The sequence below is a fragment of the Amphiura filiformis genome, chromosome 17 (assembly GCF_039555335.1).
Source record: "Amphiura filiformis chromosome 17, Afil_fr2py, whole genome shotgun sequence".
NCBI lineage: Eukaryota > Metazoa > Echinodermata > Ophiuroidea > Amphilepidida > Amphiuridae > Amphiura > Amphiura filiformis.
The window spans coordinates 55,472,326-55,542,126 of record NC_092644.1 but is presented as its reverse complement, the minus strand read 5'-3'; the positions used below and the strand labels follow the sequence as shown (position 1 = coordinate 55,542,126).

Below are 69,801 nucleotides of genomic sequence, written 5' to 3'. Positions count from 1 at the left end.
CGACCCAGCTTTGGTTGCCATTGAGGTGTAGGAATGCGTGAAATTGGATTCGTCTGTACCTGTTACCAGCTAGGATGAAGTTCTGTGTTTTGTCTCCTGCCCCGGCACTGGGATACGTCACAGTAAGTTCAGTTTCGCCTCCATCTATAAGACTACTCCCTGTTTTTGGCACGGTGTATATATTGTTAGTATTATCATCAAAATCACCCATGTAAAGTAAGTCGTGGTAAATAAACAGATTTCGAATACCACCAGTACGACCTGAAACATAAATACAGTATGAAGTAAAGTATCTGCGTACTAAAACCGTTTTAAGACAACAAAATTTTAAAATATTCAATGCCATTGATCGGATATCAACGTGTGTACAGTATTTTGTGTGTGACATTATTATTATCCCCTGTTTGCTCATGCAATACGACAAATATCACTGGTTTGAGATCGAATCACCCGAGGCCGCATCGATGTGTCTGATGTGCTCTCAGGCCCAACAAAAATTCGAACGAATTTTATTTCTCCAACTCATAACAATTTGAATAAGAAAGAGAGGTTTCAAAAGGGAAAAAACTTTACATTGACTTTTCCCTTTTAACACAGCGGAGTGAGCGTTCATCTGTCAGCCACATTTGTCACTTTTGAAACTACCTTTTGTCATTCAACTGTTCAAATGCTAACTTAAAACTTAAACTACAAAAGTACAAAATTACAATTGCAATGCTACTATAATGTTAACAAAAGCAATAACGGTACCAACAACAACATATGATGTGATCAAGCAAAATCAGTCGGAAGTCGGAAATAATATTGATTTTGAGATAGTAGCATTTCGTTTTCTTTTCTATTGTTTTGGATACTTTTTAACTGTTCATATCGTTTTCTGCGAAATGTAGCTTTGCAAATGCTGTTTATAACCCTATAACATGTATAAGAAAGTAAAAATTGAATATATCCGACTTCAGAATGATTTTGCTTGATCACACCACATATCAACAACATTTCTTGAAAAGTATAAATACCTGTAAACACTGTTGATGACGTCATTGTATTCAGATCGTATTTTTGATTGTATCAGGAGTGTTTCCACGATTATACATCCCATAAAACAATTCACCTCCTGCAGCTGAAATATAAGATTTCGGATTCGTTATATTAGTTTACAGAAGATATTAAAGCAAAAGATTTCTAATTATACGCGTACATCAGGTTAATGAATTTAATGTAGGTCCCATAATCGAGTGTTTTGATTCTTATTTCTGGAATAGGCGTAGTAAAATGCATTTGCGTATGAAATCGCAACCTCTAGTTTCATTGCCTTCATTTTTACGATATCCTTTACTATGACGTGTTTTCTTCTCCTTCTTGGTCAAACCGCATCAATGCCCATGACAAGAATGACAACGTTTTTAATGATACTCAGACAGATTGCTTAGTGATATGATTTGCACATACATAGCCTATGTGGCCTATACATCCGACTAGACTATATATCAGCTAGGTTATCGTAACCAAGGGACTTACGGCAATTATGATGTTTCCACATGCGTCGATCGCCTCTGGTATAAATTGGGGTGTTCACAAGGGGATCAGATATCTTATTTATTTCTTGTCATTGACTAAACACTGTCAAAATGTTTCTAAATGAATATATGAATACAAAACCCACCCAAGTCCATACGTTGGCCAAATTGAGTTAAGCATGAGAAATTGTTGCTATACATATGCCTGTCATATGTATGAAAGAACAACTCAAATTCATCATCTGTGTCTATTGAGCATGTGAGAAATAGCATGTATGAAAGAACCACCCAATTCCGTGATTTGAGTCTTGTAACACATTGATTGAAATCCAGTATGTATCAAAGTCCACTTGTAACACATTCTTTGCTGGAGAGTGACTTTTGAAAAAAATGGGTTTAATAAAGGAATGTGTGTGGTTTATATTACATGGCAGAATGCTTTTTATATCAATATTATACATACCTGCGTGCTTTATTTTGTATTATCTTACTAGTGGTAATCTCATTCCAATGTTGTTGTCTTTGTATATGATTCAAAAAACCACCAAAGTCCAAAATTTAAAATGAACCCTACAAAGTCCCTGAAATGCTAATCGTCATACTTTATACAGTTTAATCCACTCATTTGCACGTAAAACTTATTATATTGACCAGGTAAATCTAACTTAAGGAATTAAAACGATACACAGGTTTTTCTCTCAAAATAACTTCTCATGGACTTGGGTGGGTTTTGTATTCATGTATTCAAATGTATAGAAATAACTAATTAACATAATTGTAACATTGTATTAACCAATCTGCTCTGGTATTGAATAGCGATTTTCTTTGTTTTCGTTAATCTGTTCGGTCAAATCTAAAAGGAGACATATCTGAGTCTGACAGTAATGTGGAAAAGAACTACAAATCTATTTTTATGGGAATGTACAACATGGTTTTAAGTTTTAAACTAAGTATACCTGTTTCTTCGACATCAATGGAGACGGGTGAGGGCAGACTTGAGTCAAGTGTTGTGGGTGAACCACCACTAGCAGGGATCGATTTTATGGATCCTCCATTGGCCCCGGTTCCACCATATGCCAGATACAAATTCCTATTAGAAGAATATAATTGGCCATCATTCCTTATCAATAATTACTAAAGAAAATGTTTATACTTGAGAGCTGGATATTCGACTTAAAGTTTGTTCATGGGCCTGTTGTATATCACATTCGGCATTGAGGTCAACTTGCGTTGCCCTTAGCATGCTTAGGGGCTTGGCAGCATATTAGTCACAGATATTGCTTCTCAAGAAAACTCAAGAAAAAAAAGAAGTTTACTGGACCTCTCCTCTGTCCGCATTGAGCATTGTGAGATATGACGGGTCAAAGTTCACACAGAGGTCAAAATTCAAACTGCTCAAATGATGCTCAAATTATTCCTCTTGACATGGCGATCCAGACCAGAGAAAGTAGAATTTTACTTTTACGTATCCTTGACATACCCTTCTGGAGTTATAAAGCAAAAGGTCAAAGGTCACGATTTGACCTCCACATGGGTCAAAACCTGAAAAATGCTCCGATCTTGACCATCATTGAAAATTCATGCAGAAAAATAATAGTTTGCATTGTGTATGATGTTTCCTTATATAAAGCCGCGTGGGAATCGCGCCAAAAGAAGATATATCCCAAATATGTCACTTTTGAAATGCTCTCTTCTTTACATTTATATCGATATGGACGGAATAAAGTTGCATCGAGTTTAATGAGAGGTCAAAATATGCAGAATAAATTTATCCATCATGGTAATGTAGGTTTAGTGATACTATTTTTTTGCCAACTCAATTTTGCGGGGTTTTAATCCTGTCAGGACCACCGTACAGAATGAGGGTGGGCAATGAGGGTGGGCAAACTACAGTATGTTAAAAACTTTATACTTGTCCAACGCGTTAACGGTGAGCGATAATTGACTCAAATAATTTTGTTGATAAAAGTGCTAAATCCGTTCTCGCCGGGGGTTGGGGTGTCCCATATTTGGAACTTTTTTGTTGCTGCAGTTTTAGTTTCAAAATTGGACATTTTCGAAAAGTTATTTTCACTGCCAATGACACCACATTTTTGGCTGTGCTACTCTAAATGGCGCTCCATTTCTTCGAACCCACATTGAATAACCAGTATTTCTTTATCATGTTCAGGGAATATTTTCCGTATAAGTATTGAGAGCTCCATCCACTGAAAATATCAGCAATAATTAAAATCCATGCCCATTTTTGCTTGTGCAAATAATAACAGTCATGTCAAGAGAACCTATAGAGCCCTATTCTGTAAAAAATCTTTGATCTTATATAAAATTATGTTATTCAGTACATACATTGTTATTGGTCCATAAACGCAATCATGAAGGTTTGTCCCAATATTGTTGGTGCCTGTTACTTCAGCGGTAGATGTGCTTAAATCCATCGGGCGTGTCTTAACCGAACCAGAGCTACCCTGTACAGTCCAGTAGATTACGCGGTTACCAATATCAAGGCACACTTCTCGAGGATCTAAAAAAAGGTTTAATATTAACAAAATGGTAGAAACACACTTTTAATACTCAAGATAATTAGTGGCGGAATAGTCAATGTAACCCAGCAAACTAAAACATTTCAATGCTATAATAGATAGCTGGGTTTTCCGTCTACGAGTAATCATCGGGTTATGGCGGATCTAGGTTTTTAAAGGCTGGGTCCTTTTTTGATTTGATTTTCCTGTTCGTCCTTAATGTTACGGCAAATTCGTGTCTATTGGCAAGTTTTAGCCATGAGGATAGTTCGCTATTGTTACTAATTTGACACTATTATTACTAGCTACATAAACTTTATGTCAAATGTCAAATATCTCATGAATAGAAGCCACATTCTCAAAATGCACCGATACAACATTGGAAAATAATTTGTTTGAAATGTTTAACCTCGGAATCGGATGAAATCACGGGTCAAAGGTTATGCATGTAGGCTAGATATTAAAATTTGGGTGCATTAAATCTGATGGGGGCAGGATAATATAAATTGCATCAAAATTGTGAATTAAGTATATGTTTGAGATTTCTTATGTTAAGAGAAGAAATTTGACACCAGTTTCGATGAAATTTTTGACATTTGACCTATTCGACCTTATAACTCCTGAACTAAGGACTGTAGAAAAATATGACAATTGACTTTTTCATTACCTATAATGAGAGGAACAACTTGGGATACATAACAACATGATGGGACCGTTTTTAAGTTTTTGCCCCACTGTGACCTTGGACCCTTCGTGGGAACCACAGGGGCATAGAAAAAATGGAACCAATCAAATTTTTATCCTTCCAGGTTTAACGATGCCAAAAAAAACAATGGTTCCACTAATGTAGCAAAAAATCCCAAACCCATAGCGCCCTGTAATAAGTCATGGCAAATACCCAGTACAGCGTTTGAAACTTCAGACAGGTATGTTGTTGTTGTATTGAGTTTGTGGAAAGGATTCAGAACGAACTCGTACAAGTCTTACATTTCAAGAACGAAAAGAGTATAATGAAAGTGTCTTATTATACAATAATTGCATGAATTATTCGATATTGTCTGGTTCAGTAAGATTAGAATTTCATGTACACTCGGAATATTGTGAGATTTGTAATATTTTTATACGCTGAGGGTGCTTTCGATCAAAATGTGTAACCAATTTTTAAATTTCAGTTACTTACTGAATTATTATAATTTTGAAAAATCTTTGAAATTAATGCATTCGTTAGTCTGTAATAAAAAATCTTAAACGGTGTTAAATATAACAGGATGGGAAGCAATGAAATACTAAATAAATCACTCAAATTATTACATTTAACAGTATTTTGCAAATCCATTTGATTTCTATAGGTAGCCAGTTAAAATTAAAGGTTTAAATTGGTGTGTATTTATAATGAAAATGGATTAAAAATATCATCAATCGAAAACTAAAACATGTCAAATAAATATACAAAGTGACGCATTTGTTGCACATTTTTTTCGGTAACTTATATGACTTTGAACGGCCATATCAAAGGAACCCCCTACTACTGTACATGTACGTACCATTTGCTGTATTATCGATGAGTTCTTCATCGCTTCCATCTAAATTTGCTCGTTTAACCAAATCAGCATCTCTCTCAACCCAATAGATCTTTTGGTCTACTGGGTCATAGCTCAAACCAGTTATACGGTAACCTGATCCCGATTGAGTGTTTACAGGCCATTCCGTGAAAGTCAAAGAAGAGGGTACAGCACTGTCAACTTCCGCGGTGTATATTTTAGGAGAGGCAACCCCAGTTGATGTGTGTGAAGTTATCGCAAGGTTGGCTGAAATGAAAATCAGATTTGGGGTCAAATGTCATTAAGGAGTCAATTACAATCATGTACTTAAATAACTTCAAAATACTTCTCCTTCAAAATACTTCTCCTTCAAATACAGTCAGTGAGATGTGACTCGCACCTATGCAATGCAATGGCTGGTGGGCACAACAAATAACATAACTTCATAAAAACTCCCCTTACTTTAAAATGAACGAAACTTGTTTACAACTTCACGTATTCTGTTGTGAGTACTGCTAGCGCACTAGTCTATACGCATTCAACGCGAAACATACAAGCGTATTACGCGTTATCAACGCTCATGATGACGTGGGGTCGATACATGATCCAAAATCATGCGATTGTCCAATCAGATTATGTTCTATGAACTAGGCCACTCGCACAAAGTAGTTGAAACACCGGTCAAAGTTTATCTTTTTAAAGAATTTAATAGTGTTTAAATATATTTTATATTTTATTTTAAATTTTATGGCCTTTCCAAAATTCATAAACATTCTTCACTGAGACAGACTATTAGTTTAGTAGTGTAGATTATGTTACATGCGATGTAGCTATTACATGTTGCCTATGTAATTGGCCCTCATACAGTTAAACGACAAGGATACTATAACTTCATATGATGTGTCGGCACTATGACCCAAGGAAGCGGTAGACGTAGTGCGCAATTGTTTAAAGACGGGTTACAACTGGAAGGGTAGGACGGAACTCAGTGCAAGTGTGTGAATTACTGGAACTGTGTTTGAACACTACCTATTTTGTCTACGATGTCAAATTTTATAGACAGCGCCATGGTTGCGTGATGGGTTCACCAGTATCACCAATAATTGTGGTGAATTTGTTTACGGAATGGTTTGAACGCACAGCTTTAAAACGTCGACGATACCTGGGTGAAGATTAAGAAAGATCAGCTGTCCCCATTCTAAGAACACATTAATCAAGTGAATGAACACATCAAGTTTACCCAAGAGTCCATCAAAGAAGAAAAACTTGACCTCTTTGACTGTTTAGTCATATTCAAAGCGATGGCACAATTGAAACGTCAGTTTACCGCAACGACACGCACACTGACCAATACTCACTGTTCGATTCGCATCACCCTTTAGTACAGAAGCTTGGAGTTATCAGAACTTTATTTCATAGATCCGATACCATTTCTACAAATGAAATCGTGAAAGAGGAGGAGCACAAACACCTCAAATCAGCCTTGGGCGCGTGCGGATATCGGTTTCCAAAGAATACAAAGAATCTGACCGCACTCGCGAAACGATGACACGCCGGCAATGTAAGATCAACAATGATCACGCCAAGGATTTTCAGCCCGACATCAGATCTGCGTCTCTTTCAAACCTGTTGAAAAATTTACACCCAAAAAGACAAACCACCCAAAGACAAACAGAGCAATATTGTCTATAACATACAATGCATGGACACTGATTGCCAGGACTTGTATATAGTTGAAACAAAACAGACATTGACAAACCGTATGTACCAGCACACTGGTTGTTGAGATTCCGCAGTGTACAGACTGTAACAATAAACATTATACAATTGCAATTTCGCTTCTCAGAAAAAAATAAAAGAGATCATGGCAACCATGTTATATGCAGTGGAATCAATAACATCTTGGCAAACAGAAAATCTTTACTTGTTTTCTTTACTAGTTCGAGCTCAAACGCTATGCTCAATTGACTAAATCGTCCAGAAAACGAGTTGGGCCACTTTTTGGCATCTTCGTGCATATCAAGCTTGCATTGCGTAAAATCGACTTTCATGACAATTGCATTTTTGCTATTCAAAAAAAATTAAAGGGGTCATGCGTAAATATGCAGTACAATCAGGAACATATTGGCTAACAGAAAACATTACTTGGTTCAGGTTCAGGTTCAAACGACATGTCCGATTTTACTTAATCGCCCGAGTTGGATAACTTTTTGCCAATTTCGCACATCAAGTTTGTACCGCGTAAAATAAACTCGTCTGCTTATTGTCAAAGATCTCTTTCACTAAATTAACCAAATAAGTAATATGACATTTATTTCAAAATCATAAATTAAAATACCACTTCAAATGCCCCATTGTTTAAAATTACCCATCTTAAGGGATCTGGAATGAGCGTTTTAAGCGTTTTGACAGTATTTTTTGTGGGATATGAGAGCACATCAGACCTATCGAATTGCATTCTGAATACAAAGAGTGTCTTTCTGATATCAAATAATTTTCATTTTTTGAAATTCACGATGTAGTACAAAGTTTATGACAAATTACTAAAAGTTGATATTTTTCACATTTTTGATATATAACAGTCCTCGAAGTAAATTTTATAAATCTAATGATATATTCTGAAAGTGTATGTAGCTGGGGGGAAAAGCCGACGAACAATTGAAAATTTTGACCTTTCATATTGAAGATATGGATTTTTTCCCCCAAAAAGACCTTTTTTTTGTGTGTTTTGGGAAAAAATTCCATATCTTCAATACGAAAGGTCATAATTTTCAATTGATCGTGTATGTGTATTACATTGCGAATTTCAAAAAATCAAAATGATTTGATATCAGAATGACATTCTTCGTATTCAGAATGCAATTCGATATGTCTGATGTGCTCTAATGTCCCACAATAAATACTGTCCAAACGTTCATACCCCAGCCCTTAAGAGCACCGAAAGAAATTACCTTACGACAAAGTAAAATTCAATACAATCAATAAGTGACATATTTGCCTAATACTATTTTCTAAATTGTATATGAAGACCTGAGCGCAAGAAGACCGTAAGTCCACTTGACCCCTTAACATGTATACACTAAAGCTTCATATAGTTTCTTATAGTTTGATAATGTTTAATACATGTTCAGGGGCCAAAATAGATCTTTCACAACCTTTCATGAGGTTTTAACCCGACAAGACGTACATCCGCCCCCACCTAGAGTATTGCGTTCAAGCCAAACTACAGGAAGGATATATAGACATGATTGCGAAAGTACAGCGCAGAGCAACAAAGCTGATTCCAAGTCTAAGATCCAAAAAGTACACCCAAAGGCTGAAAGAGCTGAAGTTGTAAGTCTAGAATGGAGATGATTGAGAGGTGATCTGATTGAGACCTTCAAAATCTTAAACGGTCTGGAGGGCATTCAGGAGCAGGCTATGTTCACAAGAGACGAGAAGCATCTGCGGGGACACAGTGACAAGCTGTTTAAACAGCACTGGAGAAAGGGCTGAACTGTAGGAGCAAGTTATTCTCGATAAGAGTTGTCAACCACTGGAACAGTCTCCCAGGAAATGTTGTGATGGCAAAGTCTGTAAATGAATTAAAGAGTAAAATATAGACACCTATTGGCAGCATGAATTTGGATATAAGGTCATAAAGGCTAATTAACCTAACTATTGCCCATTGTAAGTGTAATAATCAATAATATGACAATTGTTGACGTGGAATGATTTATATGCCCGGGATTATTATCAAAGGTTTCCAGGAGTACTAGATTTATGACAAGAAGCATGACTAATTTTCTTTGTATTTTTGCACTGACCCAATGCCTTGTGAATTCTGTATAGCTATGAACGTTTAAGTTCATTTAAAAGTTCATTAAGGTTACTACACCATTGGATTTTTTTGCGGGTTTTCTGCATTTTGTGGAGAAATGAGAAAAAAAAATTGGTCAAAGTGGTATGCAAAATGAAGGGGCAAATCTTCTCGTTCTATTGGTGGCATCGGTATCAATGTAGCTTACATGCTTTTAAAGGTAGAAGCTCGGAAGAGGTACATAGACCTCGATTCACAAAATCGAGTTTCTTTAGAATTTCAGAATTGATACCGTTAATCCAATCACTCACACTTGTTAAGCATTTGTGACAGACGCTAAAAGTATAAAAATTATTTTTGGGAAATTAATTAATTATGCACAGCTTTGAAAACATTAATATGCATCAATTTCATGTTATCAATGAAATTAAACTTATTTCCCCCCTTTTAGTTGACAATGATATGCAAAATTTGTGTTCGCAAGGCAGCATATTTGTTTCAGGTTTGATAAGGTTGAAATTAAAGAACAGTAAATGCCTTGGTTTTCAGTATTAGGTTAATTTTGGCTCAGTTTTCTGAGGAAATACGGGAAGCTTACAAAACATGATTTATAATGCATTTGTAATGTGAATCGGTATGTTCACAATGATAACAGCTAAATGGGACACCCTACTAGTTCACGTGTATTAACAGTTTCGTCACTTACCTGTACCGCATGCTGAAATCATTCCACTTTAAGAAAATCCATTATAAATCCAGTATAAATCCATGAAACTCACTGTATTCGCTTGCCGAAAGACTTCCGCATACATTTTTTTGTATAGACGCCATGATTTGGTTTTTCTAGCGGTGGGCGATTCGATACCATTTTGGTATCGGTCAATTTCCGATACAATACTTTTATTTTTATGGAACGTAGGCCTATTGAAAACAAAAATAATTATTCGAAAATTGAAAACAAATATTAAATAAAAATCTTTCATTCTCTATTAGCGACTTCAGGTAGCGAATAAATTGTGTGGGGTAGGCCTATAGGGACCGTCGACCGTTCACAAACACTTGCTGGGGGGGGGGGCTGAAGCAAAACAAATTCATCACAAAAATTTTTCAGGGCCCCTTTAGCCTACAGACCTCCTATCATTCACATTTAAAAGTGTATAGAAACTAGTTTACGCTAGGAATCCTCATTTCATACAATTTTTAACAATGTTTCCACACACCCGAAGTTTTCGTGTTCTTGAGCATTGTAAAGTTGCAATGTTCGAATCCAATCAAAGTAGGCCTAATTGCAAATCTTTTACAAAATATTTTACAAACACCACGGTTATATGTTATGAAAGATTTGAAACTATAGCCAATGTATTGGTTTTGTTTAATGTTTACAATTAATTTCAACACAAAAATTGTGTTAATAATGTTTTAAACTTAAATTGTCAACAGAAAGAGTCAGCTGATCATCAGGTTTTATGTCTTCTTTTAACATGAGTGGAAACAAAGGAACCCGCAGAAGGTGCAAAGTTATTGACTTCGGCTAGCATCTTAAATTTAAACTCTGAGTCAAAAATAAGCTTTGTTTCATTAATTAAAAAGAAAGTTGTAAAGTTGTTGTATCTTGTTGGTAAAGTGAAGTTTGCTACTGGTTTTATTATTACCTGTGTTGCGATTCGAAATCCCACAAAAGTAAGTAAGTAAGTTCGTTATTAAATGTGGTAGAGCCTCAGTACCCCCCTCCAATCCCCAACATGAGGCCTACACATGGACTCAATTGAAAGGCGCGGATTCAGGTGGCTGACGCCCCCCAAATAAATAAATAAAAGAAGAGAAGGGAAGAAAGGAGAAATTCGAAGAGAAAATGGAGGAAAGGAGAGAAACTAAAGTTGCACGTAATTGAGTAGGCCCATGTGTAAATAACCGCACAGTCGGGACGATTGGAATGTAGGTCCTATAGAGGCCTGCGACTAGGCATTGCTAGAAGGCGGGTCCTCGTCCTAAAAGCATGTGAAAATTACTGCGGGTCCGCCGATATGCAGGGCCCCTCACATTTTGCCACCAAAGTCAAAAATTAAGACGGACTCCATAACGACTTCATCGATTTATGCATGCTTTAGTAATTGCCAATCTCAAGTTTTGCAAATTGATTTCGGGCCCTTTTCTGTTTAAAGCAATTGATTCAAATAGTAGTGTAAAAACAACAAAAACAAGGTTTCATGGACCATCATTTTACAAATTTGCGGCTTTTTCAAACTAAAATTTTACACACTAGTACCAAAATGGTCACCAAATCACTTCAATTTAGTCTTCATTTTACCCTCCCCTGCGTAATCGATATACAAGTGGCCATTTTCGCTTCTGCTTTCGCCGATTTATGTTTAAAACAATTTATAGGCCTACGATAATAGGGAATTCGAAACTTGTCCACGAAAGGCTCTCACAAATTTTCGGCCGCCAAACTAAAATTTTACACTAGTATATAGGCCTTGGCATAATAGTGCCAAAATTGTCCACCAAATCGCTTCAATTAGATCTTCATTTTGCACACGTTTTTTTTTCTGAGGGGGAACACCCTCCCTCAGACAACCCCACGTCGCGCAAGATAGCTCCATGACCATTTTTTTCATTTGTTTTATTTTTCTACAAATTCGACCCAAACCCCCTGACTGCTCTAGTTCGACAATTGGTACCAAAAGCTGGTATCGCCCATCCCTATGAAGATTGACTACGTACTCTCAGTTAAATAAAAATCCCTTAAAAGGGATGAATAAGCGTCATATCAACCAATCAACTTTTAAGACAAATAGGTGAAAAACGATGTTTTTCATAATTTTTTAATTTCACATGATCCGTGCATATATCGCCTAGCTATAAATGAAAAAATATTTTTTTAGACCAATCAAACCAATATATGGGTGTAGTACGCCCTTAAAGGTAGACTTAGGACTATTAAATTTGGTTACGATGATAAAAATATGGCATGACTTCCTCTTCCAATTTGTTTGCCGTCATCATAGTTTCAAAATTCATAAGCATAGATTTTGGCTTAAGCGAACATGGAAATATATTCTTTTTGCTTCTTGTTTCTTGTGTGTTAAACACTTTATTTAACAGCGGTCTTAAAATTAATGTCGGCCTATATTAAAGATAAAATATAGGAAAGAGAGTCGCAAATCGCCGATTTATGGATAATTAATCCGTATGATTTTGGCCCACTTTTTTATTATAATTGTCTAGAAATACTGGTATTTTCGTATTTCACAATTACGTAAATATGTTAGATGAAGGGGAGGGGTTCGGCCTCTAACGAAAGGAACAAGATAAAGAAGATGTGAAAAGGGTCTGCTCCTTGTACATGGGCCCGAGGCTTTTGCTACGCCCCTGGTGGTAGTGTGCCCTCAGTAGAAGAGGTTATTAAATAAGCTTCGCTCAAAGTTGGCAGCCTGGGAATTTGGTAGATTGAAAAATACCATCTGGCCTAACCATGACATCACCAGACCCCTAAAAGTTAAGGATCTATACCAGTCACTCATCCTCCTTTTTGCCAGAACCCTGGGCTTGCGTGAATCAGATTGCCACAGACTGGATGTTTTTGAAATGAGATGCCTTATAGCAATGCTTGGAGTTTCCATACTTGACAAAATCATGATGCAGTCATGTCTACAGTAGAATTCACCACGACCTTTGCAGGACTTAAACCCCATTAAAAGCTATTAAACCAAGATAACACTCATTGAAAACAGCTCAACTGATTAAATCATATCTTCTCTGGTTAAATACACACAACATATGGTTCTGCTTTACATGTACAATGGAGCAATGAGCTGGTATTATAGTTTCAGTTGGGTGAACGATTATAAAGCGAACGCTAGAGAACAATTCTGTTTACGAAATGAGACAAAACTCTGCTTATTGTTAACCAGCGTTCTTGACTATGAGAAGCATGGTGGTTTGCAAACTTAACACGGTTTGGAAATCATTTCTTCATATTTTTTGGTGTTATATGTCGTTTATCCTTCCTAAAACACCAAAGTACGAATATTTCAAACATCTAAATAAGCTAAAAATTTAGGACATGTTACAAAACTATATTTTCTAGAATTTTAGAAGAGTACTTTTAATATTGGCCGGTTATTTTTCACACAGCGACGTTAACTAGGCAATGTACTATTACCGATAACATACACTAAAACACCAAAGTACGAATATTTCCAAACATCTAAATTAGCTAAAAATTTAGGACATGTTACAAAACTATATTTTCTAGAATTTTAGAAGGGTACTTTTAATATTGGCCGGTTATTTTTTACACAGCGACGTTAATTAGGCAAATCCCCATACTTCTAACATACGCTATTTGTAGAGGTCACGCGTCAATGGTAAGAGCCCCCGTATTGTGTATAGGAAAACGGACAGTAACTGCAGTATGTCCGCAACAATTCCATTAGATAGAGTCTCAACATCACAAGCTCCATCAATGATGTCATATGCCGGAGATGTTTGAAATGGGCTGGGCATGTCCAAAGGGGCGTGGGGAGTGAGCCCACAGGAAGCAGAGACACGAGCGATGGACAGAACTAAATGGAGGAGGCTTATTCGACAGAGATCAAGGGGACACAGCGTCCTGTGCAGCTAAATAAAAGTAAGTCAAGAACAAAATAGCCACTTCTTTCGATGCATTTGATTTATGGGAAAAGATTATTATTGTTTATTTTTTTGGTCCAATTTTGACCAAATATTTTTACACGTGGGTAATTTTTTTAGAAATATGATTTATGCGTCATGGAAAGTACTGTATTATGCATTTATTGAATAGGATGTTTTGGTCAAAAGGCCACTCACAACATTTTGCAGTGACCTATGGTTTTTGACCCCGGTTTTTGACCTATGACATCTTGAAATTCACAAGTTGGCATAAAATGCATGTTTTGTTGTAATTGGTGGCATTTTAGAAAAAAATGTACTCCTTTTCAAGATTTCATCAATTTCTTGCATTACAGGTGTGTACACTTTTATACAGGGGTCCCAAAAGTGTTGTTACCATTTGTACCGCCATAGCCCCTTCTTCCAACTCAAATGGGGTGTTTACAGATGTAGAATAATAAAGGGGTCATTTCCTCACTAACACCATTGTACATGTACATTTAGCTGATGTATGTTAAGTAGGTGCAAAATTTCTCCTTTCAGTGGAGAACAATTGGCACGAAGAATTATTAATTAGATAATGCAGGAACCAGCAAATAATTACATTGCACTTTTCATTAAAAACATCCACTTTTGGAAGTCACTACTAAAGAAAACTTAAAACCGCACTGGTTCGGCGACATGGTTATGATAGTGTGGAATAATAAATGGACAAGACAGGAGCTGATAGAACAGGACAAGACAAGGGACATTATAATGTAGATTTTTGTAAACAACATAATTGATTGTAAACAAGTATTTATGCATGACCTCACAGAATGGTCGACTGCAGATCCGTCGGATAACGCTTTTCAATGGGAAATGAACTTTGCTGGCTGCTTGGATGATGTCAAGATGAGGTTAGCATTTATTCCGTATTGAAAAGCATGTTCCGACGGATCTGCAGTTTACTCAGTAGCCTGAACATTGTGGGTCATAGTTCACAATACACGCATTAGTACTTACCGTGATCACCAGAGCAAAGCATAAACGTGTTTACCACAAAGGCCATCCAAAGTATAGCGAGACACTTCATGCTAAAAAAAACATAATAGAGAGTAGTATTACAAGAAGATTTTAATATAGTATGTCATATGCACAACATCTATAGCCGTGTATGCGCAGGTCATTGTGTATCATGGAATATTACTAATTACTTACTAATCTACGCAATAAATAAATAAATAAGTCAGAAAATAAACAAATAAATAAATAGCCATAAATAAATAAATAGATAATGCAGAATGCAGTTAGTATTTTAGTAACAAAATTCAAACATTCTATTATTTATAATAATTCTGCTATACACGCTGTTATATTTCAAATTTTTTTGACCAAATAGGATTCAATGGTCATATACGAGTTATTAAGAGTAATTTTGTGAAAATCTTTAAAATGCTACTTCTCTTTTAAATTGCATGCTATGGCCACCAAACGTGGTCAGAAGAACCACTGGCCCAACTTTATATAAGTTGTATCAACTTGGGGTAAACGATACGAAGGGAAGATAAACGTCAACCTAGGGTCACGCGAGGTCAGAGGTCAAATGTTATAATAGGCCCATTTAGGTTTAAACTTGGTGCAAAACATCCTTGAAATAAGAGAAACGTGTAAATGTTACCTCAGGTCACCCAAGGTCAAAGGTCAAATGAGGTAAAATGTTAAAATTGGTGTGAAGCATCCTGGCTATGAGGGGAACATTAAAAAGTCAACATGAGATTTAAGTCCAAATGAGGTCACACGTCACCTCCTGATATTCGTGGCACTTTAGCCACAGTAGCTCTAGTCCAGAGGATGATTTAAGCACTTCCCAGCAAGTCTTGCGGTTAGCACCAGCTGTGTGAGTGAACATGACACCACTGCCCGCCCACTGCATACACACGTGCATGGTTAAATTTGAATTTGGACAGATATATTTACAGTAAAAACACCTTTAAAAGGTTGGTCGATTTCACATTTTATGTTATGTACAGAAGGTGTGAATGATCCTTCATGCATACATCACTTTAGATCTGAAATCGACCAACTAATAATGACACACTGGCAATTCTAAAACAACATCTTTTGCACAGAGTTCAATGGGATTTGAAAAGTAAAGTGGCTGTTGAAACTCTAGTGATAACACTTTTACAGTGCATGATGGGGCTTCCTTAAATCATCCTCTGGCTCTAGTCATAGTGTTCATTCTTGCTTATAATACTAATACGAATATTCTTTATCTAGTCAAAGAATGTAGCGCGTAAAATCAAAGAAAATACAGCTGCCCTGAGTCGATTTTTTTGTTATCAATGGTATCATATATTTATATCCCGGATTTTACTAATGGTTTTGGATGTTGCTTTTTAACTTTGTCTCTATAATAAAAATATTCAAACTGTTAAATATCCGATTTATTAAAGATTGGTCTATGATATACGATTCAATATAAAGCTGTATAAAACCCCGGGGGGGGGGGCACTTCAATTTGAAATGGATATAGGTGTAGGGCTGACGCTTTCGCACTAAGGGGCATTCGGTGAGAGCAACATGTAAAAAATATGGGGTCATTGGGTGAGAGCATGATTTTGGCATTCGGTGAGAGCAAAATGTAAAAAATATGGGGTCATTGGGTGAGAGCATGACCATTTTTTAATGGAATCTTTGGGTGAGCAAAACAGCGCCACAAAAACCTCGAAAATCGAATTTCTAGTTCTAAATGGCTTCAAATTTCTTTATTTTTTCAAAATAAGTAACAAAATCAGTGATAAATGAAATTGCTGTTCAAATTGAACTTGTAAGGGTCTTTGGGTGACAGATCAAATGGAAAAATAGGGGTCTTCGGGTGACAGAGCGCGGAGCGAGCATGTGTTCGTAAAAAAATATGGGGTCTTTGGGTGACAGCGATGCTGAAAAAGGGGTCTTAACAGCCCTACATACGCGTCACCTCCAAAGTTGGAGTTCCCCCGGGTATAAAACAATGTCATAAGGCAACGTCATGAACATTCAAGTTGCCTTTGCACTTTCTATTTTGTATGTTAAATATTGCGTGAATGCCCTTGCCTACAAACAGAGGTCACCTTTTCGTTTATCGTCACTGGAGCAATAACTTCGGGAATAATTCATAACAATGCTATCATTAACACCATACAAATTAAATTTACACTAGATCATATTGTATGTAGTTAGTTTCATCATTTCAATTTTATTCATAATACACAGAAAACAGATAGGTCTATATTGAATCGAGATTTGGTAGTTCACAGCATCTTGCGAATGGTAGGGAGCTTTGGCAAAAATTGCATCGTTTCATAGCGAGTGTGGAGAAGAATTCAAATATCACAGATATACTTTGGTAGTTCCTGTGGTTCTTGAGTTATGTTGTAAAGAGGGCTGAAACTATACTTTTGTAAAACGAACAATAAATCAAGTAAGTTTTCAAAGTATTATGATTTGTAAAATGATTTGTAGAATTGATTTACAAAAATGAAAATCGATTTTTTTGGGGGGCTGCTTCGACCAAAAATACCTCGTCGACCCTTTAGACGAGACGGGAGGGTAACTTGAGAAGGTAAACGACCAGGCTCAAACATCCGCTGGCATATTAAACAATAGCACAATACGACAAAATATTATTGCAGGTTATAAAGGAAAACATCAAAAATATTTATATTGGTAGAGTTTAAAATATTATTTTTTTAAGAAAAAAAATATTGCTTAAAGTTGGCAGGGCCCGCCCGAAACAATTGTACTAAAAAATAACATATGGTCTAAAAAGTGGCATTTTTAAATCAACCAGTCATGGCCATATTTTAAGTAAAAAATTGATGACTAGATAAAGAAATTTTATTATTTTTTGAAATTAAGGGGAAAGAACTCAGCATATACTTGTTAGAGCTTGTGATGAGGCCTCTGCTGCAAAATAGCTTAAAAATACAAAATAGCTTAAAAACAACAGTTAAAATAACGTATTTATTTTGTTTGTAATCATGGGTTTTGTGGATATTTTGCCTAATTTTTGCCTACTGCCTATTTCAATACAAAATAACTTTGCGTCAAAACTTTGTTCTTGCAAATGAAATCAGCACTAGCCCCATATCGAAGAATGAGACCTTAGCGGATAACTTCAAGATAGTCACCGGGGAAGTTACCGGGTAGACACCGGCAAATTTCACATGTAAATGAAATAGGTAGCTGGTGACTACCCGATACATTTTTGGAACCCCCCCCTGCCGTAAATAACGATCGGTCCCTAAAATGAAGTTTGAAAATTTGAAACAAATACAGCGGAATTTCCAATATCAAATTTACTTACCTTATCAATGAAATCAAGATCGTTCTATCCAACCAAAGATATTTCTAATTAGAAAAGGCAATGTTAAAGTCCGAACATCATTTTAAATTATAAATCCATTCTCGATTTGGGTTAAGAGTCGAGTACTTGTTATAGTTGTGTTCACAGCAACTGTCCATTCTAGCTTATAATATAGGCTATTCTATATTTGCAGCGCGTAAAATCAGAGAACATACAGCTGCCCTGAGTCGGTTTTTTTTCATCAATGGTATCATATATTTAAACACTAATTGTTTTGGATGTTGCTTTTTAACTGTGTCTTTATAAAAAAAGTATTCAAACTGAAGTTAAATAGCGGATTTCAGATTGGTCTATTCTATCGTTTAATGATTCAATATAACAATGTTGTATAAAACAATAATACAAGGCAACTTTATGAAGAGTCATCATTATTATTCAATGCTGCCCTTAACCCTATCTATCTTGGGTGTAAACCTTTTTTTCATCGTCACTGGGGCATTAATTCATAACAATGTTCATGATTATGGGATTTTGGGTGTTAAATTTTTCGCGAATGCCATCTAAAGTAGAGGTCACCTTTTCATTCATCGTCACTGGGGCATTAATTCATATTCATAACCTCATTAATATACGCAGCAAGTGCGATCCAATCACAGATAATAACTTTTAAATACGCGTACGCAAATGCAGGGAATTGAATAAAGCGTCTCGTGACGTAGCTAAAAGTACGCTCTACAATGACCGCGTTATGTGAATTTACGCGGACGCTGGCCGCCGTACTTGGACATCGCTTGATTGCGTGCTAGTGTGATTGGTCGCTAGTGGTATGTCCTTAATGGGCTATTCGATTTTTTACAGGGAAAACGACAAATAAAGTTAAAATTGTGTTCTGTTTTCACATTAAAAGAAAAAAAAGGTGACGTAAATTGAATTTAAAAAAGTGAAAAGTGACGGTTATGAATGAGGTGAATAACTTTGCATCAGTTATTTTTCGGGTATTGTGAAATATCTAAACATTGTGCTTTGGACCTCGGATATTCCTCGGTTCCAAAGCACAATGTTTAGATATTTCACAATTCTCAAAACAACTGATGCGCAGTCATTAACTTCTAAACAATGTTCATGATTATGCGGAGGCGTATAGACGACCTGATACGACCTTGGTCAAGCATGAATGGTCTCGATCGTGATTACCACAGAAGTAACATTTGGTATTTGGTATTTAACTTTTTTCCCCAGCCACTCAGATTGTTTTTGGTGAATAGGATGTCAAGTAAAGCATTCAACATAAATTTCATGATACCTTTAGGAAGATTGTAAATGAATGATTTCCAAAGGTAATCAGATTTCTCTGAGACTGCAATACGAAACATGTCGCCCTGGACCACAAGATTTTTAAATGGTTAATGTCAATGTCAAGTTTTGTATGGCACATTCCCATTAGAATTATTTACATGGTCAACTGTATTTTGACAGTAGTAGGTCCTGATTGTAAACTTTTTTGGACCATTTTTGTCCTTTTTTTCGAGACGGAAGTCAAGAGTTAACCTTAAAGATTTTGTTCTTGAGCAAATGAGCCGAAACATAATAGGTAATATTGATAAACTGACTTGATATATATTTATATCCAGCAGGTGTGGTATATAGCTTCGGTAGCATTGGCAGCGCGTCCAGCAAGACCAAATTAGTGTTGTTGTTTTTTATGAACGACTGAATCGAGACAAGGAACTTATTATACTCTCGGGAATTGCCTGTCACGCCTGGTCACACAAATTCACGCGTCCATAAGTGGTATATCATGTGTATGAGCTCAATTGACATAGGTCAGTCCTTCCCGGTATAGACCACTTAACATCATTGTTTATCAACAAAGGCGAGGATTGGTCTGTCGATATGCCCGAACGAACCGCTTCACTGTTCAATGGCTTTCTTGTACTATATGAAATGTGGTGGGAGATTTAAAATACACATGCCCTGAGCAGACTTCGATTCGCACGCACACTGCAGGGCAAAGAACAATGGAAAGTACCATAATGCGTGCGCATACTGCCGGGCAATGACGTCACATGTCAAGTGGTCATTTTGTTTCCTGCATAATGTTATTCCCGTGTTGTAATACGTAGATATAAAAAAAAAACATTTGTCAACATATTTACCATTTAAAGTTATAAGAAGATTATGCAATATATTCTATAATAAATTGATGGGATATTATGACGGTGATTCATCATGCAGTTACTACATGTATGCACACAACACAGGGGCACTCACAATAGGCAATTAACTCTACTGGTACCGCTGTATTGTAGATATAGGAGATGAACTATTTAGCGTCATATATGAAAAGGTATATAAAAGCTATGATTTTAGTACTTTCTCTATGTTTTAATTACTTGTTCTTTTCAAATTATCTGAATTTTCAACCCGGTACAAGCTTTAATAACGGGGGACGATACATTTGTATGAGAAAGAAATATACCATCTATATCCAAACTCCCGTGTTATTCCAATGCACAGTTTGCTTCACCGGGCCGCCCTGACTTGGTCGCATTTGCAAGAGGAGTGTCACGAAATCGTAATAGGTACAAATTTAGGACTTTCTGTCAATCACGTATGGTTTATTCTCTACATGTTTAAATCATTAGCATAGTCCTTATAATAACGGGGACCGCCTTGATGAGTAAAATGACCACAAACCAGTGAAAATACCCCAAAACTGAGTCAGTGGAGCTCCGCCCGTACATGTCAATAGCGTCATTATCGATTGGATTAGTAGCGAACAATTCGATCGCTCATCGGATTAATATTATCACGTGGTAATAAATTTGCGTTGGACAATCGATTACTATAATGGTTTAGTACTGCATATCTAATATCTCGGTTTAATCTTCACTAAGCGGGTTTATGGCTGGAAAGGTCACGGTGAATTTGCCGTGGATATAAGTGCACTATGTGAGGTATTATAGGTTTGATAGAATCAGAACCCCGCATCAGACCGTGATCAACGGATCTTGAAGATATAGACATAGTTCCAAAATATTTCACTCATGTTCTATATAACTGTTGTGCAGTACCACTATAAATCATTACAATATTGTTCATGTACCTCAGTGACTTGTTTTGCATCGTGGGTTGAATATGAAAATAAGTCTTAGAATGTACTAGAAACGTTATGGCCGTGGTCACGGAGGTGGTATATCATCTCTGCTCAGTCCCCTTGTTTCCACTTACATTGACAGATGTCTTGTTTCATAAGCTATTGAGACTTCAGCAAGTCGACAGAAGAACATAATTTCCTTTCTTGGAAGAGGTACGCACTTTGACGTAGATCTTCTCCGACATTACTGTAGTACATTGACTACATAATATATTTCTTGACGTGTTTGGGGTTCGAGTAAACTGACATATGAAAATTTTGAGAGAGAAAAAAAATCAGAACTCAGCGGGGATTGAACCCCGGTCGCTGGGGTTAGTTGCATTGTTAATTTTCCGATCCTCGCATATATTAATGTTTGTCTCGCATTGTCTTACGCCCTGCTAGGGTGAAGCATATAGGTCGCCTCCTTCTTGATTATTTAAAATATTTCTTGTTCCCAATATCCTTTCTTTGGAGGAAATGGACTGTAAGCACATTAGCTAGTCCACGATATTTGGTTATTTCAGACGCTCGTTTCATCGCCAATATGAACGACTTTTGCTTATACCTTGGCAAAATTGTTGGTATATAGATCAATGCAAGACTATTACTACGAGCCACTTACGCCTAGGCGTAAGTGCATATACACCAAACACAAGTCAATTGAAGCCGTACAATTTACCGTGAATTAAGGACCGTAAAATTTAGACTCTTCTTTTGTCTAGATTAGCATCCAACCTCTCATCTCAAGGTTTTATGTCAAAAATTAGCATAACTTGCCAAAACGAAAACTGAAATTCATGAGCTTCAAATTATTAGTAACTAACAAAAGGCTAGAATAAAAGATTGGTCACACCTCGGAGGCTACCACTTCAGAATAACAATGACTTACAAAACGGATACGGATACGGAAACAGAAACTGAAAAGATAAAACGATGGTTCGTTATCCATGCGGGCCCTGCCTAACGTTAGGCGCTTCATTTAAATAAATGGAATGCCTTTGCAAGCGCTTACATATAACTTTTTATTCATCACTTTATATTGACAGGCACCTGCCAGGTAAAGCAAGGAACAACACGTAACGTAGTTTATTACTTTAAATGTTTATATAACCTCCTTGGATGTACCAATATGGTATCTGTATATACTTATAATTATGATTGGGTGAGGTCTTACATAATATTAATTGAAATATAATAGCTAGTTCAAACATCTGATATTCTATCAACAGTCAGCGACTATCAAGTTAGTCTTGTTCAGGACGGTCTCTTATGCTATGGGCCAGCAGATCTTAAGACTACTCGCGATCAAGGGGAAATGAGTGGTGAACTGAATATACACGAGTCTTATTTGAGGGGCTCGAACGGCGACTGATGATCTCCCCGATTGGCACTGTCAATTTTACCACGGATATTGTCTCAATATCCCATGTTTTTAACGAACCGCACTCGATCGGTGTATGATCGCTGAATACGGGCTTGAATCAAGACTACTATCAACTTTATTTAGTTTATTTAAATGACAAGCAAAAACGAGAGTGAGTACAAGCGGCAACTAACCTGTCATTGATGAAGCTTGTGACCACTCAAACACGGCGCTTAAATAAGAGTAGGATGGCAGGAACATTAGCCATTTAACTAAGGGGTGGTACAATAATTATGTTTACCCCCGGGGTGGTGAATTATAGGGGGGCAAAGATTTTTGGCAGGCCAAAAGGGGGGCAAGCATTTTGGCAGGTCGAAAGGGGGGCAAGCAATTGTTGGCACAGATATTTTGGGCACTGTTTCTATATTACGCCCTAAAAGGCGTAGGCAAACGTTAGGAACATGTTCAAATATGCAAAATGTCCTGCTCGCTGCGCTCGCATTATGTGGTAAGACAATTTAAGGTTTTAAATTCGGGTTCCCCAAAATCTTGCATGTGTAAAGGGGGGGGCAAAGATTTTAAGGCACGCCAAAAAGGGAGGGGGGCAAGGGTTTTGACACGTCGAAAGGGGGAAAGATTTTTTGGCACGGCCAAAGGGGAGGGGCAAGCGATTTTTGGCAGACCATTTTGAGAATTCACCACCCCGGGAGTACACATAATTATTGCACCACCCCTAACAAACTGAGGTGTAATTCCTATTATTCAATAAATTGATCTTAAAGGAAAACCAATAAACTCGTTTATATTTCCTTGCAGTTCTTGAGTTATGGCCAATAATATAACAACGCAAACGGTTTTGGTGTTTTCCCCTCCATCGCGAGAAATTCATGCACATGGGGCGGAAATTACACCCCTTTTTATCAAGCCTTGTTTATCCTCTTTATCGTTTATATAATAGAATCCATACTATACCACACCATTCCTCTTGTGTGTCAGGTTTATTTGTCTCACTACTGACTATTTGAGCGCAAACAAAGCTAGGTCATGACCCCCCCTTACGACCCGCCGTAATTCACTTATTGGTACTCGCGTGCCGTGTAAAGCCTGATGTTGCTGATGCAGTAACATGTAATGGTGGAGCCATTTTGTCCAAAACAACACTTTATGAATTGCTTGTCAAATCAGTTGGGCACAATGAAGTGAACAATGTGTTTATGTAATATGCATTGCGTCACATTGGGTGCCCGTTTGGGCGCAATGTCGGGGAATTTATGCTCTACTTATCTGTACCTTCTCTTACCATACTGCCATCTCTCCGACGCATAACGAAATACGTATATATTTAATCTGGGGCAGTATCATAATCATGATAATGAAGGCTCTGTTGACTTGGTTGAATTGAACTATACACGACGAGCATGCAATGCAACGGCAAATTCTATTTTTTTGAATACCTACTAAAAGGTAAGGCAAGGTGTAATGGAATTGTATACACCCTGGGGTCACTCCCATTGTGGGCTGTACACCATCCGCGATAATCAACTTTTGAAAAGCACCCTAAACAAGGATTTAACCCTTGGCTAAAACAACACCCTAAACAGGGATTTCATTCCTAACATCAAATTTCATACCCTAAATTTCATTTCCGCGTATTTAGAAATTGCAATTTTGCATACCCTTTTTCCAATTTTTCATGTTTTTGACACCACAAAAACGACCCTTTTACGTGTTTTCATTATCGCGGATGGTGTACAGGCCACAATGGTAGTGACCCCCCCTGGGGTATACACGTATTTGTATTGAAATCCCTATAAAATCTTTGCTAACAACTTATGCTAAATAGTTGCGATATGAAGACACAGAATGAAAGTTACTGTACTGTAGCTCGTTATATTATTAAAACATTATAGTTGAAAAAATACCCGAAATTTCCGAAGTGCACAAGTAAGAATTGTTTCAGAAACTGCACATGAAAAGAAAGTCACAATGTATGATCTTAAAATATGATATTGTATTTGTCAAAGTTTGTTTTTTGCAAACCTATTTTTTGGTCATAAATTCGGCCCTGGTACTTTCTTGATCTCTCTTCAATGCACGTATTGTTATATGCCCCAAAATATTGCACGATATTCATTAAAATTGATGTGTTTTGTTATTAGACATTGATTTTTACTTGATACATGAAATATTCGAGAAATTCAATGGAAAATGCTAATAAAATCAATCACAAAAACAGCTAATTTTTAGAAATGATCTAACATGTTATTAGTGGGTGATCTAGAATGGTAACACATTAAATATAAGGCCTTAAAATAATTAAACAAGAGGCAGCAGTGTAGAGTTATACCGGAGCTCTGTTTATAGCCAGTGGTTGTACGAAAGTTTTACCATATAGTCCATAATTGTGTGAAACCTTCAAACGGTTTGCGGTTCTAATGTGTTGGAGAGGAAAAAAAATACGCCAAAGCCGGTAGTGAAAGCCAATAGTGCTTGATTGTCTTCATTTACTCAAAATAAGTGAAAGACTGAAATATCTCCATCAATGAACTGTGGTGTTTTGCTGGACTAACATAGTGAGTTATCTGACTGTCAAGTGGAGCAGATAACTTGCTCAAGAGATCTCTTTGACAGAGGAGCTTACAGTCAACACAGAAGATCATGTGGAAAACATTAGCATAGCAGCTAGGATAGTGAAAACATAGTCTTCAGGATTTGGACTGAGACTGTGGTAGGTCAAGGGTTTCCCTTGGGTATACAGGATCTTAGACAATGCCGGATCTTGGATCAAGAACTGAAACTACCAAAGGGATCTTATCAGAAATCAGGCAACAAAGATCTCCAGGCTTAGTTAAGTAACCATAACAAAACGAAATCTTGTAGTAATATTAAGTTTAATTCCTGTATGATCTTAGATTGTAATTTGATTGAAAGCCGTACTACAGTTGTTTGATATAAACAGTGTGTTTGTGTGTTTAGTGTTGAGTGGACTCGGTAGCACGCTGACATTAAAACTCATTTGAATGAGAGTGCGAGCAAAATTAAAACTTGAGGCAGCAACAATGGCAGATGACTATGGCCTAAACGGAAACATGTATAACCGACCTTAGGCAACCCAGCTAGCTATGCTATGAATCACTATTATGTTTACATGACAGCTAGTGATAATCAGGGGACATCTTTGTTGACTTTTAAAGATTCATAAATTGGTAAATAATATGGAAGTGTTAACTCTAACTGTGTTAACAGTATGATGATCGTGTTCCTATTATCATCCAAATGTGTCCGTTACCACATAAGCTGAAATTATAGCGCAAATGAAAATTACCCATCAAACATAAAACGTTTTCGATATTATTTGGAAAAGGTTAGAAAAGGTTGCTAGAAAAGGTTCAAATGCAGGGTTATATAAAGGGCATACAAAGTTTTCATTTATTTATAAATATGTTTTGAAAACTTATTTTAACATAATGCTAATTAATGTTAACGAAATATTTGTCAAAAATGTTTGCAAAAATTAGTTTACAATAACATTTTCACAACATTTAAATAATATTGTTGTATTGTTTTCCATTACCTTTTAGAAACCCCGACATTTAATGTTATTAAAATGTTTTTACCAAAACCGAAGCCCAAAATATAACCCGTTGAAAACTTTTAAAAAACGTTCTGTATTTGCTTGGTACCAATGTAAATTGTAGTGGGAAAGTATGTGTAAAGTATCTGAACAAATGATGTGACAAACAAAACAGTCACTTGTGGGACTTAAATGAGAATTCTTTCAAAAATGATGGGAATTGGACAAAATTACTGAGTCGGAGCATGCTTTACTAAATATCATTGCAGGTTGTCTACACGATTTGGATCAGTCATAGAAATGAGACAATTTTCAACTCTCATTGTTTTAGCCATTTCTCATCGCTTCTGAAAGAATTCTTATAAATTTGCATTAGTGTGTGCTTCCAGACACTTGGCATTTAAAAGCGATTGGAAATATTTAGTTTTGTAACTCAAATATTTTCTGTTAAAATCATGTTATTTTTCCATTTCCGCTGAAATTGGTCATTGGTATAAACTAAACAGCGTCAAATGTCACATTACCTTTGTAGTACAAGTATTTGGTTGCTGATGTAAAGGGTTCACAACAAATAACTCCCCCCATAAAATTACAGGACATTTCTTTGCATAGCTTGACATACATTTCGTTGATTTGAAAAATTTAAAACCTGTGAATAAAAGAATCCTTTTCCAATCCTTCCAAAGTTCTTTTCTTTAAAAATCTTTTTGTTTTGGCCAAAAAATAATCACATTTTCCAAAAATGATGCTTTCAGAAAAAGTTGCACTTTCCCATATCCAATACATTTAATGTTCGAAAACATTTTCAATATCAATGTTTTTAGTGATTCAATGGTGTTTTTGGTTTCTTTAATTTTTATGTATACGATTACCCAGTCACCCATGCAATCATGTTGCAGTATAAAACAATGATTCATTGACATGTACGGGGTATTTCTAGAAGGTTTTATTCAGCCGGTGTTTCAAAATGGTAAAATCAATTTAGAATTACAAAACATTTCTGTGCATAACTTGACATTCATTTTGTCGATTTGAAAAATTTAAAAACCTGTGATTAGAGGAATCCTTTTGCTACCCTACTAACGTTATCTCTTCTCAAAATCCTTTTTGTGTTGGTCAAAAATAATCACATTTATCAAAAATGATGCTTTAAAATAATGTTGCCCTTTTCAACATCCCATTCATGTAATGTAAAAACTTTCTGGTTATCAATGTTACGATTGATTTAATTGTTTTGTTTTCCTTCACCTTTTTGTCTCTGATCTCCTAGTCACCCATGCAACCATCAGGTAGTGCAAAATAATGATTCGTTGAAGCTAATTTTGACATAAATAAGGATATTGAAAAGTGCAACTTTTTCTGACAGCATCATTTTTGGAAAATGTTATTATTTTTGGCCAAAACTAAAAGATTTTTAGAAGAAAGAACATTGGGAGGATAGAAAAACAATTCCTTTATTCACAGGTTTTTAAATTTTTCAAATCAATGAAATGTATGTCAAGTTATGCAAAGAAATGTTTTGTAATTTTAGGGGGGAGTTATTTTTTGTGAACCCTTTATTTGTTCTTGTTAAATACATTTTGTACAAGGCATCCAATTCAATAATGTCTTACAAATGTTGAAGGTCAACGGCCGAAAGACGTCCCAGGCGAAGTAGTTCTGCTGTAGTTCGTCTTTCCTCAACACTCTGGCGAGATGACGTGAGAAAAATAAATCAAGACCTGTTAAAATTTCCTTTACATATCTTGTCCATTCTATTATTTGCATGTGTCGTCTTGTATTTCAATTTTCAAATGCCGTCTGCGATCAAATTCGACTGTCTCCTTCCTTTGGCGTATACTCTCTAACCTTCGGAGTGTTTAGCTGCATAATCTTTTCAATCTCCAAAGCGTTTCTAAAATATTATAATTGCTCTTTGGTTAATTTTGTCAATATTAATATACATTATAATCATAATTATACCGCCCTCATTATTTTTCAAAATTCTGGTTCTTACACGATTGTAATGTACTTTATTTTACAACAAACGCTGCAAAAATCAAAACTTTACATCAGGTAGTTTTGTCAAAATTCGAGATTTTGAATAAAGCGCAGTAACCGTCGTTTAATTTATAAATACGATTAAAATATTAGTCGAATACGAGCGCGATGTTCATAACACAGTACGTACATAGCGTGCGGGACGTTCATACACAAATCAAAGGACCGTGCCGCAGCACGAAGCTAGAATGACCGACTTAGTGTCATACATTGGCGATATCGCGCTGGTACAAAAACATTTCCATTTTCTTTGATTCACCTCAGTTGTTCGGCTCAAAATTAAAAGGAGACATATTTGACATTAAAAGCTATGAAATTATGGAAAAAACTAAATGTTACGCTGGTTTTAATGCAAAATGTCAGTTCACAAACAGCAATGCAATTGGTAGCGGTGGTAAAATTGACATGGTCAGATTTTTGCACATAGACGCGTGTACGTAAACTGAAAAATTGTTTTGTGCCTCCAATAAGGTCTGGTGCCCCCCCAATCATGGTCGGTTCCCACCTCCCCCCTCCCCCCGATAACACGATCACACTACGGCACGGCCATTAGTTTAGATGTAAGAGTACTTATAGTCATCGACGCCGGGACGTGATGTGACCAAGATCAAGAGTATATTTTGACAAATTGAAAAAGCCTCTTTGGGTGTTTGCCTTAAATCTCAAGCTTAAATCAATAAGGTCAAGTAATGAGAAACTGAAATATCTTTCCTTTGCAGTGATCACGGGCGCATGCGTTCGCTTGAAATCTTACAATACCTAAGGTATAAAATAATTAAATTGGAGCCAAAAGTAATGTTTAGTTTGTCTGTGTTCATAAAAGATAACCATAGGGGATTTTGTACCTGTGTAGCCTAGTATAATGACGTAGGTTCACCGCTTCTTGAAAACACAATCAGCTCCCTCCACACCTGCACTGGTAATGCACTCAGAAAGATAAACGTTTATCTCTAAGCGAAAAAAATTTACTTATAAGAGAAAAAAATAATTGCTTTAATTTTTAGTAACCCTAGAGTGTAGGATGTAACTGAAAAGCAATACAAAATGCAGCATTCCTTCATCGTAATTTCAATGAACGTACGAATTCAATGGTTTCATTCAGAATCGTTTTTTGTACGAATTTAACGTGTCTTTATCGATAGGCTATTAATAAAGCCTGTTATGAATAATGCATTACCAATCAAACATGAATAAATATAGGATTCTTGAAATTGACATAAGCTATATACCAAAACCATTAATGATTGATATAATCAATCAAACGTGTAGGAAAACAAACAACTAGCAATAAATAATTTATATTGAAAATTAAATCTTCACTTTATGAATGTTTTTTCATTATGCTACTACCAACAACCACATATGAAACCGATATATTGAAACAATGACCGTCAGGAAATTGAGCGTATTGTATATAGATCAGTTTTTTAAATGATAATAGCTATCAAATAAGCTTTAGAAATTATATCTTTAAAAATATAAACTTCTTTGTTTTTAAATTAAAGCCAAACGCATATGCCATTCACCATAGGAATCTAAACTCTTCAATTTGTATTCAACAAAACCAAATGCTTGAACTCTAAATTGATCAGACGTGGCTTATTTTACCTGACAACACTTACATATATTTTATATCTTAAAAAATAGATAACAAAACTTCGAAGAAATTAAATACAAATAGACATTGTGTTCATATGCTAGCGTGAAGAGAGCGCTTGGAAATAAATCTAATACTGGAACTTACATTTTGCAACTTTATACGCTCTGGAGCTACCAGACTTCATCAGGCAACTGACCCTTGGGACTGGTCACGTCATATCCGCCTAGGTAGCGTTTTGATGACCCAGTATCATACATGAGATAAGTTAAAGCGGAGTCCCCTCTTATTTAGTGATAATTGATACCTAGTCGTCACGTGACCAGTCCAGGGGGTCAGTTCATGGGTCAGCATGGGTCAGTTGCCTGATGAAGTCTGGTGGATCCAGAAGACATGCAGCAAAGTTGTAAAAAGTAAGACAATCATCTCAAAAATGTATTAACTGTTTTTGAGATTGACGTCATGCATCAATGCCTGTTAGCCAAGGTCGTGCCATGCAGTAACGGTAGTACAGGGGTCTATACGATGATTTTTGTGTGTATCAAGGACAAAATTCAAATTAAGAAAATATTATAGGTATGACTTGTTGTACTAATGGTAACTGGTACGGCTGTATTTCCCAGGTGTAATTCTATAAATCACCAAGAAAATTTAAAAAAAATAAAAAAAATATCGAAACTATATTTATTTTTAAGCAGCAACGTCCACACCTATAATTTGTGGTTTGAGGTGGTAACAGCGCGGCGTACGCTATACGCGATCATTCAAACTTGCCATGGTAGCTCGCGCGGAATGCCGGTCAAATTGGCCAATCAAATTACAATACCTATGTATGGGTTATATAATTGTCACTATCCATTATGCAGAACTGGCGTGAGAAATATACACAAAGTTACACTTGAGTACATCTTATAGCAGCATTTTGTTTAATGAAATTAGAATTATATTTCCTTATGGACATAGACATGGATATCGTTTGACATGATAGCCCCATGATGGTCCCTGAAAATCCGTTTTGTTTGCATACGTGAATCGTGAATGCTAATTCGTATTGGTTTTGAAGTAAGAGTACTTCTAGTCATCGACGCCGGGAAACGATGTGACCAAGAGGATATTGACAAATTGAAAAAGCCTCTTTCGGTGTTTGCCTTAAATCTGAAGCTTAAATCAATAAGGTCAAGTAATGAGAACCTGAAATATCTTTCCTTTGCAGTGTTCACGGGCGCATGTGTTCGCTCGAAATCTTACAATACCTAAGGTATAAAATAATTAAATTGGAGCAAAAAGTAATGTTTGCTTTGTCTGTGTTCATAAAAGATAACCATGGGGATTTTGTACCTGTGTAGCCTAGAATAATGACGTAGGTTCACCGCTTCTTGAAATACACCATCAGCTACCTCCACACCTGCACTGGTAATGCATTGAGACATGTAAACGTTTACCTCTAAGCGAAAAATATATAAGCGAAAAAATATTAACGCTATTAAAATATTAACTCTTCTATACAAAACCAAAGATCTCTCAATTTTAGCACCTGCACAACACTTACATTTATCATTAGATATGAATAGATAACACTTTGAAGAAAATTAAATACAAATACATTTTTTAGCTTGCATGCTGCAGCAGCATAAGAAAGGGATTTTATTCACTTTGCCTTCTCAGCAAATCCACTTTTATCAATGTACCCCAATTTATTTCGCAATTGAACACATCAAAAATTTGACGATTTCCTCAGATAAGTCCATCAAAAGGTAGTAATACTTTGCATTACATCTACACTGTACATCACGACATAATTAATTATGGTGTGCTGTACCTTCTTACTGATCTATTTGAGGATATCACCTGAACTGCTCATAAAACACAATTATTGAGTACAAGATTTCAGTACAAGTGCATATATGTTTCAGTTTCAGTGTCAGTTTTCATGTATGAAGGGAGTGTTCATGAATACTTTGGTGGCGGGGTGGAAAATATATCAAAAAAATTGTGGGTCCTAAAAAGGGGGATAAGATAATCCTTATTAGGGGGGATCAAAAGAAATTTGAGGGTAAAATTCCGGGGTAAAATGTACGAGAAATCATGTACATTCCAAAATTTTGAATGTTAAGTATTCAATTTTGTAATATCAACCTACAAATCAACAATCCAATGAGTAAATACTCCAAACGGTAATTTTAAGCTAATGAGTTCGTGACCATAGGGGTAGATCCCGGGGGATGGGGGGGGGAATCCCCCCAATATTTTGATAAGGGGGATGGTCCATACAATCATCCCCCCAATGTTGACGCCTGTATATAGGTTTCTAACCAAAATTAACCCATATTTGGTCATTTTAAAATAAAAAGTGCCAATTTTTTGGCGCTTCGCGCAAATTAATTCCAGTTTTGTACTATATATTCAATATGGCAATTTTTGTACCAAATGCTTACTTTGTCGGCAAAAGGTGCTGGAATCACTGGACTTCAAGAAATTTTCTCCAATCCCAATGTCAAAAAGAAATCTATGCCACTGTTAATGATGTATATTTTGGTTTCTTTTTTTTAGGACATGAGGGGGGTCAAAAATTTAGACCATAAAAGGGGATCATAAAAAGGGGAATCAAAAAAATATCCACCCTTTTTTTGTGTGTTCATAAAATTTCACTAGTGTATGCATTCTTGCATGATAGGTCCATGGAAATGCATAAAGAGCCAGCTATGCATTGACAGTGACAAATGGAAGTGCATAAAGATCCATAATGGAACAGAATATAGCATGCAGCACCTGCAATCTCAAGTAGAAGACGCGGATCTCCGTATACCCATGCATGTCCTAGATTGTGTCCGAGCTAGTCACAAAACATGCGTTGTTGTATCCAACGATACTGATGTAACAGTTGCCCTGCTGTTTTATATGGCCACCTTTCTTTTCACGAGGGGTTTCAGGAACTGTGGGTAAGAGCAGGAGAGGCAACACTACCCGTTTTGTCCCTCTCCACATTCTATATGCAAGATTGGGTCCTCAGATGTGCACAGTGCTTCCTGCGCTGCATAGCCTCACAGGATGTGGCATCACCAGTAAAATAGGCACGAAGAAAGCAGCCCTCAAGGCCAACCCTGTGGTTCACTTGCATGGATTTGGCGCAACAACTCCACTAGGTCCTTCTTCTATCCAGCAAGCAGAACAGTACTTGGTGCAAGTCATAGATGCTGGAAACAAGTCCAGTAATCTTCTGCAACTCAGAGCACATCAGTTTCACTTCTCAAAGTCAGCTTCACACCAGAGGCTGCCACCAACATCTAAAGATTTGGAACATCACTTCTACCGTCATGACCGTGCATTCTTCAATGCATATGCCACCATGCATGTTCTGGATAAGCAACTCAACGTCCAAACAGCGGAGCTAGATCCACTAGACTATGGTTATCTACATGAGAATGGAAACGTTCTTCCTTCGACATCATGGAGATCATTGGAGCCATGTTGGAGTATGGTGTGTCATTGTGGCAAATGTGCTCGTGTAACTTGTCCTTGCCGTTCAGCAATGGTAAAATGCAGTATATTCTTCAAGTGTCAGAAGACAGATAGCTGTAGAAATCTTCACAACTGACCTGATAGCCAATATACTAGTATATGAACTATTATTCCGGGCTATTGTTGAAGATAATCAAGTTCGTTACAAATCAAATGGTAAATTGGTACAGTTTTCTTTCAAGCACAACCTATGTTTAACTACCTTATGCCTAATAATGACAGTTTTGGAGGCTCCTGAAAAACTCTGTCGACCAAACGAAACTGTCAGGTTAAATAGTCATGAGTTAAGGTCTGATTTGAATAGTACTATACCATATAAAATGCATTTTAAGCAAACTTAATGAATAAGATATTCTTAATGCTCCCATTGGACAATAAACAATTTAGTGCTCTGGTCTCCACGATGCATCTGTTTATTCTTCTTTATCAGTCGTTTTATTTTGTAAAACTGGCTGCTCACGGCTACCGCGTGACTCTAATTATTGTTAGTAATTATTGTTGGTTCAGTAACCATTAACGACAAAGTGACCTCTGTGAGTGGTCAAGCATGATGATGGCATTCACTCACACGATCTCAATATCAGTTCAGGGCACTCTTTGTAATTCACGGACTACTTTTTTCAAAGACGGGTCAGTGATGATTCACATACGGGGAGTCTGTGACATCACATACTTCGAGCTTTGTTGACAGCTGGGAACTCGATGCAGCACATTGGAACGAAGTTGAGTGTATGAGAATAAGCTTTCCTATGTTTAGCAAATAACTACTTGTGCAAATATTATATCTATCTGTGCAAATTCTGACCATCCCAGAACACACTTAGATTGCAAATGCCAAAATCAAATGTTGTGAAGTAAAAAAAAAATCCAAGAGTACCCGAGCCTGCGCTCTATTCCTGAATTGGATAGTAAAATTAGCAGGCACTCAACTTGGACTAGCTACAACCCTGATAAGGCCTACTCACTCACTCACTCACTCACTCACTCACTCACTCACTCACTCACTCACTCACTCACTCACTCACTCACTCACTCACTCACTCACTCACTCACTCCCACTGCGCCGGCACGTTCACCAAATTTACTAATATCGTTTGCGACTGGGTTTTGAAACTAGGGAGTATGTGATTTATGAGACTTCTATGTAATATGATATTGTTTATGACATGACGCTTCAAGAGTATTTGATATCAGAGACGTCCGTGAATTATGAGTGCCCCCGAACTGGTATGTGGCACACAAAATGGAAAGGGGCTACGACACGTACGTATGAGAACTCTTCATAACGTTGCCCTATGCCATTGTTTTATACAGTTTTATTACAATAATTATCTAAACGATGGCACCGATGACTCTAAACTGGCTATTTAACTTCAGTTTGAATTTTTATTTATACAGACACAGTTAAAGAGCAGCATCCACAACCTTAGTACATAAATGAATGATACCATGATCATAAAATAATCGACTCAGGGCAGCTGTATTTTCTCTGATTTTACGAGCTGCATTCTTTTGTATTCTTTAGAGAATGATTATAAGCTAGAACGAAACAGTTGCTGTCAACATCCCTATAACAAGTACTGTTAAACACTCAACTCTTAACCCAAATCAAAGTCGAGAATGGATTTATAATTTAAAATGATTCTTGGACGCGTAAGTTGTCTTTTCAAATTGGAAATGTCTGTTGCATAAAGCGATCTTGATTTCATCGATAAGGTATGTAAAATTGTTTGATACATCTTCATCTTAACTGCACGTATAACTTCATTTTATATACAAACTTTATAGTTAAATTTCTGCATATTTCTTTGATCTTATGATCTGATTGTAATAAAATGATTTTTGTGCAAATCAGAAGTTTCTCCAGAATTTGGCTCAGGGCCAAAATGTTGATTGAAAACAGACTCTTCCTATCATATTTGAATGGAACAAAATATGTCTCAAAATTCACAATTACAAAATCCAGTGTGAACTATACCGGTACGGTACAGCGTGGCAAAGAACCGGAGTATAGCTATGGTATGAGCTATGGTATATCTTCCAGCAAGTGACCGGATATGTCAATAAGCGCGGAACATTCAAATTGTATTGAGTGAAGCATATCTTATAAGATTAATCTAACTACTTTAGTACTACTTGCGACAACAGTCATATCTATTTTTAGACGTTTGGGTAGAGACATTTGGTTTGGGCTTTACTGACACTTGTTTTTCTCCTGTTTTGTTGTTAGGGTAGGGCTTAAACCTGGCGTGGTATCTCACACGTTCTCTCAACCATAGGTTTGAGGCGTTAACTTCTTTTCTTCTAACATTGCACTAACGACAACTTGTTTATCTTTTACCACTCTCGACCAATTCTCTTTTGATGGAAGTTAGTTTAGTTGGGGAATCTTCCCGAGGTTTCTGCCCCTGTATAGCACAGGCTTCGGGGCTGTACTCTGATAACTCCTTGAGAACGGGGTTAGTTAGGCTGTGAATCCATACTAGGATTCATCTGTATACGTACTTGGCGTTAGAGATTGGGTAACCTGACTATATGTTTTGAACTTAAAGCCAGTGGCCTAGCGACGGGGGTGGGGGAGGAGGGGCACGTGCGCATTTAAAGCGCGCACTTCAGCACACAATCATTTGAAAGATCAATTTAAGACAGATATTCAACTTCATTATACCCAAAATTAATTAGTGGTAGGCCATATTTGTGCAACCTTTCCAGGAAAATACAACATTAATACAGCGACGTTACAACCCAGTGGTAAGGTAGGCCCATGCACGGGCGTGGCACTCGAAGGGTCGGGGGTTCAAAACCACAAGCGAGAAAAAAGGTTTTCTCTTCTTCTTCTTTCTTTCTTTCTTTCCTCCTTCTTTCCTTCCCCCTCGCCAAAAAGCAACTGAGGCGTTAGGGTTTCAAATATTTCTCTTACGGAAATATGGTTCCCGTGGCCCAATATACTATACAGAGTGTAACAATAAAATTTGTACAATTTGGAAAATATAATGAAACAAGTATGCCGCCTACTTTTGGGTTTGATATTTATTTGTCTATCAGGATAATTATCCTGATAGACAAATAAATATCAAACCCAAAAGTGGGCGGCATACTAGAAGCTCAGCTGAACTTTAAATTTTATTGTTTTGTGTTTATGGATGCAAAAAACTGTTCTCAGTTTTACCAATGATATCTCAGGGATATGCTTTATTTATAATTTTAAAGAAATATCATATTATTATTAAGTTCATGTCAATTATATGAAGAAACACAACTTATAATTCATTTGTGTCAGTTCTTTGATGTTTAATGCATGATATGCACAAACATGGCAAATGTGGCCAAACACGTTTTCTGGACGATTTAATTAATCGGACATAACTTTTGTACCAAGGCTATAGTAAAGAAACTAAACATCTTCTTTTAGCCAAGATATTACTGACTGTATTGCATATAACATTTGTGCCATTCCTGAGAAATCGAAATGCAATTGAAGACCTGAGCGCAAGAAGACCGTAAGTCCACTTGGCCCCTCAACATGTATACACTAAAGTTACGTATAGTTTCTTAGGGTTTTATAATGTGTAATACATGTTCCAGGGTGAAAACATTATGAAAGGTTGTGAAAGATTTGTTTTGGCCCCTGACATGTATAAAACATTACCAAACTATACGAAACTATACGCAACTTCAGTGTATGCATGTTGAGGGGCCAAGTGGACTTACGGTCTTCTTGCACTCAGGTCTTCAATTTTAGGGCCTATGTGGTATGAAAATAAAGCTTGTTCTCTCGTCTTCAAAATTCATTAAAACATTTCCGTTAATCACACACGTGCACTTTCTCTTCCATACATCGTCTTACCATGCCCGCCCCGTTGTTTTCAATGAGTACACATATGAAAATCGGGGTCTTCCCGTTAGTCCCAAACACCGTCAGTCCGAACCACCGCTAGTCCGAATTTTTAGGGTTAGGGTTAGGTTTAGGGTCAGTTTTTGGGTTAGGGTTAGCGTTAGGTAAGCTTAAAATTCGGACTAGCGGTGGTTCGGAACGGGGTTTTGGACTGACGGGGTTTCGGACTGACGGGTGTATCCTGAAAATCAGCTGTTGTGTTGCCCGTAAGCTCACGCAATCTCGTCCCACGCAATCTCGTCGCAAATGACTAGCGTACGTGCAATATCAAGACATGTGCCTGTACAGTATGACGGCGCGCAGTCGATTCTGCATGGGTTGCCGCATTGGACTTAATACACGTGTTCTCTCGAGGTCGATTTAAGCCGGTTCTGTGTTGATGATCGTAATAAATAGTCGGATAGAACTTGCTTGTGAGTGTAAAGTCAGGTATGACTGACATATTTTTGCTTTAATATTGATATCTGAGGTGTATAGAATAAGAATTAAAATAATGCCAATGGGCACCCTTGAGCATTCCGAGAAATCCAGAGTCAAAGTTTACACAGGGTCAAACCTCAAAAATTGTTCCTATTTGGTTAAAACCTATTCCAAAATATTCCTCAGGTCACAAATATCAAGGTCAGAAAATATATAGTTTGACCTACCTACGACTCATCAGTCAGGAGTTATTGGCAAAAAGGTCAAAGGTCGAAATTTGAGTTCCATGTGGGTCAAACACAGATCCGGGGGGGGATAAATCCCCCCAAATAGAACTATGGATTAAAAAACCATCCCTATCATCCCTATGCGTATCTACGATTCGTCAATTGGTGTTAGTCTTGTTACTATCGTTCAAACCATTCAACTGCATTCAAACGGTTGTTTGATGTGATCATTTATTAATTTTTCTAACAAAGCATTATACAATCTTCAATTCTAGACCTGGGCAATAGCAACAGCTATCACACTAATGTATACATATATTTTGTAGCTATTTTTAAGTTACATAGATTTTCTTTTCAATATCAAATTATTCAACTTTTTCTGCTTTTTTGTGGTAATTTTTATTCTATAAACTGTGCATTTGTGTGCACTATTTACATATATTCTAAATTTAAATTAGCCGAAGAGTATGAGTTATTCCTTGCATTTCATGTCTTTTACTGATGTTCTAATACGATTATGCAAGTGTTTACCCCTTGTAAAGAAGCAAACAAGATTTAAGATAAATAGCGCCATCATTGTTCAACTTTTCTTTAAAATGACTCAGTTTTACGTGGCCGGTGCCTGCATGCTGAAAGGCCCGGGAATATTTAGCAGACGTTCTTTAGTGGCATTTTTTGGCAGCTATAAATTTCAGGCGGAATATCAAACGTGTTTTTATTTTTATTTATTATTTCAGTTTGATCAGAAGCGATATACGAATAAATTGTAGCCTACACATGATGATTTCTATAGGGTTCAAATATTTGTGGTATTAGATTCTTAATTTTCCGAGTTCTTGCTGTCATTATATCGGAGCCGTTGAAAATTCAAATATCAAATATAATCAAATAGCCATTTGTACAAAATTGATTATAGGTTAAGGTCATTATGTATTATGAACGTCAGCTATATAGGCCTATATCTCACGGGTCTTTTGATCCACAGATTGGATCATTAACAATATAATGAACAGAATTTGTGTTATAGTTCCTAAAACCAATGACCGTGAAACTACATATGAACACGGACAAAATTTTGCAGTGTTTTGGAGGTCAACTTTTTTAAACTTTATAAACAGCAAGTTGGAAAAGCAAACTATCGGTATTTGGAAGATGGTTCAGCGTAAGAATTTTTTTGGCCAGCCGAAGTGGGGAGGCAAGCAATTTTTGGCAATCAGAGAGGGAGGGCAGGTGATTTTTGACACACATTCATGGGGCGCCTTTTAAATAGAACGCTCTAAAAAGGTTTCGGGAAACAGTACCGACGCAAATCTGCGACACAAATTTACCTGTTCGCTGCGCTCGCAATATCTAGACCATTTAAGGTTTGTAAATTGGGATCCCAAAAACTTGGCATGTGCAAGGAGGGGGATTTTTGGCAGGCCGTGAAGGGGGAAGCCATTTTTGCCAGGCCAGGGAGGAACTACAACGTTCACGCGGTACCTATGTATTGAACCATAGATGTCAAAGAATATGGATAAAGACCTTGATTGTAATTCTATAGAATACGCATATTATGCTGATCACCCCTAATTACTCGCACACGTAAGAGTGCAACCTGATTGTAGTGCAGTGCGATAATTAAAAACATTCACCTATTGATATAGTAGTTAATCCGATTATTACATCACTTCGCCAGCGAATTGAGTGATGCTAAGCTGACGTCGTTGCGTTGCCTACGCGCGCTTAGATGTTTGCAACTGCTATGAATGAGAAACATGTTGATAATTGCAATAATATATTTATTAGTTAATGTTTCCAAAAACGGGTTCACTACTGATGATGCAGCTCATACATGTCAAATACTTCGTGTTTCTTTTTAGTTATACTCATTATATTAATTGGGGGGGGGGGGTCCCTAAAACCTTTTGTCTCATTTTGGTATACCATACAATGTTACAACTTGTTGTACCAGTTTAATGATTTTCTCGAACAATTTTTTGATCATGAAAGTGTATTTTAATGCTGTAAAATATAATATAGGGCGCTATCGGGTGAATTTGGAGTTGGGATCTAGTTTTGATACATTAATGGAACCATTTTTTTGGCATCCTTACACCTCAAATGATAAAACTAGAATTGGTTCCATTTTTTCTATGCTCCCTGTGCTTCCCACGTGGAATCGAAGGTCATAACGGGGCCAAAATTTAAAATTTGTTTAGTTCAGGAGTTATAGAATAAACTAGGTCAAATGTCAAATATCTCATGCACAGAGGCCAAATTTTCAAAATGCACCGATTCAATCGCAACTGGTCTCAATGTACACCTCTCGGCAAACGAAATAGGAAAATAATTTGTTTGAGAAAAGTATAAGCTCAGAATGCATGAAATCATGGGTCAAAGGTTATGCATGTACATATTTCTATTGGAATTACAGTGCATTGACTCTGAATGGGGACATGCACCAAAATTGTGAATTCAGTACATGTTCGAGATTTTCTATATTAAGGGGAGTAATTTGAGACCAGTTTCGTTGAAATCGGATCATTTAATATTATTGACCTCTGTGTATGAAATTTTTGACATTTGAACTATCTGACCTTATAACTCCTGAATATGACGATTGACTTTTTTATTCCCTGTGATGAGAGGAACAATCTGAGATACATTACAACATGGTGGGACTGTTCTTAAGTTTTGGACCCACTGTGACCTTCTACCACTCGTGTGAACCACAGGTGGCATAGAAAAAATGGAACTAATCAAATTTTTATCATTTCAGGTTTAAAGATGCCAAAAAGAATTGATTCCACTAATGCAGCAACAGAAAATCCCAAACCCATAGCGCCCTGTACTAATATTTATGCAATCTCAATTTTATCTGGTTTTTATAATGTATAAATTACGTGTATTTTAATGCTTTTATATGCTTGTGTCAGGGCAATTCTGAAAATCAACTTTGCAATGTTTATTGAGTAGGTTATCCTGTTTAAATAAATAAATAAATAAATAAATAAATAAATAAATAAATAAATAAATAAATAAATAAATAAATAAATAAATAAATAAATAAATAAATAAATAAATAAATAAATAAATAAGTAGTTTGTTTTTTGTTTAAAAAATCATACGATTATGTAATGAGACATTCATCAGACCGATGTTTATGTAATTGAGTATTTTAACCCCTTCCCCAAAACGAAACTATAGTTCCGTTTATAGGGCGACATCGATCATTGAGTTTGTTCCCTAAGCAAATTCTATCCGACTACAATTTTCTATTTTTTTATTATTTTTTTAGCATGAAGTGTCTCGGTATACTTTGGGCGGCCTTTGTGGTAAACACGATTATGATTTGCTCTGGTGATCATGGTAAGTATACGTGTATTGTGAACTATTATCCACTGTGTTTACTGATTAAACTGAGGTCGTGAACAACAGATACTTGTTTACAATCATCTATCTGATGTTTACAAATATCTACATCATAGTGTCCCTTGTCCTGTACTGTTCTGTCCGCTCCTGTCTTGTCCATTTATTATTCCACATCTATCATATAATCCAGAGGATGATTTAAGCACCACGCCACTGTGTTGACTTGCGGTTAGCACAGCTGTGTGCGTGAACATGACACCACTGCTCGCACATTGCATTGACGGGCATGGTTAAATTTGAATTTGGACTGATATATTTACAATAAAAACGCATTCAAAATGCTAGTCGATTTCACATTTTATGTTACCTACAGAAGGTGTGAATTATCCTTTATGCATACATCACTTTTGTTCTGAAATCGACCAAGTAATAATGACACACGCACAATTCTTAAACAACATCTTTTGCACAGAATTCAATGGGATTTGAAAAGTAAAGTGGCAGTTGAAACTCTAGTGATAACACGTTTGCAGTGCATGATGGGGCTTCCTTAAATCATCCTCTGCATATAATCATCATTATTATAGGTATGACCGAACCAGGTTTGTACGCAAGATTTCATTGGGAGGGACTTCCACAAAGTCAAAGTGGACTTATTTTAAATGAAAGGAGCAATATAGTTATTGTTCCTGCATTATCTATTATACTCCTTCCAATTGTTTTCCGCTGAAAAGAGAATATTGCACCCACCTAGCATATACCAGCTAAATGAACAATAATTTCATAGTATGGAAATGATTTAATTATTATCCCATATCTATGAACACCCCATATATCTCTGCTTAATGTCAACGCATGTATATTCAAGTGACATCATTGTATTATTTGTGGGATAAGAATACTAACTAGAGCTACTGTGGCTCAAGTGCCACGAATATCAGGTAGCGACATCTGACCTCATTTGACCTTTAGCATCATCTAGATGTGTTCATGTTTCCCTCACATCAAGGATGATTTTACCAAGTTCAAGCATAATCAGACCCATTTCAACATTTCACCTCGTTTGACCTTTGACCTTGGGTGACTTCAGGTTGATGTTTTACGGTTTCATACTCCCCAAGTCTCAGGGATCATTTTCCGCAAGTTACAACTCGATCGGAGCAACTTCCAATTTGACCTAACCTTTGACCTCGGATGACCTTTGCCGTTTCATACTCCTGAAGTGTCAGGAATCATTTCTCTCGAGTTACAGCCCAATCAGAGCAAGCTTAAATTTGACCTGATCTTTGACCTCGGATGTCCTTTATGGTTTCAAACTCCCCAGGGATCATTTTCTGCAAGTTAAAGTCCGATTGGAGCAACTTTAAATTTGACCTGACCTTTGACCTCAGTTGACCTTTGCCGCTTCATACTCCCCAAGTGTTATCCTCGAGTTACATCCTATTTGGAGCAACTTTAAATTTGACCTGACCTGTGACCTCGGATGATCTGTACAGTTTTATAATCCCCAAGTGTTAGGGATAATTTTCCCCAAGTTACAGACCAATCGGAACAACTTTAAATTTGACCTGACCTTTGACCTCAGATGACCTTTGCGGTTTCATACTCCCCAAGTGCCAGGGATTGTTTTCCCAAAGTTACAGTTTCATTGGAGCAACTTTAAATTTGACTTGACCTTTGACCTGGACAAAGTTAGTCATTTGAGTGAACACCCCCACTACCCATACTGCCCTCCCACCCATGAACAAGCGAAATTGCACTCCGAACAGTTCTCGACGCCTCTTACCTGGGCCACTTATACAGTTGATAGCCCCCCCTCTCCAAAAAAAGTCTTATGTGAGATCCACTGTTAGCTATCTTCTGTGTGTCTTTGGCGCAATATGTGGTATACCTTTGCGCAATAATTTGGATTCCTATACCACACATCCACAAATTAAAATCAGCAGGCTACAACATCAACATAAGTATAACTTTCTTCATCCTGACGACAGTACTGCAAATTATGTACATTTCAAATGAATGTCAAAACGTTTGGGTTAAAAATGGAGAGGAAAAAGAAACCTACCATAGGCGTAGATCCCGGGTGGGGTGATGGGGAAATACCCCCCCAATATTTTGCCAGGGGGATGGCCCATACAATCATCCCCCCCCCCAATGTATAAATGTTAGGAGACTATAATTATCTGCGATAAACCTGCCCAGAAATCCAAAAGTGTTAGCCAACCAGGAAGCTGTTTTTGCATCAATAATTCTCTGATTTCTCCGGAAATACATCGACTTGGATCGTAATAGTAATGAGAAAAATACGATCTATTGTGTGATACCAAAAACTCATTACAATGAAAAAAATGGGGGAATGATGTTGTCGATCGGGTTACGATCCTTACGACCTTTGAATAGAGCATGTCATATGTTGCTCGTAAGAAAGGAGAGGGGGCATTGGAAGTGGACAGGGAGGTGCAGTGGCGGTAGCCAAGGGGGAGGAAAAGCTCCCATATGGGACATCTTAGTCTCCTTCTTGATGCTGGTCGCAGTAATATTTTACGTTTTAAGGCTTTTTGCACATTTTTTAACGATGTTTTTCATTGAAATTCGCTTCCCTAATGCCCTCCTAAAAGTAAAACCCTTATAACGCCACTGGTTAGAGGGAAATGGAAGTGCCCAGGAGTGGGAGTGGGGTTTTATAGGAAGAGGTACGTCCCAGTTTGAGAGAGCAAGGATAAATGGAGGGAGAGGGAGTGGAGAATATGGAGACGGAGGGAGGAGAAACAGGGGGAGAGGAGAGAGCTCAAGAGACGGAGGGGAAAGAAAGAAAGAATTGGCTTTCATTACGATTTGTGTACGATAATAATTGAGCCTTTATCAAATAATATAGGCCTGCTATCATAAGAATATTTAATCAAAACATTATATCGAGCTTAAAAATTATAACACAATAGGCCCCTAATTTATGATAAGAGAGTAGCGTGGGCTCCCGACATAATCCCTGTTGAGGATTTCATCGCCTTACGAGTACATTCATAATTATGTATTCAAACGAAGCGTCTTAGTAATGTAGTATAGTGTCTTTTGTTTTAAAATGGGACCCACTTTACCAAACAAAGTGAATGCCCTTCTTTTGATCGCCCATTGATACATGCGTCCCGAGTTCGAGTTCGCCAGACGTTCGCGTTGAAGTAAAACTGAGCAAGCAATCCAATCGATATAATGTGTAGTTGCCGTTTAAGTTGAAGTAAATTTTCAAACTTTATTTCGCAAACTCTCTAATTAGTTAAGGAGAAATATTTTGAAGGAGAAGGATTTTGAAGTTTATGTTTGTATAATGATTGTAATTGACTCCTTAATCGACAAATTTTTGTATCATCTTATTTTCATTTCAGCCAACTTTGTGATAACTTCCAACACAGCATCTGGGGTTGCGTCGCCTAAAATACATACCGCGCCAGTTTCCAGTGCTGTACCCTCATCATTGACTTTCTCGGATGTGCCAGTAACCACTCAATCGGGATCAAATTACCGTATAACTGGCTTGACTTATGACCCAGTAGACCAAAAGGTCTACTGGGTTGAGAGAGATGCTGATTTGGTTACACGGGCAAATTTAGATGGTAGTGGTCAAGAAGTCATCGGTAATACAGTAAATGGTACGTATAGCCCGGATATGTATTTACGGGGGGGGGGGTCACATATCAATATTTCGCAATGTAACGTTGACATCTATGAAAAATGGAAAGGTATGGTAACATTCTCTATGATTTAAACTTTAAAATATTTTTACCAAATTAGAATTGGGCGCTACTTTGATGTATCCATTCGAAAGTGCAACAAATGCGTCACTTTGTATAATTGCTAAATATTTCGAAATGGGATATTTAGAAATGATAAATACACATAAATTAGAACCTTTAGTTTTCAGTCTACCTTATAACAACATCAATAGATTTGTGAAATGCTGTTAAATATCGTAGGTTGAGTGATTTATTTAATTGCTTCCCATCCTATTACATTTAACACCGTTTAAAAATATATTACAGACTAATGAGTGCATTAATTTAAAAGATTTATTTCAATAGTTATATATATTAATCCAGTATATTCATGGCCGGATTTACCTTTCTGGGGGCCATGGGCAGGCCAAAATTTGGAGGCCCCAACTCACCGTGAGGAAGGCATGTGCACTTAAGTGGCCAAGTTTTGGTTTAGGCATAGATCGACGGTATTGGCGGGAGTATTATAATTTAAAGATAGAAATTTAGCTAGGACATTTGCACGCAAAGCGCGCAAAAAAATCCATATTCAGACTGTTTTAGCCCCAAATGAAGGTGAATTTTGCTGTATAATTAACCAGTGCGCGCGCGCAAATATTTGGCAATTTTACCCTATTTTGGCCCAAATCATGGTGTTTTTGGCTTAAAAGGAAGACACACAGGCCAATTGGGGGGGCGTTGGCCCGGGCCCATCTGGCCCAATGGTAAATCCGGCCCTGAGTAGGTCTATATTACTGAAATTCAGAAAACAATTACACATTTCTGATCAAAACCATCCAAAACGTTTAAAAAGATTACAAATCTCACTATGACCCGAGGCGTAACCGAGGGTCATAGCATGGTTTTGAGATCACCGCGGGCATGGATCTATATGCAGCCATGGATATACTCATACAACTATTTCCACCTCGTGTCAGAAATTGTCATGATAGTACTAGTTGTTCAACAGCACGGCATGGCGAGTTTGTTCCGCCGTGATTTAATAGTTTCGAGATAAAAGGCCGAGCACTCCAGGCAAAGTATAACACACCACCTGGACCTGTACGAACACAACCTGTACGATAGATATATAACTTTTCTTTTCCGCTACGCATATACGCATGCTCCGCTGCGATCTACGCACGCTCATTACCCTTTTAATGTTTCTAAGTCAAGAAAATGTTGAATTCTTGGTAAGACGCAAGCGGGGAATTCAATACGCAGAATAAAGGTTATCAGATTCTTTCAACACATCTATTCAATTGTTTATATATATATATATGATTCGAACACGCAACCTCTCGCACCATAAGGCGACGAAAAAAGGAAACCCTGTTCTACGGGCGGACGGACCTTTCAAGTAGGGTCGGTCGGTCGGTCGGTCGGTCTTATCGATTGAGCTAGCTTGACTGCTGCAATATCTAGACCAATGAGGTTTTCAAATGGGGGAAGTTCAACGAATTTTAGGCAGCCCAAGAGGGGGGGGGGGCAAACAATTTTTGGCAGGCCAAGGGGAGGGGAAAGCAATTTTTTTGGCCCGCTGGTTGTAAATTCCCCTCATTCAAAAATATTGCACAGCCCATTAGAAGAGGTGCAGTATGTCAATTACATGTAGCTAGTAATTTATAGTATTAGTAATACATAATTGCGAGCTACTCCATCGGCCAATACTTGCCAATAGCTAGAATAGAGAAGCATTTGGCGGAACATTTGCCGCCTCTTACTAATTTTTTTGAATATTAAAAGTGTGTTTTCTACTATTTGGTTAATATTAAAACATGTTTTAGATCCTCGAGAAGTGTGCCTTGATATATATAACCGCGTAATCTACTGGACTGTACAAGGGAGCTCAGGTTCGGTTAAGACACGCCCTATGGACTTATCCGCACCTGCCACTGACGTGCCAGGCAGCAACAACCAAGGGGCAGAACTTCGTGATTGCGTTTATGGACCAATATCAATGTATGTACTGAATAAAGAGATAAATAATTTTAACAACGCCAATTTTCAAGGCAAATGCATATACTAATCCATAGTTTACAGCGTTATGCCTATAAACATACCATATACACATAATTATAATGATAATGGCGCATATGGGTTCCCTTGACATAAATGGAATTATGCATGTTGTAACAAAGAAAACTTATACAATTCGTCGGTCGCAACACATAGTGGCGTAGAGTGATTTCTCAAATGTTCCGTTACGCATACCGTCTAATGGCGCACATGGGCTCCTGTACAAATAGAGAGCCCGGGATAGAGAGCTCCCTCCTCTAAAAATCCCAACAAGAATTAGGGTACTTGCCCTTATTTGCTATAGTGGGATTTTTATGGGAGAGCACTTTTCGTTTGTGTCTAAAATATGTCAGGGGAGCCCATAGCGCCATTAGGCGAACGTTTATGGTAGTCGCGTAAAGGTTTAGATCTATTAGCTCTATCTTATACGTATGGTCACGGTGTACCCCTTTGTCAAAGTACCACGTACTTCAGTATAGTAATAGGGCCCTCTGTTGGTCAGAATATCCATCCCAGCACAGTATTTACCGAATTGACACAATGTGTTACGTGTACATATGTGTGCATTGGGTCCACCACAGAGTGCATGTGGGTAAAATCTCGGACTCAAAGCGGGATATAATAACACAGATCTTCCTTAGACGGCCATTTTGGACCTCATATTGGGGTCTTAGCAACATGTTAGCAACACAATTGAGGGAAAAATAATTCTGCTGTAACCTTCAAAGCCATTTACCATTGATTAGTTCGAATATTTAATGTGCTTAATGCTGTTTTAATGCCACTCTAACCCATTTTAGAATGAAAAAAGTATTTTGGCGGTCATTTTGGACCTCATAATTGGCGCCATTTTGGATCTGAAACATGTTAACTACCTAATATGGGGAGAAATATTTCTCCTGTAACCCTCAAAACCATTTTCATTGATTATTTTGAATATGAAATGTTTATAATGCTGTTTTAATGCAACTCTAGCCCATTTTTGAGTGAAACAAAATGTATTTTGGCGGACATTTTGGACCTCATGATCGGCGCCATTTTGATTTAAAACATGTTAACAACATAATTTGGGGAGAAATGTTTCTGCTGTAACTCTCAAAGCCATTTTACCATTGATTTTTTTTTGGAATATTTAATGTTTTTAATCCCCCTTTAATGTCGCTGTAACCGATTTTCATGAAAATATGCTATTTGGCGGCCATTTTGAATTTGAAACATGCATACAACCTAATTTTAAGCCAAGTGTATTGTCTAGAGCTCCAGAAGACATTTCTCAATGGTAACATTTTGTTTTTGTTTTTTTAAGTAAAATTTTTCTTTTAGCCAACAATGCAATCTTGATATGCGCGAAAATGTCAAAAGTGGTCCAACCCGTTTTCTGAACGATTTAGTTAATTGAGCATAACCTGAACTAGTAAAGAAACGAAGTAAATTTATTCTGTTAGCCAAAATATTACTGATTCCACTGCTTAAAACATTGTGCTCATGATCACTTTTTTTTTTCTATAAAGTGAAATTGCAATTGTATATTTTTTTTATTGTTACGGGTACATGGAGTTATAGTCCGACACGCCTCTAGTCCGACACTCCGCTAGTCCGACACGCCGCTGGTCCGAATCTGAAATGCACTGCACCAGTCCGAAACGCCGCTAGTCCGCAAATTTGGCATTATTTGTAAATTTATGTAAATTTAATATACATTATGAATGATGACCAATTATATTCTTCCAATAGGAACTTGTATCTAGTATATGGTGGAACAGGGTCCAGTGGAGGATTGGTAAAATCGATCCCTGCTAGTGGTGGTTCACCTACAACACTTGATTCAGGTCTACCTGAAGCCGTCTCCATTGATGTCGATGAAACAGGTAGGACATGTATTTACTTGGCTTAACACTTAAAGCCGCGTCTATGGCAAGCCAAGGGGTCCAAAAGCGTGGAACTGCTACGCGTAGCTTCTTTCTCGTTACGTGCAGCTTATTAACCAATCAGATTCGCGGTTTTAAACACGTGGAGCTGATGTAAACATCCTCTCTCACAAATATTACGTTGTTAATTTTTGAAAATGAAAATATCTGTAGTATATCAGCAAAAAATGGTATAGGTGCTATTTAAGTAATATATGAACAGAATGATGATTGTTCTATATTTAGGGGGCTATCATTTTGTTCGGAAGGGGATCCCAAATAGAGGGGGTCATACTTTTTTGGAAAGAAAAATAAGGGGGAGGGGGGTCATAAATTGATAATGACAAAATGTAGGGAGTCACAAGATGACTACAGATAGTGTGTTTATTGTATTCAAAAGACTGATTTCAATACAATTTTAGCCTGTCTAGGGGTAAGGTGTATCGGTGGTGGGAGTCGGGGTCATAACATTTTGATGCCGAAATAGTGAGGGCCGCAATTTTATTGACGCCGATTTTTGTAAATTTAGGACCCCCCCCGTTCCGAAAAAAAATTGTGACCCATTTACTCTCTCCATATTTACACAGTGGCATGTGATATCGCTTTCCCTGCAATATCTTTACACAGCGCTTTACATCAGCAGTAGTTGTTGTTTGACCTTCATATCCCCTGCACCGCTAATACAGCCCGAGTATAAAGTTACTTGCTATTAAACACGGTGTTAACTTGGAAACACTAAATAAATATGCTTTGTGTCATTTTAGCCAGGCATTAGCAACATGTTCTCTTGACACGTGCTGTGATTTGGCCTCCTTTACCCGTTCGTTATCTATGCTAATTCCGTAAATTAATTACAAGATACTAATTGTGAAAGAGGATACCTATAACTATACTACGCGCAGCTAACGACCCAACCACGTGATTAAATTTGACTATTTTGATTGGTCAAACAGCTGCTCGTAACGAGAAAGAAGCTACGCGTAGCTGTTCCACGCTTTTGGACCCCTTGGCTTGCCATACACGTCTCGTGCATGTGTATCATCGAATTAGTGACGAATAAACTGTATGTATATTGGTCTTACATCTTATTTGCACCTCCCAGCTGCGTGAAGCTCAATAACATCAATAACGGCGAGCTAATACACGCCTCATCGACGTAAATTATAAGCGCTGGATTGAAATAGTAATTTTTACATCATTTGCTGGCTAGAAATTAAAAAGGGACACAATGTGACCAGCGAAAACTAACATTTTGTGGAAAAGAAAAAAAGAATCTATTCTTTATTGAAATCGCGCATTATTTTATTTCAATTTTAAATACGCCAAAATATCTTTTGAATTTTAAAAATGAAGACTGAAAAGCTGGTGGAAATTCTATGTAAAAATTATATATAGAACTCCGCTAAAGATTACTGTTTTGTTTTTATGGTAATCTAATCTTTTATTTTCTGAAATTAATTTAGGGGTTCTATGTAGTATTTGTGTATAAATTATAAAAACCTCGAACGTCTACAAGAAAACTAGTAGGCTCTACCCGATATGCCTACCACGTGCAGCGAATCCTGCCAAGTCAATCGATAGTGTATTGTGTATGTACTTCACCATCTACAAAAAGAAATTCGTCAGTTATATTCATCCTTGCTGTTCAATAACTTGATAATTATGGATTATTCTGAAATATACATTTTGTTAATTGGACTTTGCTTTCTCATTTTCTAATCTTTCAACCAATAACTATAATAATTACTACCTTTCCAGCTGGTGAATTGTTTTATGGGAGTTTTGGTGGAAGCGTTGATATAATTAAAAAATACGATCTGAATACAATGACGTCATCAACAGTGTTTACAGGTATTTATACTTTTCAATACATGTTGTTAATATGTTGTTGGTACCGATGTTGCTTTAGTTAACGTTGTAGTAGTATTTTTAAAAGGTATGTAATTGTTATATTGTACTCTTTGTAGTTTAAGGTGGTATTGGAGGCATTATGGAAGTGCTAAAGCATGTTTTAACAGATTAGTTGGGTAGAGCACAGCACACTTATCAATATGCCTTTTGTTTGAAGCAAATCGACCATACAGTTTTCAAAATATCTCTTTGTATCTTATTGTTTTTATCAATAATCAATCAAGTTAATGAGCTAAAATGAGTGGCGAAGCTCATTAACATATATTTTTGCCAATATTTTGCTAAAAAGTCATGCATAAATGTTCAGGGTACTTTTATTTTGCATACTTTTGCCTTAAAACTTGGTCAAAGTGTTTATAATATGTTTTAATGTAGCATATAGCGAGGCCGCCCCTATTTTGCATATTTGCATAATTAATTAGCATTTATGCAAATTAGCTCATTAATTATGCAAATATGCAATTATGCAAGTTTCTAGAAAACTTTGATGTTTATTGATGTATTTACCACGAAAAATTGGGAAGATTAGTTCCAGATTGATGCACACAGTTATATATATGGACCATGGAAATTGGTTATTTGCATAATAAATACAATATTAAATCCTTTTCTATAGCACGTTTGTGTGTAAATGGTTTGTCATGGATGCTAATTCTGATCGTACGGTGAAATTGCTCTAAAATATATATTTTTTTATTTTAGTCCCAAGTATTTCTCATCAAGTTGATATACATATGAATTTTAATAATATATAATAAAAAGGGGCCATATGTGTAAAAACCATTAATTTTGTAATACTTGATTCAGAGTTTTTTTATCCGATAGAAACATCAGTATACGATATGTGCATTGACAGTGTTGGCAGTCCATCCTCTCAAAGCTGGTCGTGTTCATATTTTTACGTCACTGTGGTTTCTAGGTCAAATCTGTCTCGTTCGAAGGAACTCATCGCATACAGTTGCTTTTTGCGGTATATCAATTTTAAACGACCTATATTTCTCAAAAAGGAGTCATTTTCATTGTCCTTATAATATTAGCTTGCCAGTGATATGATGTTGTCCGAGCAATATATATGACCTTTAACTTAACTTAAATAGCATTGAATATTTTAAAAGTTTGTTGTCTTTTATAAAACGGTTGTGGTAAGCAGATAAGATGCTTTATACTTTATATTTATTTACATTCCAGGCCGTACTGGTGGTCTTCGAAGTGTGTTCATTTACCATGACTTACTTTATATGAATGATTTTGATGACAATGCTAACAATATATACACCGTGGCAAGAACAGGGAATGGACTTGGAAACGGAGACGAAACTGAACTCACTGTGTCGTATCCCAGTGCCGGGGCGGGAGATAATAACCATAACGTTGTCGTGGTAACAGGTAAGTAATCACAAATGTTCAGAAGGCTAACTTTGTATTCTAGAAAATTTACCGTGGTGGGCACCATCAGATCATTTTGCTAGTCTTATCTTTTATACGACGTATTGAAAAAAAGTAGGCAAAGCTGGGAATCGGACCGGGGACCTCGCGGGTGTGAAACACTGTATTAAACCACTGTTAAACCAAATTATTCCTCTTGTCATGGCGATCCACAAAAAGCATACTTTTACCTATTTGCGACATACCCTTCTGGAATTATAAGCAAAAAGGTCAAAGGTCACAATTTGACCTCCACAAGCTTCCACAGGTGTCAAAACCTGGAAAAAGCTCCGATATTTACCAAAATAGTCTGAAATTGTTCATCATAGAAAATCCATGCAGACAAATAATAGTTTGTATTGTGTATGATGTTTCCTTAAATGGGTATTGGGTAACCATGGTAACATAGAAAAAAGGGTCAGGTCTACACGATTCAATGGACATTGACCTTTATCACCATGGTACCATGGTAACGAAACACCCTAGCTATAGCAAACTATTATTTTTTTTAATTATTTATAGAAGACGAAAATATTTGAGACTTATATTTTCATAAAGATCGGAGTATTTTTTAGGTCTTGATCCCTGTGGAGGTCACAGGGTGACCTTTGACCTTTTTGCCTATACTCCAGAAGTGAATGTCACAGATAGTTGTTTTTGTACCCCAAGTTTATAACATTTGACCACAGGGGGCCATTCAAACTAGTATGTAAAAAGTATGTACCACTCTTAAGAGCCCTATTTTTAAGCTCCTCCGTGTTCAAAAAATTGATACATTACAAGTGTATTTCAGCTGTGATGAATGCCAATTGCTGACAAAGTTTCGGAAATATCACCTCAAACCCCTTTAAATTTGATAATAACAGCACGATGTTGCATAAAGTCCGAAATTGTGTCCCCCACAAAACTCAAATTCAGCCTCCCTAAATCAGCCATTTTAGGCAAATTCGCTGCATTAAAACCACCATAATGTAAACTTATGGAAAGCACGTTTTCTATCCAACAACTATTTGATACCATCTCTCGACACACCATAATTGATATTTAGCCCGTGCGGTTTACGCAGACTCCGTCCAGACCAGTCTTGGAACTTTGCGAAAAAATATTCCATATTAAATGTCAAGTCTGTATTACAACACGGGAATAATATTATGTAGGAAACAAAATGGCACCTATGGCAGGAAGGATTGACCTATGTCAATTCAGATCATAGATATGATATACCACTTACGGTTGCGTGACTTTTCGTGACTTTCAGTGGCAGCATTTCCCGATAGTCATAAGTTCCCTGATCGAATGTACGATGCCACATGAAATAGAAGTCCGATAGAGGAGAAACGCAGACATAAAGCATACTGCGTTGCGTTTACAGAGACTAGTTGCTCTTCATAACAAGTATTATGTGCCACTGTTTTGGAGAAATATTTCAAGCGAAAATTTTTGATTTTGCCGCATGCAGGTAAGACTCCAAGACATGAAGCCCGACATGATGTTTCCAAAAATACCGAACAATATTTATTATAAGCTTACATTAAAAGAAAAATTATTCTTATATTTAATGATAGAAATCGTGGTTTTCATTAATGAACCACGCGGGAAGTCAAAAATGTCAAATTAATAATATGCCATAAAATGTGTATTATATCGCGAATTAAAAAAAATGAAAATGTAATTATTTGATATCAGATGAACGTTACTTCAATTCTAAATGCCCTAGTGTCTGATGTGCTCTCAGGTCCCAAAACAAATACTCTACAAAGGTAGGTATGTGAGCCCTTAATCAGGTAAAAGGTCTATCTTTGAATTAAAACATTTTACCAATTTAATAGAACCGAAAGCTGACGAGTCAGCAGTAAGACATGTACTTACACATGGTCGTATAATGAAAATGTGTGGTCGCACTGATATAGACGCAATGTTACCAGAAACATTTTTACCGTTTCCCCCTTGACAACTGATCAGTTGCATAAATGGAGACCTACAAATATTTTGAGATTGTTTTCATCATTTCTGCCTTCTCCATATCTTTCCTTTACTTTACAGCATGTCTCATTTGTACAGCATGTATAAGCAATGTAGTAATCTCAGCTGATCAGCTTTCAGTCACATGGGATGCATCAACAGTTACCTGCAACGCGGATGTCTTTACAATTACGGCTGTTCCTTCAAATATAGGCCAATGTAACGGCGTTGCAAGTGGAAGCGATACCAAGACGATAGACTGGCAGAATCTGAATAGTATTCAACTCGCAGATCTCGATCTGTTGCCGAATACCGACTATACTATCACTGTGACATCCGGACTAATTGATTCGGTAGATTCATCTGTTATCAATGCTGGCCAATCATTAGATGTTTCACATACAACTAATGCAGCAGGTAAGTGTACCTTTATGAGAATTTCCGAATTTGAATGTTGGAGTATAGAAGTTCCAAACGCCAAGGGGAAGCGTTCGTAGTAGATTTATCATTTCGGACTATATGCGGGTTTTAACCTTTTTTGGGCTTCTAGACTGTTTCAAAAATAATTTATACGCAAACTTGCCTATTTTGTTCTGCTTCTCTTTTTTTGTACACTTGTGGACGACATATTAATCGTTATATTAATAGTCATATTTTGAATCTTAAGAATTGATATTGTGTTGTTTTACTTAGATAAAATTCGGACAATATATCTTAAAACAATTATTTTAGCAGCCTATAATTAAGTTTATGATACTAGTATGAGATAAGTAACGTTTATCTAAATTGAATTTTGCTGATTCCTCCATAGCTCCGTCAGGGACCCCGGGACTCACTATAAACGCTGCGACGGATAACTCTGTTACCCTGGCAATCACCGAAGTTCCATGTCGATCTCGGAACGGTGAAATCCTTTCATATAGTTATTATTGCAGTAACGGGGTGACATCGACGATTCCTATGACGACACCGGTAGCTATTCCGATAGTTAGCGTGACCGGTTTATCTTGCGATATTCAATACACATGCTATGTTGCGGCTGTTACTGATATAGGAACTGGACCTTATGCTGAGATAGTAGTCGATGGAAGCATTTCTACAGGTAGGTGGCATTAAAAAAAAACCAATCTACTACACATTCAAAGCTGTAGCTGGCATCTCCCGTGGAAGAAGTAAGCCTAACAGATCTTGTATTGTAAGGTTTCACATTTCTGCAGATAATCACTCGTCGTAATCACGCGCATTTTGCATGTGGGTCTGCATATTAAACATAGCAATGCAATCTTTTTTGTTGTAAATTCATATTTGCAGTAACATGATGTTCGAAATGTAATTGAAATCAAAATTCTGCACATTAATATTCCATCCATTACTATGTTACACACGAGTATTCCTTCTACTAAATTTTATTTCATTTCCTAGGTAATGCACTTGAGTACTTCTTCCTTTACACTTCACAATTGAGAGAGTCAAGTCTGGATTTGTATAAAAATTAAATAACACTTGTTCTGGTTTAGGCAAAACCCCGCACAAAATTCAATTTAACAGAACTGTCATTTTAGTATTCCACCAGTGCCTTCAATTACCGGCACAATTGCTTTTATTTTATTAAAATGAAGTGCCGACATCTGCACCATGCAACGTGATGATAACAGAAGCAAGCAGCTCAGCCATAACATTTGCGTGGGAGAAGTGTGTTTGTGGAACACGGGGAGGAGTGACACAATCCTACACCTATCGACTGTTGTCTAATGGTCAGATTATTACTGGGGAGACAAATGACCTAATAATGGCCTTTAACATACCAGTCTGTGACGGAGACTATACATTTGAAGTTGCCGTGACAACATCTGCCGGTACTGGGCCCTATGCGCAGAAAGATTTCAGAGGTGACGCTGGTCTAGGTCAGTATTTTGTTCTTATAATATCGGAAGAATTCCCACATTCCACTTTAAACATTTTAATTGTTTAAACAGACATTTTTATGGCATTGATTGTGTCAGCACACAGCTGCAGCTACAACGCAAACAATAAAATATATAAAACGGTATTTAAAAGAAGCAAACCTAACATTCTTTGATTTCCCTTGCGTTTTAGCCGCAGAGCCAGTAATCGTTTCCTACAGTGCATCTTTTGATGAAGTGGTCGTTGTGATCATGGCTAATCCGTGTGTCCTCGATGAGCCAGTGGTCTTATCGTATGTGTATAGACTGATACGATTTTCAAACAAAAGGCAGACTGACATTGTAATTACAGGTAAGTCATTGGTTAAAGGTTTAAATTGTCAAATCAAATGTGACCGTACACCACGAATGTGCCGTAAATTCGGCCCGGTCAATTTTGTTTTATTTCGTGTTTAGAAAATATATATCATAAGCTTTAAAATGGTATATCATTTGACTTCAAACGATATCCGGAAGCGGGATTATGGTTTGATCAACTTTGCTCCTTCAACAAAATGGTATACCCTTTTCGGTTCTACATATGTCTCTTTTCCCACATTGCTGGTAATAAATATCAAACAGTCATATTATTGGCGGTCATTTCAAATCATCCCCAAGTCAACGAGGTTCAGGAATGTCTTCTCATTTTTGGTTATACATACCTAGACAAAATACAATGCTTTGTAATCCACCACTGGAACAGGATTTAGCCAAAGCAAACAAAGACTAGAGCTATTTAATAATTCTATATACATAGGCAGAAGCTTATTATGACCATAAACGAGAACTAAATCAAATAATTATTTGAATCAAACTAATATTTCCTTATAGTCAAATAACATGCAAGTGATGCAACGTTTCGTTGTTAATGTCATTTGTTGTTGTTATATAGGCGAGGTTGAAGCTGAAGAAGACGGACTTACCATAATTCAAATATTGAACTTGGAATGCGACACGACATACGAATTATCAATTGCTGCTAAAACAGCGGTTGGCGTTGGACCCGAAACTATTTTCACCTTCTTAACTGAGGGGTCACCAAGTAAGTCAAATAAGCAATCTATTTACATCTAATGAGTGTCGGCTGAAGCATCTTGCATCTTTATTTAAAGTGATGGATTTCTTGACATTTGTATTATATCGTGAATTTCAAAAAATGAAAATTATTTGATATCAGAAAGAGATTTTGCGTATTCAGAATGCAATTCGATATGTCTGATATGCTCTCATGTCCCACAAAAAATACTGTCGAAACGCTTAAAACGCTCATTCTAGATCCCTTAAAAGAGTAAACATTTATTCATATAGCGGAAGTGAATTTATTAGAAGAGTTTTCAACCTCACCTATCATCAATACTGGCATTTGTATGTTTGAATAAATTATTTAAGAAATATTTTAATAATTTGTTATCAAATATTTTGCAGATCCATTTCGTCCTGGGTCGTCACTAATGATCAGGCCACTATCAGCTTCTACTGCGATAGTTTCATGGCAAGAAAGTTTGTCAATATGTCCGTCTACAGATTTTGTTGTTGAGTATAGATTATTAAACCTAGAGCAGTGTGAAATTCAGATTCTCGATACTTCGACTCGCATTTCTACTCGTGAAAGCGAAATCACGCTAAATAATCTTAGCGGTGGTTCTACGTACACGGTATCTGTTACTGGTCAGACATCATCTGGCGTGGATGCTGTATTAGAAGAAACCTGGACTACTCCTGACTCAGGTGAACTAAAACTAACAAAACAAAAACAAGGGAAGAGTTCAGATGCAAAACCGTTATATTAAATTTAGATATGCGCAAATATTTAAAGAAAATGTGTGCTACTTGATCATATTTAAAATGTTTATAACAGGGTGTCAATGTAAAGCTGGCATTATCAGGCAGATATTGGTGATCTTAATTCCAGAAGTAAACGTCGTTTATCGGCTTCTGAACTCTTCAAGTATAATGAAATATACCGACAGGTCCCATCGTACGTCGCTAAATAGGTACCTTCATCATAGCTATTCCCCAGTTGGCGAGAAACGCACGACTGTGTAATTCATATTAAAGGTAAAAAACGGGGCGCGCTACAGGGTGTCCCTGAAAGAACAGCATCGTCGAAACTGTCATTTCTTAGTGCCTGAACCAAACTGAAAGCTATTTTTTCATAATTCTTGAATTCTTGAGTGGAAAATTTGCAATGAGAATTCTTTCAAAACGATGAGAATTGGACAAAAGTATGAGAATTTAAAACTTTCTCATTTATATAAAATTTTCTCATTCAAATGAATGAGAAATACCAATGAACGTGTTAACTACCTGTCACATTGTTTTAAATGAGAAAATTAACCACTTGTGACAGGTTGTTGACACGGTAATTAATATTTCTTATTCATTTGGATGAGAAAATTTTATATAAAATGAGAAAATTTTAAATTCTCATACTTTTGTCCAATTCTCATAGTTTTGAAAGAATTCTCATTTTAAATTTTTCACCAGTGGACATAGCTCAATGATTGAATCCGTGGAACGGTTTGAAAATGGGATATTTTTGTTAAATTCTTATATTGCAAGCTAAAAGATGCAGCTATTGGCTGCTGGCTCCAATCATGACACGTCTGTCTTTGCTTAGGATACACAGGAGTGGACATATCTGGTACCTTAATTATTTTGCGCACTGTATTACGGTAATGGAAAGAAAAGTGCAAATGTTCGTAATTTTTCGGCACAAATAATTTTGATAAAAAAGGACGCCACGAACGCAAACATCAATATATTTTTATTTGCTTATAGCCGTCATTCCTCCAGCTTGCTCGAAGCTCGTCCAAATCCCTGGTCCGTGATTGGTCTAGGTATTTATATATCATATGACGTAATGATGACGCATTCACTGATTTAATCTTCATTTTTTCACACAGTCCCACAATGGCCCCCAACAGACATCGGTATTGTGTATTACAACCCATTTGACCTCGTCTTAGAATGGAGTGCTCCACCTTGTGGAACACGAGGAGGTGTCATCTGTTACGAGTATGAGTTGGTGACGGTGTCTGATCTTACAGTATTCAGAGGTACCACAACGGTTCCAAGGATCCAGATCAGTCCGCCATCTGGTTACGTAAACTACCTTTTTCGGGTTGCAACAAAAAACAGTGTTGGCTTTGTGTACAGCAATAACATCAATGTCGTACCTGATGGTAAGCTGTTCATACGGTGTAGAGTTCAATATACAAAAGAGACAGTCAGAATAAGTTTTAGAATTCATCTAGAGGTCGTAATTGATTGATTATCAACTCTGTTGAACTGTGTGTTATTATATTTAGGTCTCTGTCCAGATAGATTTTGTCTAAATGGAGGCACTTGTTATTCGGACAATGGCGAAAGTTTTTGCAGGTAAGGAGAGTCTCCATTCAATTTCTTAAGTTAGCAATTTGAAGATCATCGTCTGCAACTCGTCTATTCTTATCATTCACATGATGTCTTTGATTTTAAACCTGTTAAGTAAATCTCGATAGTTGTTGATTCCTGATATAAAGAATAGTAAAACGTAAAGGGGTGTAATAGATCAGAATGAGTTGGCGATAAGGCAGACCCAAGGCTTATACTCATCTCATCTCATAATATTAAATACATGTAATATTAAAACATGTAACATATTGATATTTTTCTTGTCTTGTGTTTTCAAAGATGTCAACCTGGATATAGTGGCGAACGATGTGATGATGAAAATATCTTAGGTACATATTTGTATTAAAGATTTTACTTATTCTGTAAAAGATTTTTTAAAGAGCTTGAAGTTGAAAAGGTTACGTACCGATCAGAATAACTCTTCTAGAATTTATCTAGAGGTCGTAATTGATTGATTATCAACTCTGCTGAACTGTGTGTTATTATATTTAGGTCTCTGTCCAGATGGATATTGTCTAAATGGAGGTACTTGTTATTCTGATACTGACAATGCCGAAATCTTTTGCAGGTAGGAGAGTCGATATTCAATTTCTTAAATCATCAATTTGAAGATCATCGTCTGCAATTCAGCTATTCTCATCATTCACATAGTGTCTTCGATTTTAAACCTGTTAAATTTTATTAAATCTCGATAGTTGTTAATTCCTGTTATAAACCTAAAGGTGTGTAATAGACCAGAATGAGTTGTTAATAAGGCAGACCCAAGGCTTATACATCGCACTGAACAGCATAGCTGATAGTTTGGACAACCTTTATTAACCCAGCTCACTCTAGACCAGAGTGGTGTTGGGGAAAGTCGTCAGAAACTTCAATATCTTCTCATAATAATGCAATATTAAAACATGTAACATATTGATATTTTGTTGTTGTTTTTTCAAAGATGTCAACCTGGTTATAGTGGCGAAAGATGTGATGATGAAAATATCTTAGGTACATATTTTGTATGAAAGATTTTACTTACTTTGTAAACAGATTTTAAAAAAAAGAGCTTTAACTCGAAAAGGTTATGGAACCGATATTATGTCGTTCATTTAAACAGTCAGAATAACTCTTCTAGAATTCATCTAGAGGTCGTAATTGATTATCAACTCTGTTGAACTGTGTGTTATTATGTTTAGGTCTCTGTCCAGATAGATTTTGCCTAAATGGAGCTACTTGTTATCCTGATACTGACAATGCCGAAAGCTTTTGCAGGTAGGAGAGTCGATATTCAATTTCTTAAATAATCATTATTTATCAATTTTACGATCATCGTCTGCAACACAGCTATAATTGTCATCATTCACATCGTTGACCTGACAAATACAACACATTTCCCGACATTTATTGATTCTTCAAAATAAAGAACAGTTAAACCTAAAGGGGTATAATCACAGAGAAAACAGAGAGCGTACCACCAGTCAAAGTATCCGCATCATCCGAAAATGAGGGCCGATTGTTCCATGACGAAATTACTACACAATTACTGCGTATCTTCACGGTCTATCGCGTAATCGCGAAAGTACGCCCAACGCTCTATCGCGTACGCGAAGGCACGATAGAACAATCGGCCCTCATGAATATATGCGAGAACACCGCATACAATAGAGGCCGTCAGCGTGACGTCATATGCCGCCATCTTGTGGGTACACGCTGCGATGGTCGTTCGATCTCCATGCGTGATGATGCGTGATAACAGCTAGCAGCTGCGCGTGGCAAGCTGCGCCCTGCGCGTAGTGTCCGACGCATGAACACACGTAGCATTTGTACCCACAAGATGGCGAAAGGCTGACGGCCTCTATACACGGGAACTTTGACTGGTGATACGCTCTCTGTTTTTTTCTCCTCTGTGGGTATAATAGACCAGAATAATGGGTTGGTAATAAGGCATACCCATGGTTTATACATCGAAATGAATAGCAGATAGTTTAGAAAACTTTACTTAACCCAATTCACTCTAGAAAGTCGTTACTTTAATCTTTGGTCACGAAACGAAATTGAAATTGAACATCTAGTCAATAATGCAATATTTAAACATATAAAACTTTGATATGCTCAAACTTTCTTGCCTTGTTATTTTTTAAGATGTCAGCCTGGATATGGTGGCGATAGATGTGAACTTCTACCCGAACCTGCAAATAACTTAGGTACATCTTTATACGAAAGATTTTACGTTGTAAATAGATAAATGAGGTATAACTTGAAGAAGTTACGGATATTATATTAAGTTTTTCTAATTTTTTCTAATGTTATTCTAATTTCATTGTATTCATTCGTTAGATGATGGAGTTATAATTGCTATATCATTCATTGCATCAGTGATTGGAGTGACAGCTACTTCAGTGTGTTTGTGTGCTGGGGTGTATCTTCGTCGTCGCCGTCGTTTTCAGCAATCCCGTCCACCACAGATTTACCTGCCCCCGATAACGTTCCCTGATCCATCATGGCAATTAGGGTACAATGACATTTATGCGCAATCACTGCAATCTTTTCCTATTGATATGAACCAGTAAGTTATCATTGTTTTATGAATACATCTATCTATACCATTTGGCTTTCTTGAGAAAGTGACGTTAGTACTTTGTCCGTGTCCGCCTTTGATCGCAAGAGAACAAGAGAACCAGCATTATTTTCATTGATTAGAACATTAAAATCAACTTTATTTCGTTCCTTCCTTTGGCTTTGATCACCGTTTCTTCAATTCTCAACCGATTTTAACAAACGATTTGTGACCGTACACCACGAATGAGCCGTAAATGTCCTCAATTGTATTCTGAGTTACAGTGTAAAATGGGCATGAAGGTCGTATTCATAGGTACCTCAATTTGGTGCTACTTGTACCTCATTTAATGAGATACACGTAGCACCAAATTGAAATACCTATGAATATGACCTTCATGCCCATTTTACACTGTAACTCAGAATACAATTGAGGACATTTAACTCATTCGTGGTGTACGGTCACATTTTGTACACCACTGCAATAATCCTGGCCACGTGATATTCTCTACTAACCTTAGATGTTGTCCAAGTCTCCACCCCTGTATGAGAGCACACTGAGTGAAGCTATGTTTCTTTGATGTTAGTAGAAGCTCCCATGCTTATTGAAACATATAAAGCTGGGTTTATGTATATTTATCCACCTCTTCCGTTTCATTTTTAAAGAAGATATAATATCTGCCCACTGCAGTTATTTTAAAGTTTAAAACCTTTCTACGATTTCGCCATTAGCTATAGATAATCAATGGTACATCACCGGGTTACATCATCTGCCTTGCTAACCCAAAATTCATTTATATTCTCCAATCTGGTTTATCAGAATAATTTTGCAATAGTGTCTGTAAGTTTTGGTAACCCCTGATCCATCCTTTGTTAAACCTAAAGATGTAAAGACTTTTCTCCGTTTATTTTTTAGTCCCTTGTTTGTTTGCTTTTGCACACATCTCTTATCATCTCTTGCCTTAATTAAAGTGCGCTCTGCCACATGGGCCTTAGCTACTTAGCTACTTAAAAATGTTAATCCATTATTTCCCGTTATAAACTTGTTTTATGTAAGCACTTTCCTTTTCTTTATGTTCCCAGGTTTGCTTTGCCAGAGCCATTTTATCGATGATGAGGAAAAAGACAAAAATAGAAAACAGTTCCTCTCTCAAGACGATAGTAATACTAGTAATTTCATAGAAAATAAGTGTAGGATTATGTATTACGAATCTTGGCTTCGTATAAAACTTAGTATTCATTGGTAGAGATATTTTTCATCCAAAATGTAACCGGACTAATGGTTGTGCTTGATGCTGACATGCCAGCAAGTGGCTACTACTACTACTACTACTACTACTAAAAATAGCTACTTACTGTTATTGTACTTAAAGACACATTCAGTGATCCCAGCGTAAGTGTAGCCAAATCAAAATTGTTTATATGAAATTACCTAAAAGTTTTGTTACAATTCTGCGTCTCATCTTTAGCGTCTTGGTATCGCGTGCAGGTCGCATCAAGTGCGTCTCTCAAAAGCGCTCACCATAACCTCGGAATATCCCTCGCAGCTACGCCCCTCGGGATATTCCTCGGTTCCCAGGCACAATGTTTAGACATTTCACATTACCCTCAAAACAACTAATGCGCAGTCATTAAGTTGTTGCTTGTGTAATTTGGTGTTATTTTTAAATTTTGTAAATTATTGTTTTATAATCACTAGTTTTGTCAGTTGTACCCAAGGTTTCCCTGTTAGTTTTAAGAGCTGCAGGCATATGGTGATCTGTATATAATTTGGTTTTCTCTACTTTTGTATTGTATCATGTATATTGCTTTTATTATACCATGAAGGGCTGGGGTAGCAACAATTGCACAGTATTTTTGTGGGACCTGAGAGCACGTCAAACATAACAATTTGCACTCTGAATACGAGAAATGTCCTTCTGACATCAAGTATATTTGATTTTTTGAAATTTGCGATATAATACAAATTTTATGGCAAGTCGTTAAAAATTTATTATTTTGATATATAACAGTCCTCAAAGTAAATTTTATAAATCTAATGGTATGTACTTAAAATGTATATGGTCAATTCCAGCCAAAGCGTGACAAAATTCTCTCTGGGGGCCATTTTAAAAATGTTTTCCTTTTCAATTCTAGACTTATCAAATGAGACGATCATATCTAGTGAATCATTAGGTGGAAGTGCCATCGGATTGAAAAATAACTTTTCTTGCTAGACCAAATAAAGTGTTAAATGCGCATATGCATGTTACCCACGAATTCAAGCCTTTTTCACCTGTTGTACGCCATAAAATTTCACTTTCTTTAATATCTTTCAATATTTTATGTGTGACTCACAATACACTAGAAATCGGTGAAGACTTTGAACGTAAAATAGAATTTTATTACATATATCTACAAAGAAATATTTTGGTTATTACAAATTTTAAGAAAGAACCAGGTGTACAGTTAAGATTGTGTCAATTCTTCGAACTCTTTCCAAAGTGGCTGTCATTTAACATTACTGTATTATTTCGAAAGATTAGAATAAATGCTTCAGATAAATATAAAGTTAGATTTTGTATCTCGTCGCAGGATGAGGATCTCGGATGGATTCGTGGGTAACAGCGTCTGAAAATAGCAATTCCTATTAATTTTTTAATAAAAATAAAAATTACTTTTCCGTATGTCAATAATTCAGGCTGCAATGGCACTAAAATGAATTTTAATTTAAAAAATCATTCCATATTTTCATGCAGCAATATTCTATTAAATCGTGTTTGACAGTTCCTATGAACTAAAACACTATCAATACATTGTTAACTATAATTTAAGTAGGGATTCGTGGGTAACCAAAATGTTCGTGGGTAACACATATTTGAAGGTATGTATTGGTAAGCGGCAAAATAGAAAATATTACAGAAGGTTGGAAACCATCATCCGGTTATTCCTCCATTGTGTTTCAATGATTCCCGTTTCTATAACCAATTGCATTTACCCCAAAAATGGTAATTTAGGATAATCAATCAAAACTTCATGATACAGCTTCAGTATACCTTCAAGAGGACGCTATTAAACAGGACTGTTTTGGAACCTATTTCGCATGTTTTCAAAATGTTAAGATGCATAAGAAACATATAATTTTCGAGTAAATCCTTGGATTCGTGGGTAACGCCGAATTCGTGGGTAAAGCTATAAGTACTATAGTACCGTTTGGGGTTTGCGTTTCTTAGGTGCATAAACTGTAAGTACTGTAAAAATTATTACATACCCATGGCTTGAATATGTGCTGATTTAAACTTAAAATAAACAATCTCCTTGTTTTTGAAGGTTAGCATCTATTCGGGATTCGTGGGTATCAAAAGTTTAAACCGTCGTAGATTCTTTTTTAAAGCGGTGAACGTATTTTTACGATTTATAATTTTAAGCGCTTGTCAAACTAAATTCAGTGTCCAAAGTCATTAAATGTTAATTTAAGTTATGGCAATTATATTTGCTGGACTCGTGGGTAACAGTTGATACGTGGGTAACGTCAAATTTGATTTTATGGAATTTTATGGGTAAAATGTATTTGCATAAAATAATCACTTGGACCTCAGAATTATAGAACGAAACTTCATTTCATGATATAGTCATTTATGGCATATTCACTTAACATTTTCAGAACGATCATTTTATTTTTGATACGCGGGTAACAAAATTATTAGCCAAATTGACTTAATGGCCTCTAGAATCCACAAACTTTGGTGGAATTCAATCGTTTTACATATGATGAGAGATCATGCAAACGTCTTTCTAACGGTAATAATTTCATTTTGGTTGAAGGACATTCAATGACATATATGGTGCTTTATCTTTGAATTCGTGGGTAACGCCAATTCATTTAAGCCATCATAACTTGTCCCCTGGTATGACTTGCTAGTAAAGGCCTATATGCTTAAAGAGAGCACATTGGACGTGACATGATATGCTCCATCAATAACGTGATTTCCTTTATTAATGACATTTTAAAGTGGAAAGTTAACATCTAGAGAGAATTTTGTCCCGCTTTAGCTGGAATTGACTATATCCTCAATACGAAAGGTCCACGTTTTCAAATGATGGGTTTTCCTCCCAGCTACATACACTTTAAATACATATCATTAGATTTATAAAGTTTACTTCGAGGACGGTTATTATATATCAAAAATATCAAATTTTAATAATATGCCATAAAATTTGTATTATATCCGAATTGAAAAAAAATCAAAATTATTTGATATCAGAAGGACATTCTTCGTTTTTAAAACGCAATTCAAATGTGTCTGATATGCTCTCAGGTCCCACAATAAATACGTGAAACGTCAATATCCGTCGCTATCGGAGTCATTTAGCATTCTGTAATGATAAATTAGCATTAGTTGTAAATTGTAGCGGAAAAGTATGCGTAAAGTATCTGAACAGATGATGCGACAAATAAAAAAAAATCAGTTACAAGTGGAAATTTAAAAAGAGAATTCGTTCAAAAACGACGAGGATTTGACAAAACGTTGAGAATTGAAAATTTTCTCATTTTTATGAAAATTCAAACCCTGTGGAACTGATCGGAGCATGCTTTACTAATTATCATGTTAAATTGTCTCATTTAAAGCGATGTGACAGGTTGTTAATACGACAATAGTATTTCTCATCCATTTAGTTGCAAAAGCATGCCCCGCTCAGTCCCACAAGGTTTAAAGCTTCATAGAAATGAGAACATTTTCAACCATCATCGTTTTGGCCAATTCTCGTCGCTTTTGAGATAATTCTCATTATAAATTTCCACTAGTGAGTGCGTCCAGACACTTTAGCGGTCGTGAGTCTTTCGTTTTGCAAATAAAATATTTTCTGTTAAAATCATGTTTTTTTTCCATTTCCACTGAAATTGGTCATTGGTATTAACTAAACAGCGTAAAATGTCACATTACCTTGGCAGTTCAAAGTATTTGTTAGCTGATGTATTTGTTCTTACTAAATACATTTTGTTCAAGGCATCCAATTCAATGTCTCACAAAATGTTGAAAGTCAACGGCCGAAAGACGTCCCAGTCGAAGTAGTCCTATAATTCGTCTTTCATCAACACTCTGGCGAGGTGACGTGAGAAAAATAAATCTCTTGTCCATATTCTATTATTTGCGTGTGTCGTCTTGTATTTCAATTTTGAAATGCCGTCTGCGATCAAATTCGACTGTTTCAATCCTTTGGTGTCCTCTCAAACCTTTGGAGTGTTTGACTGCATAATCTTTTCATTCTCCAAAGCGTTTTACATTTGTTACTTTTTACTTTGAGTAAAGCTATTTCTGTACTACAATTTGACTTATATGCAGACTGGTAGATTTCACCCAGATCATTTTTGGCCATGTGGTCGTTAAGTTGGTTTGTCACAACCTTTTCAATAACTTTTGACACAAACAAAATATTTGATACTGGCCTATAATTCTTTAAATTGTTCCAATCTAATGATGGCTTCTTTAAGATCGGAGATATCACAGCTCTTCCAAGTGATTTAACACACCCTTTGTGTCAGCATCAGATAATTTGTCTTTGTAATACTTGGTTTTATTAGTTTCAATAAGTTGATTAACCTGTCATGCCTGTACGCCTTCCTATCTTCAGACGTTCGAGATTTTCGCCACCTACGTTCATATTTTCGGCGAACCTGTGTTTCAGTCTTGATTTCACTACTGTACCAGGGAAAACGGGGTCTATTTGTAAGCACCTTCAGCTTCTCAGGGGCATGTTGGTCAAGAATTGTTAGAACTTTAGAGTCATACTCAGTAACTAACTCATCTGAAGTTAACTCATCTGAGATAGTACACAGTGCTTTAGTAACATCAGCCTGAAACACTACCTGGTCCATTTGTTTGAAGTTACAGACCTTGACAGATTTTTTGGTTAGAGTAGGTTTATTTCTGTTTACATAACAATGTAAACATCAATGAGCCAGTGAGTGGGTGACTTTCCCTTCTTGTCTGTGATCAAAGTGAGGCTGAATCATTAAAAGGACCCATTTGGCTACAAGACCTTCAGCAACCTTTGCAAGAGCTTCTGTAAGATAAATTGGCCTGAGCTTGTCAATGGAAGGGATGTGCTTTGGAAAAGACACAACATTCGCTTCCTTTTTCTGAGAGAAATATTAATAATATCACCAACGGGCTTAATGAGTTTATAGGTAAATTCTTTCAGAACATTACCTGGACATCCTGCTTTTGAAGCAGATAATTAAGATCACCATAAATATCACAAGGTTGAATAATACTAGTGGGTGGCACGTGAGTGGTGAGTGTAATGAAAAATTTACTATTGCACTCGCGCGGAATACACGCTGACGCTAAAAATAGCAAAAAAACGAATAGTAATTGGTCAATCAACTTATAATAATCTTTGCATGAATTATATACTATTGTCACTTCCATTATGCAGAACTGACGTAAGCAGTATAGGAAAGAAAAAAAGCAAGGTACACCAACTTGATGTGGGGAAACAAGTAAAATGCAGACTAGACAGTATGCAGGGGGACAAAAACAGCAAATGTAGGCAGAAGAAGTAGCCAAAGTTCGATAGCCAAAACTTACCAGTTCCAAGGCCCACAGAAGTAAGTGCTGAACCTGCAAAAACAACAAGGATGGTAATACAAAAATGCACTAGAACAAGTGATGAAAATCACTGTGCATATAAACAGACACGCTAAACCAAACATCCAGAGTAGGCACAAAACAGGCAAAGTTCGATGGCCAAAAATTGCCCATTCCAGAGCCCATAAAAGTGTCAGGAAAACAGTACACTGGAAGTGATGAAAATCACTGTGTACATAGCAGTCAAACACTAAACAGACAAAAAACAACCGACGTTTCGAGCAGATAAACTGCTCTTCTTCAGGGACAGACAACAAAATATAAAGCAAACAACAAGAACTATATGCTGTAGTTTAAAAACAAATTCAATTCAAAAATTGAAGGCAAGTTCAAATTGAAATAAGTAGCAAACAAAGACAGCAAACTCAGAGCAAAATAAGTTGTGTCTTCTCTCATTGAGAGCAAATTCACTGTCTTCTCTCACTGAGAGTAAAGCCACATGGTCCCTGCAAAGCCCCATGGTCCCTGAAAATACCTAAAGCAGTATACACAAAATTACACATGAGTATATTTTATAGCAGCATCTTTTTTATGAAATTAGAATTATTTCCTTGAACATAGACATGGATATCGTTTGACATGATAGCCCATGGTCCTTGAAAATCCGTTCTTGTTTCCACACTTGAATCCTGAATGCTAATTCGTATTAGTTTAGATGTAAGAGTACTTCTAGTCATCAACGCCGGGAAACGATGTGACCAAGAGGATATTGACAAATTGAAAAAACCGCTTTCGGTGTTTGCCTTAAATCTCAAGCTTAAATCAATAAGGTCAAGTAATGAGAACCTGAAATATCTTTCCTTTGCAGTGTTCACGGGCGCATGCGTTCGCTCGAAATCTTACAATACCTAAG

At 36.7% G+C, this 69,801-nt stretch overlaps 1 protein-coding gene across 1 annotated transcript; it reads left to right on the top strand.

The window, feature by feature from the left end:
- The first annotated feature begins 33,064 nt into the window (after positions 1-33,064).
- LOC140137310 (uncharacterized) lies at positions 33,065-64,379 on the top strand. The gene is made up of 20 exons (XM_072158952.1): positions 33,065-33,527; positions 44,850-45,113; positions 47,003-47,177; positions 48,969-49,102; positions 52,241-52,438; positions 54,521-54,856; positions 55,251-55,541; positions 56,059-56,343; positions 56,537-56,695; positions 57,275-57,424; positions 57,808-58,110; positions 59,289-59,567; positions 59,694-59,763; positions 60,058-60,107; positions 60,271-60,346; positions 60,719-60,768; positions 60,957-61,032; positions 61,903-61,964; positions 62,098-62,326; positions 63,400-64,379. The coding sequence occupies exons 1-20, from the start codon at positions 33,065-33,067 to the stop codon at positions 63,428-63,430; spliced, it is 3,681 nt and encodes a 1,226-aa protein (XP_072015053.1). The 3' UTR covers positions 63,431-64,379.
- The last annotated feature ends 5,422 nt before the right edge of the window (positions 64,380-69,801 follow it).

Excerpts from the sequence above, each read along its gene's own strand:
- LOC140137310 (XM_072158952.1), top strand. The coding sequence starts at position 33,065 with ATGTGCACAGTGCTTCCTGCGCTGCATAGCCTCACAGGATGTGGCATC. Across the intron at positions 47,178-48,968 it reads GTTTATGGACCAATATCAAT|GAACTTGTATCTAGTATATG; the intron begins GTATGTACTGAA and ends TTCTTCCAATAG. Across the intron at positions 52,439-54,520 it reads TAACGTTGTCGTGGTAACAG|CATGTCTCATTTGTACAGCA; the intron begins GTAAGTAATCAC and ends TTTACTTTACAG.